Source organism: Vidua macroura, chromosome 24, assembly GCF_024509145.1.
Source record: "Vidua macroura isolate BioBank_ID:100142 chromosome 24, ASM2450914v1, whole genome shotgun sequence".
In the NCBI taxonomy this organism is placed as follows: Eukaryota; Metazoa; Chordata; class Aves; order Passeriformes; family Viduidae; genus Vidua; species Vidua macroura.
In genome coordinates this window covers 5,326,084-5,394,834 of record NC_071594.1, presented here as the reverse complement: position 1 = coordinate 5,394,834, position 68,751 = coordinate 5,326,084, and the positions used below count along the sequence as shown (strand labels likewise).

Below are 68,751 nucleotides of genomic sequence, written 5' to 3'. Positions count from 1 at the left end.
AAAATTGCCAAATTACAAAGCCTTTTTTAAGCCTAACCAAAAACGCAGCTGCCCAGTGAAGCGATGCTGTGGTGGTGGATTTCTCCTTCTCTCAGGATTTTTTTATACAAGTATATAGAGAGAAAGAAAGAGAAAATAATTTTTATTTTTGGGTTTTTTTAAATGTGGACTGTGATTAAGTTCTAGCAAAGTTTGTTTTGGCCTCATGGCCAATCAGACCTGAACTCTCAAGAACGGAGTCACAGGTTGTGGGGCAGTTAGAGAAAGTAGGTTTGTGGTTTTAGTATCTTCCTTTATAATATATATTAATATATTTTATATATATATAAAATATTATATTTATTTATATAAAATATATATTGTATATAATATATATTTAGCTTCTTGAAAAAATTCACTTTTATGTTAAACCATGACACTACTTTATAATATATATTAATATATTTTTACATATACTTTATATCAATATATTTCTATATATAGTTTATAATATATATTTATATATTTTATATATACTTTAAAATATATATTAATATATTTTTACATATACTTTATAATAGATATCAATATATTTTGATATATGCTTTATAATATATATCAGTATATTTTTAGATATACTTTATAATATATATTAATATATTTTTATACATGCTTTGTAATATATATCAATATTTTTATATATACTTTATAATACATATTAATATTATAATAATGCATTATAATAGGTATAAATGTATATATATAATATGTATAAATGTATTATAATGTATAATAACAGATTTATAAGAGAGAAATCATTCAGCCTTCTGAACTGATGTTAGAGATCATTTCTTCCCATTAAGTTCACCCACGTTTTGCAATGTGACACCTGGATTTTTTCCCTGTCTGACCCCATAACCGACCCCCAAAGACCCTCAGTGCGGATTTTTCTGCCCAGTTTCACGATACCACCCAAACCCAAGAAGAAGGAGGAAGAAGAAGAAGGGAAGTCAAGACAACACCCCTTATCCTCCATCTATAACATCCTAAAAACCCCAAAACCCTGAATTTCTCACCTATTTTAAACGCAGGTGAGCCCGGTGGGAGGAAATGATGTGTGACTCCAGCTCAGGAGGCTGAGTGATTTCTTTATTATAATTATACTATAATACATTAATAATCTATTTAAAGGAGATACTAAACTACAAACCTACTTGTTCTAACTATGATATTTAATTTTCTCACAACTTGTGACCCTCTCTGAGAGTGCAGCCACATTGGGTTGGATTGGGTTGGATTGGACTGGTTTGGGTTGGATTGGACTGGATTGGGTTGGGTCAGACTGGACTGGGTTGGGTTGGACTGGATTGGGTTGGGTTGGATTGGACTGGATTGGATTGGGTTGAGTTGGACTGGGTTGGGTTGGACTGGGTTGGGTTGGACTGGGTTGGGTTGGACTGGGTTGGACTGGATTGGGTTGGGTTGGATTGGGTTGGGTTGGACTGGGTTGGGTTGGACTGGGTTGGGTTGGATTGGGTTGGGTTGGATTGGATTGGATTGGGTTGGATTGGGTTGGATTGGATTGGCCTCCAGGCTCAAACAATCCTCACCAGACTCCAACCACGCAACCACCCCAGGTAAACAATTCCCCAAACACATTTCCACTGCACAAAAAACCAAAGAGCAGAAATAGAAATTTTCTTTTTCTTTCTTTGGCGCTGCTCTATGAAAAAAATCCTGAGAGAGAAAAAGAAACGTGCCTGCCACGCTCACCCTTGTGACACACTGAGCTACTCTCCCATCTCGAATTTCACACTTTTGTGGTTTCTGGTTTGCCTCGAGGCTATGGAAGTTTTCTCCATGAATGAGGGGCAGAGCCAGCGCTCCCCTGGGGGTCAGGACACCCCAGAGCAGACAGAGAAATATTCCCGGTGCCCTGCGTTTCCACATCCTGCCCTTCTCCTCCTCGGGGTTTTGGGGTTTCAGCCTGGAAATCTCCTCTCCTGCCAGAGGTGGAACCCTTGCCGGGCCTCCCCTCTGCAATCCCGGGAATGTTTGGTGGGAATTTTGGGAATTGGGGGGTCAGTGGTGAAGCCTCTTTGTCTTCCCAGGGGGAGGAAGGTGAGGGATCAGGGGGTGGGGATGGGGACGATGCTCGGCTCCGTCACGGGGCTGAGTCACAGCCGATCCTGTTCTGGGCTGAAACGCTCCGAGCTGGGGCCCTCCTCCGCCAGCAGAGCTTTAAGGACCTTGCCTCAATCAGTTTGTGCTTGTTTTGGCCCAAAACTCCCTTTTTATGGAATTTAGGAGGGTTTGATTCCCCTGCCAGGCCCCCTGTGACCATTCCCTCCAACACCAAGGACCTTGGCTCAATCAGCTCGTGTTATTTTGACCCCAAAACTCCCATTTTTATGGACTTCAGGAGGGTTTGATTCCCCTGCCAGGCTCCCTGTTTTGACCCCAAAATTCCATTTTTATGGAATTTAGGAGGGTTTAATTCACCTGCCTGTGCCCATTCCCTCTATAAGGGCCTTGGTTTAATCACCTTGTGTTATTTTGACCCCAAAATTCCATTTTATGGAATTTAGGAGGGTTTGATTCCCCTGCCAGGCTCCCTGTGACCATTCCCTCCAACACCAAGGACCTTGGCTCAATCAGCTCGTGCTTATTTTGACCCCAAAACTCCAATTTTATGGAATTTAAAAGGATTGAATTCCCCTGCCAGGCCCCCTGTGCCCATTCCCTCTATAAGGGCCTTGGCTCAATCAGCTTGTGCTTATTTTGACCCCAAAACTCCCATTTTTATGGACTTCAGGAGGGTTTGATTCCCCTGCCAGGCTCCCTGTTTTGACCCCAAAATTCCATTTTTATGGACTTTAGGAGGGTTTAATTCACCTGCCTATGATCATTCCCTCTATAAGAGCCTTGGTTTAATCACCTTGTGTTATTTTGACCCCAAAACTCCAATTTTATGGAATTTAAAAGGATTGAATTCCCCTGCCAGGCCCCCTGTGCCCATTCCCTCTATAAGGGCCTTGGCCCAATCAGCTCGTGCTTATTTTGACCCCAAAATTCAATTTTTATGGACTTTAGGAGGGTTTGATTCCCCTGCCAGGCCCCCTGTGAGCAGGGCTGCCCCAGGGGGGGGCACAGCCCGGTGCCCCCTCTCCCCCTGGAGGGCACCAAGCCGCTCCTCCCCAGATTTGTGGGTGGATTTGGGCGCTGCCTCAGAGCCTCTCCTCTCTTTTTTTTTTTTTTTTTGACCTCAGCCCTTCATTAATTCCCACAAACACACCCAAATTATCGCTGCTGGGGGCGGGGTCACCTGTGGGGTCACCTGTGGGGTCACCTGTGGGGTCACCTGTGGGGTCACCCACCTTCAAAGGCTCTGCCAGCCGGGTGCTGGAGCCTTCCCCTCCCAGCTCCATTCCAAAGTCTTCCTCTCTCAAAACCTGCTTGGCTTGCCCTGATGGAAGCCCAATTTATTGGTTTTTTTTTTTTTTTAACTCTTGAAATATTTTCAGATGACAGCACTTTCGCGTCCTCCTTCGAAGTTTCTCACCTTTATTTTAATTTTTTTTTTTCCAATCTCTAAATTAAACACGTTAACATTTGAAGATCTAAATCCTTTGCTGTTTAACAAAACCTAAGAGCTGATACTCTTGCCAGAACATTCTGTAATTCTTCGAGTGCAGTGAAACATTTACTGCAGCTCTGAGCAGTTTTCCAGGCCTGGGACCCACAGAATTCCCCCAGAGCTGCTATTTTTAATTTCTCCATCATTTTTGTGCTGTTTGGATCACAATCCCAGGCTGGGAGAGCTCAGGATTTCATCCCTAGCAGCTCTTTCCAGAACCCACAGAATCCCCCCCGAAATTTTTAATTTCTCCATCATTTTTATGCTTCTAAGATCACAATACCCAGGATTTCATCCTTTCCAGAACCCACAGAATTCCCCCGGAGCTGCCATTTTTAATTTCTCCATCATTTTTGTGCTGTTTGGATCACAATACCCGGGCTGGGAGCTGGGATTTCATCCTTTCCAGAACCCACAGAATTCCCCCAGAAATTTTTAATTTCTCCATCATTTTTATGCTTCTAAGATCACAATCCCCAGGCTAGGAGAGCTCGGGATTTCATCCTTTCCAGAACCCACAGAATTCCCCCAGAAATTTTTAATTTCTCCATCATTTTTGTGCTGTTTGGATCACAATCCCCGGGCTGGGAGCTGGGATTTCATCCCTAGCAGCCCTTTCCAGGACTCACAGAATTCCCCCAGAAATTTTTAATTTCTCCATCATTTTTGTGCTGTTTGGATCACAATCCCCGGGCTGGGAGCTGGGATTTCATTTCTATCAGCCCTTTCCAGGACTCACAGAATTCCCCACACCCCCCCCAACCCCCCAAAATCCGCCCCCAGGGGAAAGCACCGCCGCCCTTCCCCATCCTCGCTAAACCCGAAGCACCTGATGGGAAAAAAAAAAAAAAAATAAAAACACAAAAACTTTTTCCTGCCCAAAAGGTCACGGGCACGCAGCGCTCGCCCACTCGCTCGCCTCCCCCGCGGGCACCGGCGGCGCCTGGAGCGGCTCCAGCGGCGGATGGGGCAGGGGCTGGGGGGGGAAAATCCCCCCGGGAGGGTCCGGGCGGCTCCAGCGCGGCCCCGGCCCCGCGGAGGGGGCGCTGGGGGGGGGGGGTCCCGGTGGTTTAACATGAAATGGGGAGGGAAAGGGGCACCCCAAAGGGGAGTGGGGGTCCCCAAAGGGCACTGGGGGACCCGAAAGGACTGTGAGGGTCTCCAAAAGAACAGTGGGGATCCCCAAAGGACAGTGGGGTCCGCAAAGGGCAGTGAGGAACCCTAAAGTGGACCCAAAAGGACTGTGAGGGACCCGAAAATGGAATGGGGGTTCCCAAAGGACAGTGGGGACCCGAAAGAACAGTGAGGGTCCCCAAAAGGGAATGGGGGTCCCCAAAGGACAGTGGGGGCCCCGAAAGGACAGTGGGGTCCCCAAAGGGCAGTGAGGAACCCTAAAGTGAAGTGGGGGTCCCTAAAATGGAGAGGGAGCCCACAAAGGACAGTGAGGATCCCCAAAGGGTAGTGGGGTCTGCAAAGGAGAATGGGGGTTCCCAAAGGATAGTGGGGGACCCTAAAGTGGAGTGGGGGTCCCTAAAGGACAGTGAGGAATCCCAAAGCAGAGTGGGGGACCCAAAAGGACAGTGGGGGTCCCCAAAGGGGAATGGGGGTTCCCAAAGGACAGCGGGGTCTGCAAAGGGGAATGGGGGACCCCAAAGAACAGTTCTCAAAGTGGAGTGAGGGTCCCCAAAGGACAGTGAGGATTCCCAAAGCGGAGTGGGGGACCCCAAAGTACACTGGGGGTTCCCAAAGTGGAATGGGGGTTCCCAAAGGGGAATGGGGGACCCCAAAGGACGGCGCGGTCCCCGTTCCCATCCCGGCTCCAAGGCTCCCACTGATGGCCCGGGCCGGATAAAAGGCGCTTCTTGGCGACAGCGAGCAACTGGTGACAACTGCGGCCATCTGCGTGCGGGGCGGGGGTCGCGGGTTTGTTCCTCCTTTCATGCACCACTGAGCTTTGCACCTTTTGTTTCCCGGCAAGGGAAGGGCTGGGAGCCGGGGGAAAGCGGCCTCGGGTCAGGGCAGAGCCCCCCGGGGGTCCTGGGGGTTTATTCTTTGTTAAAATGGGAATTGTTGTTGTCGGACCTGGCGCTGCCGGGTCCTCTCACCCCGCCCGTGCTCGGGCGTGTCCTTGTCACAGCTGCGGGGGCTGCGCGGCCTCGGGGGACAGCGGGGCCCTGGCAGCCCCGAGGGGTGATGTGGCCCTGTCCCCAAGAGACACCGGGGCTCTGTCCCCAAGGGACGCTGTGTCCCCATCCCCGAGGGACTTCGTGGTCCCTGTCCCCACACTGTGTCCCCATTCCCAAGGGACATTGTGTCCTCTGTCCCCGAGGGATGCTGTGCCCCTGTCCCCAAGAGACATGGTGGTCCCTGTCCCCAAGGGACGCTGTGTCCCCTCTGCCAGGGGACATCATGGTCACTGTCCCCACACTGTGTCCCCATCCCCAAGGGACATCGTGTCCTCTATCCCCAGGGGATGCTGTTCCCACATCTCTAAGGGACATCGTGTCCCCTGTCCCCAGGGAATGCTGTGCCCTCTGTCCCCGGGGGACGCAGTGCCCCCATCCCTGGCAGAGCCCAGGCAGTGCCACGGCCACTGGGACACTTTCCCTTTTTCCTGGGACACTTTCTCTTTTTCCCTCCTTTTTCCATGGGACATTTCCCATTTTTCCCTGGGACATTTTCCCTTTTTCCATGGGACATTTCCCCTTTTTCCCTGGGATATTTCCCCTTTTTCCCTGGGACATTTTCCCTTTTCCCTGGGACATTTTCCCTTTTTCCCCGGGGCACTTTCCCTTTTCCCCGGGACATTTTCCCTTTTTCCCCAGGACATTTTCCCTTTTTCCCGGGGCACATCCCAGCCTGGCCTGGGAGCCCCAGGGTCGGTTCAGGGCTTTGGGGCTCTGCCCTCCTGGCACCTCCTTGCCCAGGGCCACGTCTCTGGGCCCAGCCTGGCACCAGGGGCTGGCACGAGCCCAGCGTGTCCCACAGGGAACATTCCCACCCCCAGGAAGCACCCGGAGCTGCCCCCTCTGCCGTGTCCCCACACTGGCGACCCCCAAGAGGGTCCCGCGGGCCACACCCAAACCCCACAGGTGGCACTTGAGGTGCTCCGTGTCCCTTCTGCCCTAAAACTCCGGAGAATCCCTAAATCCCTGCCAGCCTCGTGTCCTGCTGGAAAAGAGAGAAGGATTTGAGGTCACGCCGGGATGTTTTGGGGCATCCTAAAATCCCTGTGGGGACCCCTGCGCCTGGCCCAGCAGGGATGGGGCAGCTCCGGGTGTCACAGCCGGGGGGGACACGACCCCGTGGGACTGCCACAGGGTGGGGACGTGCGGGAAATGTCACCGGGAGCGGGCTGGAGGGGACAATGTCCGCCAGACGGAGGGCGAGGCTCCGTTCCCCTGGGACAATGCCCTCGGAGCGGGGAGTTTGTTCCCTTTGTGGCGCCGGATAAACAGGGAAGGGCAAGGCCGGGGCTGGGGGGGAGCAGCTGCCCCGCCTGGCTCGGGATTAAAAACGGGATTGGGATGAGATGTGGCTGTGGGGCTCCCTCAGAACTCACCCCCCATCGCGGAGATCGTCCCTCTCTGTGGGAATCCTGCCAAAAAACCAGGATGCCCTGGCTCTGGGAGGGCGTTTTCCTCGATTTCTGCTGTGTTTGTTGGATTTTTAAGGGGTTGTATCCCACTTTTGGGGAGGATCCCACAGAGGATCTGCCCCACAAATTCCCCTCCGGTCATCAGCACAGATCTTTGGGGTGCAGCCATGGATTCTGTGGGAATCCTGCCAAAAAAAACCCAGGATGCCCTGTTTCTGGGAGGGCGTTTTCCTCGATTTCTGCTGTGTTTGTTGGATTTTTAGGGGGTTGTATCCCACTTTTGGGGAGGATCCCACAGAGGATCTGCCCCACAAGTTCCCCTCCGGTCATCAGCGCAGATTTTGGGGTGCAGCCATGGAGCTGTGCCCCAACATTCAGGCTGACAATTCCCCTTTCTCCCTTTTTCCCCGTTTTCAGCTCCATCCCAAGGCCGTGCTCACGGATCCCATGGACGGTTGTGGTGTCAGAACCACCCCAAAACCTCCCGGAAAGGGGGGAGAAGGGCGATGCTGCCCCAAACCAGAGCCCCCCCGGGCCCTGCCAGCCCCCAGCAGCTTTGGGGGGGTTTTGGGGGGCCCAGGCTGCCTTTTGGGGCAGAGACAAAGCCCGGCTTGGTATTTATGGCACGTGCAGAGGGAGCGTGGGGCGAGCGGGACAGATGGCCGGGGGAACAAAAGGGGAGGCAGGAATGGGAGCTGAACAGATCGGGAATTTCCTGCCCAAACTTCTCCCTCCCATTCCCAAAACGCTGCCTGGGGGGTGTGTGTGGGGGGGAGCAGGATGTTCCTCATGGTCCCCACAAAGTGTTTGGGGTCTCAGAGGGGTGAGCATCATCCCAGAGTGGGTGGAAAGAGCCAAAATCCCAAAATCCAAGGCGAGTTTCATTCCTGATGTGGAGCTGAACAGATCGGGAATTTCCTGCTCAAATTTCTCCCCTTCTACACCCAAAACGCTGCTGGGGTGGGATGTGTGGAGGTAGCAGCACTTTTCCCATGGTCCCCACAAAGTGTTTGGGGTCTCAGAGGGGTGAGCATCATCCCAGAGAGGATGGAAAGAGCCAAAATCCCAAAATCCCAGCTCCGTTTCTCTCCTGATTCGGAGGTAGCAGATCGGGAATTTCCTGCCCAAATTTCTCCCCTTCTGCACCCAAAACGCTGCTGGGGTGGGGTGTGGGGAGCAGGGCTTTCCCCAGGGTTCCCCCAAATTTTTTGGGATCTCAGAGCGGGGAGCCCCTCATCTTCCTAGAGCGGGTGGAGAGACCCCAAACCTCCCGAACCCCAAATCCCAGCTGCATTTGGGACCCCTCAGCCCCTGCCAGGAGTGGGATTCCCCCTCCCGGGAATCTTTCCCCGCTGTTCCCTTATCTCTCCCCAGCTGCTGCGGCCGGATCCCGGCAGTTAATTATTAATTATCAACGTTAATTACCGTCCCCACCCGCCCCCGGCACGGCCGCCCACCCCTTGTCCCTTTGTCCCCGAGCCTCCTCTGGCCAGGAGAGGTTTTGGGGTAAATCCGAGAAGAATCGAGCAAAGGGGTGACACTGGTGACACTTCCCTGAGTGCCACCAGCGGTTTGGGGCGCGGGGACCTGTCCTGAGCTCCTGTCCCCGCTGCTGGGGGGTTCTGCCCACCCTGGATCCCTCTGGGATGAGCCCAGCACCCGCTGCCTCGCTGCTTTTTTGGGGTTTTTTTGTTGGCTTTTTTTTTTTTTTTTTGGGTTTTTTTTTTTTTTTTTGGCGCTTCTCCGGAGGGAAATATTTGAAGGGGTTGTTTCCCACCGGGAATTTGCGCTTCCTGAGGAAACATCCTAAAGGGAATGTTTACAAACAGTCTGGGAAGTGTTGGAGCTGAGGGAGGGAGGCTGCAAAGCGGGAGGGAAAAAAAAAAAAAAAAGAAAAAAAAAAGAAAAAAAAAAAGCGAGGGGAGGAGGGGAATTAGGGGGGAAATGTGGAAAGGAGTAGAGGTGGAATTTGGGGGTTTCATGGCAAAATTTGAGGGGGTTCAGGGCAAAATTTGGGGGTTTCATGGCAAAATTTGGGGGTTCAGGGCAAAATGTGGAGATTTCAGGGCAAAATCTGGGGGGTTCTGGAGAAATCCTGCTGGTCCCCGTGGGGAACCCAGTGGGAGCCGCTGGGTTTTGCCATCCCCCACCCCAGGAGGGTCCTTGGGAGAACCCCACAGCCCCGATGGGATTTTGGGGGGCTCCCCCCTGCAGCAGCGCCCCCAAACCCCCTGCAGCCTCCAGGGGGGTTGGTTCGGGTTGGTTTGGGGTTTCCCACTCCTTTTTCCTGCTCTGTGGGTCTGGACAAAGCCCTGCACGCCCCCCTCCTCCTCCTCCTCCTCCTCCTCCTCCTTCCCGGTGGGGTCCAGGGGCCCCCCGGACCCCGCAGCTCCTCCCGGCAGCAGCAGGAGGAGGAGGAGGAGGAGGAGGAGGAGGAAGGGGATGAGGAGGGGGAGCCCAGCCCCCGTTCCCCGCTGTTCCCACCACAACAGGGCAGAGATTGGGCGCCTGTGGGACCAATGGGGGCTGTCCCGGGATTTTGGGGAGGGGGGAAGCGGGGCGGGGGGGGGGGGTGCCCCCTCCCCTTCCCCCCAGCTGGTGGGAATCAGGAATCCCCGGCCCTGCCTGGAGCCAGCAGCTGCTGGAGGAGCTTTGGAGCGGCTCCGGGGTTTTTTGTTTGTTCCTTTCCCAGATCCCTCTGAAATGATGGGATTGAGGCTCCCTAAAACCTCCCCAAGCCCTTTGGTTGTTCCATCTGGACCGGTCTCTCAGATCCCTCTGAAATTATGGGATTGGGGCTCCCTAAAACCTCCCTAATCCCTTTTTTTGTTCCATCTGGACTGTCTTTCCAGGATCTCTCTGAAATTATGGGATTGAGGCTCCCTAGAATCTTCCCAACCCCTTTGCTTGTTCCATCTGGACCGTCCTTCCAGGATCTCTCTGAAATTATGGGATTGAGGCTCCCTAAAACCTCCCCAACCCCTTTTTTTGTTCCATCTGGACCGTCCTTCCAGGATCTCTCTGAAATTATGGGATTGAGGCTCCCTAAAACCTCCCCAACCCCTTTTTTTGTTCCATCTGGACCGTCCTTCCAGGATCTCTCTGAAATTATGGGATTGAGGCTCCCTAAAACCTCCCCAACCCCTTTTTTTGTTCCATCTGGACCGTCCTTCCAGGATCTCTCTGAAATTATGGGATTGAGGCTCCCTAAAACCTCCCCAACCCCTTTTTTTGTTCCATCTGGACCGTCCTTCCAGGATCTCTCTGAAATTATGGGATTGGGGCTCCCTAGAACCTCCCCAATCCTGCATCCCCTCCTGGTGCCTGCAGGGCGGTTGGGATCTCTGGGATATTTTGGGATAGTGGGGTGTGATGAGGGTGTGGATGTCCCTGTGCCACCCTGGGATGGGGAAAGGGGTGTCCCAAAGGATTGGATGGGATCTCCTGCCTGGGGCTCCCGGCTGGAGCTGGGGGCTGGTCCCAGCCAGGGGTTGGGGTTTTGTTGGAATCCCAAATCCTGCACCCCATCCCGGTGCCTCAGGGAGGATTTGGATCTCTGGGATGGGGTTTGGGATGTCGGGATGAGGCCGTGATGAGGGTGTGGATGTCCCTGTGCCACCCTGGCATGGGGAAAGGGGTGTCCCAAAGGATTGGATGGGATCTCCTGCCTGGCTTCTCCACGAGCCTTGGCTGGAGCTTTGGGGCTGCCCCCGACCAGGGATTGGGATTTTTTGGAACCCCAACTCCTGCATCCCACAGAATCCTGCAGGCTCTGCTTCCCTGGCTGCTCCCAGCCTGGGACATGGCACTTTCTGCTCCCCTCCGTGTGAAATTCCATTTTTTTTTTCCTTTATTTTTTAACCATCCCCCAGCCCAGCTGTTAAAAATCCTCAGCACCGAAGCTTGAGGGGCCAGAAAAAAAAACCAAAAAACCAAAAAACCCAGTGGTGCCTCCATCCCTCCCACTCCCGCTGAGCCTTTTCCATGGATATTTTCCCCTGTTTCACCGGGAAATGCGGTGGAGCGGCAGCTCCCGGGGAAAGCTCCGTGCCATGCCCGGGCCAGCCGCTAGACGGCAATTCCAGCCTGGATTATGGCTGGAAAATCATCCCGGAGAGGAGCAGAGGCTGGGACGGCGCTGGCTGCACGTTCCGGAAGGGTTTTATTGATGGGTTTGGGGTTTACAGTTCATGCTGGTGAAAATAAGGGATTTTTGGTTTTTTTTTTTTTTTATGATTTTTGCATGCAGGAACAACGCGGAGGGCCGGGGTGACCCCCTGGACAGATCACCCCCAAAGCTCAGCTGCCCCTTGGTCCTCAAACTCAGCCACCCGAGGGGCTGAGCTGGGGAATTTGGGATTTTTAGGGAATTCCAGCGTGGCTCTGTGATTAGTTTTAGGGTTTTAATTGGGATAGCCCGGGGGCCTGAGCTCAGGGAGGGGCAGCTGGGGGTGACACCACCAGGGGTGACAGCTCCGGGGAGGGGTGACAGCACCAGGATTTTCCCCATCCTGCCCTGATCCAGGGGTTTGCGTGGAAGATTTGGGACCTTCCCATGCCCAGCCTGTTCCTCGGGGGGTTTCCCTCTGAGCCCAGGGCGGGTTTCTCTCCTTTAGGGTTTCTCTCCGTTAATTCTGGAGCAGGCTGGTGGAAAAGGGGGGAAAAGGAAGGGAAGGGATGGATTTGCTCCTCCTCACCCCGCACTGAGGGACCCCTCCAGCCTGGAGGTCTTTAACCCTTCACTCCTGCAGCTCCCAACCCCTCGGGTGCTCCGTCCAGGGGGTTCAGAGCCGGTTTTGGGATCGGCTTTGGGATTTCGCCGTTTTCCAAGGCGGGATGAGCCCCACCCCTGCTGTGCCCCACCCCAGCCTGGGGCAGGAGGTGACAGCGGGCACGGCGCTCTGCGGGGTGGCCGCGGCGGGCTCGGAGCTGGGATCTGAGTGGGAAAAGCGAGAATTTCGGGAAAACCGGGAGCACGCTGCGGTGGCGCTGCCGCGAAGCCGAGTCGGATGGAAAAAGGGGGAACGAGGGGAGTCCCTGGGAGCGGGGGACACAAGTCCTGAGAGTGGCTCAGATCTCGATGACGGTGGCCCGGCGCAGGCACAGCGGCGCGTCCGGGGGCACCGCGTTGCGCTTGATCTCGTTGCCGTCGAGCCGCAGCACCTGGAGCCGGGAGTAGTTCATGACATCCACCACGGAGCAGAAACTGCTGATGGAGAACTCTGGGGAGGAGAGGAGATGGTGAGGCCTTCAGCGTTTAGGTTTTGTGGTTTTCAGCTTCTGTGCTGCTTTAGTGTGTGGGGCTGGGCTTCGTGTTATGGGATGGTGAGCTCTGTTCACAGGGTAGGGAGACAGAACAATTCCTGCTCTATGAGCCGAATTTCAAATGATCCAGATCTCAGGCCCAAGATCATAAACAACATGGGCTGAAGAGAGGAAAAACAAGCAGGATGTGATTTCATAACCTAAAGCTGCAACTGGACAATTAACTCCAAGATGCAAATGGACCAGAACTTATAAAAGTCAGAGACCCCGTGACCGGTTGTGCATTTTGTGACCATTTGGGTCCATCTTGGGACCATTTTGGGTCCCTCTTGGGTTCATTTTGTGACCATTTTGGGTCCACCTTGGGTTCATCTTGGGACCATTTTGGGTCCATCTTGGGACCATTTTGGGTCCCTCTTGGGTTCATTTTTTGGCCATTTGGGTCCGTCTTGGGTTCATTTTGGGACCATTTTGGGTTCATTTTGGGACCATTTTGGGTTCATTTTGGGACCATTTTGGTTCATCTCGGGTGCAGCCCTGGCTGGGCTCTTGTGCTGCCCAAGGTGGGTCCATTGAGGAGATCCTTTTAATAAATCCCTGCTTTATTCCTTAGCCCTGTCCAGCCTCTGCTCTAGCTCAGCCTTCTCAAGGCATCACTGGAGCTGAATCCCCCCCATCCTTCCCCCAAGGGCTGATTTTTAGTGAGAAATTCTCTGTCCTGGGGGATCGACCTCTGAGAGCTGCTTTGTGTTGAGGCAGGCAGGGGGAAAAAATGTAGGAGCAGCCCAAATTCGCTGATTTTTCCTGTGGATTTGGACTCAACCCCTCAAGCTAAAAGGGTTCCTGGTGCTCCTGGCCACAGCCAGGAGGAGCAGGAGGGTTTGGAATCTTCCCTGCCCAGCCGGGATGGAGCGCTCGGAGGGTGGAGTCGGGTGGAAAACGCTGCTTTCCATCAGGGTTTTCCTTTCCAGCCTCTTTTGGAGGCTTCCTGTGCTGCAGCCTCCATCCCCTGACCCCTCTGGCCACCGCGGGACCCTCGGGCAGCGTGTCCAGGAGCGGGGATGTCCCTGTCCCCATCCCAGCCGTCCCCTCTGCGCTCCTCTGCTGCCAGCGCCAGGCAGGGAAATTCCAGCCCAGCCCAGCCCAGGCTGCGTTTGGAAGCGGGAGATGGAACAAACTCCAAAATACATTTTTGGGTTTGTTTTTTTTTTTTTTTTTTCCGTGCAGGATTTGAGCCTAGAGGGCAGCAGAGCTCCAGGCCGGGCTGCTGCTGGAAAAGGCAGCGGGATGCTGCGGGGGGGGCACGCTGGGATTTGGGGATTTGGGGGCTGCACCCACAGAGGGGAGCCTCGGTGGGGCGGAGGGGCAGGACCGCGGTCTGGGTGCTCCAAAGGGGTTGGGGCCGCGCTCCTGGGGCCGCATCCCCGATCCTGGGGGTGCTGTGAAGGTCAGCAGGACCCGCAGAGGAGGAGGAGGAGGAGGAGGAGGAGGAGGAGGAGGAGGAGGAGGAGGAGGGGGCGGAGCCGGCGGTGGCTCCGCGGCGTTTGTGGGCAGACGGCGGCAGCTCCGCTTTGGAAAGCAAACATTTGGGAATCTGTTCCCGTGTCTGTGCTGCTGGCAGCTCCCCGCTGCGGGGTTCTGTGTTTTCCCTGCAACAGCTGATGGCTGCACTGACACCTTCCCATTCCCATCCCAATTCCCATCCCCATTTCCCATTCCTATTCCCATTTCCCATTCCCATCCCCATTTCCAATTCCCATTCCCATTTCCAATTCCCATCCCCATTTCCCATTCCTATTCCCATTTCCAATTCCCATCCCCATTTCCCATTCCTATTCCCATTTCCCATTCCCATCCCCATTTCCCATCCCAGTTCCCATTCCCACGCCCCTGCTCACCGTTGATCTGGTTCCCCTGCAGGTAGAGGTTCTCCAGGTTGGTGTTGACCCGCGGGATCTTCTGCAGCCGGTTGTAGGAGAGGTCCAGCTCCAGGATGCTGCTGCTGTTGAAGGTGTTGCTGGAGAGCCCTTGGTTGGTCAGGCTGTTGTGGGACATCCTCACGTAGAGCAGCCTGGGGGACACCTGGAAATAATCGTCGGGGATGGCGTTGATGTAGTTGTACTCCAGGTAGAGCTGCTCCAGGGACGCGGGCAGCCCGTCGGGGACCTTCCTGAGGTTGTTGTAGCTCAGGTCGGCCAGGATCAATGACTTGAGCCCCTTGAGGGACGCGCCCATCTCGAAGATGAAGTTGTGGCTGAGGTACAGCGCCGTGAGGTTCTCCAGCCCCTCCAGAGCGTTGGAAGGCACCTTGGAGATCTGGTTGTAGGAGAGGTGGAGCTCGCGCAGCGAGCGCGGCAGGGGGCTGGGCAGCCTGGTCAGGTTGTTGTTGTTCATGTAGAGCCTCTCCAGGCGCTGCAGCTTCCCAAAAACCCTTCTCCCCATCTTCTCGCTGCTGATCTGGTTGTTGTGCAGCGCCAGCCACTCCAGCTCCGTGGCGTTGTCGAAGGCTCCCTCCTGGACGGAGGTGATCAGATTGTTCTGGAAATAAACGTACTTCATCCGCGACGGCACGAACGGCAGGTACCGCAGGTTGCGGGTGTCGCAATACATGGCCGAGGAGAAGTTGGGGGGACAGTCACACTCTTGGGGACACCGCCAGGGCGCGGCTTGCTGCGGCTCCGGCTCGGGCTCGGGCTCGGTGTCGGTGGCAGAGGGGTAGGAGTAGGCGTACGCGGGGCTCTCCTCCTCGTAGTAGGGCACGTAGTTGTAGGAAGAGACGCGGGACTGCCGCAGGTAGTACTGGAGCCACGCCAGGTCCTCCTCCTCGTTGTACTGGCCCAGGGAGGACCCGCAGAGCCCGGCCAGGATGAGGATGAGGGTGGTGGCCCAAGGCATGGCGCTGGAGGGACCTGCGAGGGGACAAAGCCGTGGGAGGATGAGCCGGGGAGGCAGGCAGAGCTGGAGGGGGTGGCAGAGCTGGAGAGGCAGGAGATGAGGGAATCCTACCCAAAAATCCCCGTCTGTGGACACTTCCCCTGTGTGGGGCTACGTGATCTTCCCCCTTTTCACCCTGGAGAAAATTCCAGCCCGGTGGAGATTTGGGAGGAACCGGGGGAGATTTGGGAAAAAACCTCCCTCACTGGTGGAGATCTGGGAGAAACCAGTGGAGATTTGGGAGGAATCTCCTTCCCAGTGGAAACTTGGAGGGGAACCTCCATCCCTGGAGGAGATTTGGGAGGAACCAGTGGAGATCTGGGAGGAATCTCCATCCCAGTGGAGATTTGGAAGGAACCTCCCACCCTGGAGTAGATTTGGGAGGAACCTTAGTCCTCGGTGGAGATTTGGGGGGAAACCAGTGGAAATTTGGGAAAAAAAACTCCCTCCCAGTGGGGATCTGGGAGGAGCCTCCATTCCTGGTGGAGATTTGGAACAAACCAGTGGAGATCTGGGAGGAATCTCCATCCCAGTGGAGATTTGGGAGAAACCTCCACCCCAGTGGAGATTTGCTTGTGAGATCCTGATTTCTGGCTAATTCCGTTCCAGTTTCTGGGGACACGCGGATTTGCGCGAGGTCACACGAGGTGCCCGGGGTTGGCTCTGCGTGGGAGGGAGGAGAAGGAATTTGGATCCCCTTGGAGAAGGGATTTGAATTCTCTGGTTGAGAGGGGAAGCTGCCAGATCAGGGTGATTTTGGGAGCTCGAGGAGCCTTTTGAAGGAGCTCGAGGCGTCTTTTGAAGGAGCTATTTATGCTCCGCTCGCTGGTGACAGGAATCGCTGTGGGTTTCTTCCAGCTCTCCCTTCCCCCACAGAAACGCAGGATGCGGATCCTGGTAAACAAATTCTGCCTGATTTTGGAGCTGAAACCTCTTCCAAGCTCCCATTTCCCCAGGCACGAGAAGGGGCAGCACCCTCGCTGTGACCAGGGAGAGGGGACAACACCCGGTGCTGGATCCAGAGGAGAGCAGGGAATGAGGCAAACCCATCCCTGATCCCTGTGGCCGCCTCCTGCCATGCCCAGGTGGGGCTGCAGCGGGAGGATTCGGCTCTGGAGTCATCCTCCCTCCTCATCCCGGGATAAATGAGCGCACGGGGTGTTCCTGCAGCCAGGCAGGTTGAAATCCCTCCAGGAATTTCGCTGCTGGGAGCGGGAGAGGATCCTACGTGGCTGGGAGGGGGTCACTGCCAGCTCTGCTCCGGCAGGGACCGGCAAGGGACAGCAGGGACAGCAGGGGACAGCAGGGACCAGTAAGGGACAGCAGGGACCAGCAGGGACCAGCAAGGACCAGTAGGGACAGCAGGGGACAGCAGGGACAGCAGGGACCAGTAGGGGACAGCAAGGACCAGTAGGGACCAGTAGGGACCAGTAGGGACAGCAAAGGACAGCAGGGACAAGCAAGGGACAGCAGGGGACAGCAGGGACCAGTAGGGGACAGCAGGGACAGCAGGGACCAGTAGGGGACAGCAGGGACAGCAGGGACCAGTGTCCCCTTTTTGCCATGCCACGGGTGGCCCTGAGGTCACCTGGTGACCCCTGGCCGTGTCCCCAACCTGCAGCAGGGGAGGGGACGCCCGGCCTGGCACGCACAGAGGGCACAGAGTGCCCTGCCCTGCCACCCTGGCACGGGAAAAAAAGGGGGATTGAGGCAGGCTTGGCAAGGCCCGGGTTTGTCCTTTTTTCCCTGCTCCCCGCTCCGTGTGCTCGGGACGGGATCCTGAGGGATGCTGAGTGCCACGGGGAGCTTGGCAGGGGCAGAGGAGTTTCTCCTCCTCCTCCTCCTGCTGCTGCTCCAGGGCTCTGTGCCTGCTCTCATACCAGAGCCTGCAGCTTCTCCACCCTCTTGGCAGCCTCTTCTTGGGGGCCCCTTTGGGGCAAAACCCCATCCCTGGAGGAAAAACCCCATCCCCAGGAGGGGCAAGAACCCCATCCCTGGGGCAAAAACCTCATTCCTGGGGGCAAAACCCTATACCTGGAGGAATAACCCTATACCTGGGGGCAGAACTCCATCCCTGGAGGAAAAAAATCCCATTCTTAGGGGGAATATCCCCATCGCTGAGGGCAAATCCCAATCTCTGGGGGCAAAACCCCATCTTTGGAGGCAAAACCCCATATGTGGGGGGGCAAAAACCCCATTTCAGGGGGCAAACCCCCCATCTTTGGGGAAAATCCCCCATCCCTGGGATCAGAACCCATCCCTGGTGTCCCCCCCCACCTTTCCCAGTGCCCCCCTTCAACCCTCTGGTGACCCCAAAATCTGTCCCCAGCACCCCCCGCTGTCCCCTCGTTGTTTGTGGGGTTCTCCTCCCCTCCCTGGGGGTTCACCCCTGGGTTTGGGGTGGGATCTGGCCCTGAGGTCCCTGTCCCCTCCTGGTGTCCCTGTGCCGTGCCAGGGGGTGCAACGGGGTCAGCTCCTCATTCCAAGGATTTGGGGCCATCCGTGGGGTCACGGCAGCGCTGCTGTGCCGGGCACGGAACCCTGGGATGGGATGGGATGGGATGGGATCCATGGGATGGGATGGGATGGGATGGAATGGGATGGGATGGGATGGGATCCATGGGATGGGATGGGATGGGATGGAATGGGATGGGACGGGATGGGGGGCACTGCCCAGCCTGGGCGGGTGTCCAGATCCCAGATAAGTGGGCATGGAGGTGGCAGAGGGGCGGGAGGGGAGGTGGGATGGGGAGAGGGGTGGGATGGCAGAGGGGCAGCAGGAAAAGAGGGGAGGGAGGCGGACGTCAGGAAAAGTGGGCAGGAGGGGAGAGGGGCACCAGGAAAATGGGTGGGAAGGGAGAGGGGCAGCAGGAGAAGTGGGCAGGAGGGGAGAGGGGCACCGAGAGAAGTGGGCAGGAGGAGAGGAGCAGCGGGAGAAGTGGGTGGGAAGGGAGATGGCATCAGGAAAAGTGGGCAGGAGAGAGAAGCAGCGGGAGAATCGGGCAGCAGGAGAGGTGGGCACCGGGAGAAGTGGGTGGGAAGGGAGATGGGCACCGGGAGAAGTGGGTGGGAAGGGAGATGGGCACCGGGAGAAGTGGGCAGGAGGGGAAGTGCTTTTCCAGCAGCTCCGTCTCTCCAGCTGTGCCACCCTTGGTGCTGCCCCGCGCTTCCCGCCGCGCCGAGGCGCGGGGATGGAAATCAGGCTTCCAAAAAAAAAAAAAAAAAAAAAAAATACCACCCAAATAAATAAAAATAATAATAATAAAAAAACTGCCTAAAAACCGCCGAGCTGGACTCACCGAGCTGCGCTCCTCCTGTGCAAAGGCGGCTCCGGGCTGTGCCGTGGCACCGGCAGCATGGGAGGGTGGCTCCCGAGCCGCAGCGCCGGGCGCCCGCCCCAGATCCCGGAGCAAATATTGCGCTGGCAGGGCACGGGCTCGGCAGGGATTTCGGGGAGTGACCTCCCAGCCGCAGCTTTGCAGGAGAGACTGGAGAGCCCCTGGTGCTGCCTGGCGTTATAAATAACCTGCGATTTCTTTCCTCCCTCTCCCTCCTCTCCCTCCTCTCTCTCTCTCTCCCGTCTTTTCTCTCAGGAGTGTTGGCACTTTCCAGGCTCCCTCTGTTTAACGACTTAGCGGGGTTGGGATGATGTTTTTCAGGGCTCTCCTGCGTTTCTCATCAGGGAGCCGTGAGGAGGCCGCTGGCCAAATGAGGGAATATCGGGTTTTGGGGGTGCTGAGGGTGGGATTTTGGGGAAAAACAAGGAATTACCCTGAATTTTTACACTACCGGGAGGGGAGACGTGGGCCCTGCTCTGGGTGCTCCCCAGGAAGGCTCAGTTTGTGCAGTGCTGCCGTTAAATATTTGGGATAAACATTTCCATGAACGATAAGGCGGCAGCATCCAAAGTAAATAAATTCCCTACCAAAGGGGCCACTGTGACAGCGGGAATTTGTCTTCGAGTTTGGCAGCGCGGGGTTGCCAAGCTGGCATTTCTGCAGGCTGGGAAAATCCACATGGGACTGGGGGGGTCTCATCCATCCCACCAGGATTTGGGGTTTCATCCATCCTGCTGGTATTGGGGGGTGTCATCCATCCCCCAGAACCGGGGGCCTCATCCATTCCCCAGGATCTGGATCTCATCCACCACCCAGGATTTGGGATCTCATCCATTCCCTGGGATCTGGGGTCTCATCCATCCCCGGGTATTTAGGATCTCATCCATCCCCCTGCATTTGGGATCTCATCCATCCCTCTGGGACTAGGGGATCTCATCCATCCCACCAGGATTTGAGGATCTCATCCATTCCCTGGGATTTGGGATCTCATCCATTCCCTGGGATTTGGGATCTCATCCATTCCCCTGGGATCTGGGGTCTCATCCATCCCCGGGTATTTAGGATCTCATCCATCCCACCAGGATTTGGGATCTCACCCATCCCTCTGGCACTGGGGGATCTCATCCATCCCCCAGGTATTTGGGGTTTCATCCATCCCCCAGATCTGGGGGTCTCATCCATCCCCCTGGATTTGGGATCCCATCCATCCCCCTGGATTTGGGATCTCATCCATTCCCTGGGATTTGGGATCTCATCCATCCCCCAGGATTTGGGATCTCATCCATTTCCCCGGGATTTGGGATCTCATCCATTCCCCCTGGATTTGGGGCCTCATCCATCCCCCAGGATTTGGGGATCTCATCCATTTCCCCGGGATTTGGGATCTCATCCATCCCACCAGGATTTGGGATCTCATCCATCCCCAGGATTTGGGATCTCATCCATCCCCCCGAGGCTCAGCAGGGTGGGAATGGGGAGATGAGAACAGGGAGCGTGTCCTGAGGGTGATCCATGGCTGGGAAGAGGTTTTGGGGCTCATCCCCGTGCCCCTGGGGGGTCCTGCAGAGCTGTCCCACCCCCTGTCCCTGTCCCCATCCCCATCCCGGCTCCCTGAGCTCTTTGGAGCCGGCTCTTCCCGGCCTCTCCAAGCATTTCCTCCCGCAAGGAAAGGAGAGGAGAGGGAAGGAGGAGCCCGGAGCGGTTCTTGCCCGGCTCCAGCCGCGCTCCCGGATCCTCCCAGGAGCCTGGAATGATTTAGCGGAGCTCAGCAGGTGCCAGCTCCCCCTCTGGGCTCCCTTTCTCCTTGTTTTCCATAGAAAATTCCCAGCCAAAACATCCTCCCGGGGGGGGGGAGCCCTGCAGGGATCCGGAGCGCTCCCGCCGGGACGAGGAGGAGGAGGAGGAGGAGGAGGAGGAGGAGGAGGAGCAGCGATGTGAGGGGAGTTGGGTGGCCGGGCTTGGAGGGACACGCTGTACAGCGGGCACTCGGCCAGAAATCCCGAATATTTGGGAAGGGAAATGTGCCTGGAAAGCACAGCCCGTCTGCAGGGAGGGAGGATGTGGAGAAAGTGGGAAAAGAGGGCAGGGAAAGGAAGGAAAACCCCAGGGAAGGGAGGTCGGGAGGGGTTTTATCCCCTCTGAGCGTTGTTGGTGGCAGCTGGAGAAGGAATCCCACGTGGAAGGGAGGGGCTGGAGGTTTTGGGATGATGGAGAGGTTGGAGGGGTTGGATCCCATTCCCAGGGAGCCGAATTCCTGGGAAATTTTTGTGAAATTCTTCTGAATTCCCAGGAAATTTTTGTGAAATTCTGCTGAATTCCCAGGAAATTGTGTGCTGCTGTCAGAGCATCTCTGCTCCAAGGATTTCAGGGCCTGGAGGTTTTCCTGGAAAAGCAGACAGTCCCCAGCCAGGCTGGATAAGGAATTCCAGCCTCCCCAGCTCCTGGAAGTTTAAAGGATCCGGGATATGCTCCCTTTGGAGGAGGAACCCTCCGTGGTGGCTTCCAGGGGTGCCCTGGGAATGCTGAGGAGCAGGAGATGGCCCTGAGTGGTGCCATTCCTGTGCCCACATCCCCTTTTCCAGCCTAAACCAGGGAATATCAGCGTGCTGGAGCTCAGCCCGTGCTCCCCACGGAACCCGGGACTTTCTGCCCAATCTCACCCCGACCAGACCCGGATTATCTCAGGGAAATGAGAGTTTTCCATCTGAAGAACCCCATGAGGATTTTCCCTTCTTGTCTCCATCCAACCCTGGAATCTCATGCTCCAGTTATCCCGAAGTTCCTGGCAGGGCTCCCTTGGCACCAGGGGGGTGTTGATAGGACCTCATTGCTCCCTCTCCCTTCATCCCAGCTCCTTGCACTTCCCAAGTGACTTCCACGACATTTTTCCACATCTTTCCCCCCAAAACCACCAATTCCCGGCTGCTGGCTGCTCGGAGGAAGCCCAGAGCTGGTGACAGGAGCTGGGAATGTGCTGTCCTGGATTCCTGGAACCCCAAAACCTTCATCGCTGCCCAGTCCCATCTGGAGTGGTCATTCCTGGATCCCAGTCTGCATCTCATCCGTGCCTGCTTTGCTTTGGTTTTCCAACCCAAGCCGAGCAGGGATTGTTTTGGATGGATTTTTTCCAGCTGTTTTGATCAAATCCTTTGGAATTTCGTATCTGGAAGCACCGAATCTGGCCCAGCTCTGCCTTTAATCCTCCAGTCCCGGGAGCTTCCCCACGGATGGACACAGATTTCTTGGGATGCTTCCCAACAAAACAAAGCCACAAAACATTTCCCTGCTGAAGGGGCTGAAGGGAGGCTCAACCCCACCCGCAGCACCCAGGCACAGACTCGCTTCCTTTTCCTGCTTTTTCACTCCTGGGAACTCCCGCTCCCGAGGAGTTTCAGCCTTGCTGCTCTGTCCTCCCCCTCCTGCTGGTTCTCACAGGGGGAATCCTCACAGCCCATCCCAAACCCCCAAATCCATGGAATATCCTCACAGCCCATCCCAAATTCCCAGCCCCATGGAATATCCTTGGAGCCCATCCCAAACCCCCAAATCCATGGAATGTCCTCACAGCCCATCCCAAATTCCCAGCCCCATGGAATCCTCACAGCCCATCCCAAACCCCCAGCCCCATGGAATCCTCACAGCCCATCCCAAATTCCCAGCCCCATGGAATCCTCACAGCCCATCCCAAATTCCCAGCCCCATGGAATATCCTCACAGCCCATCCCAAATTCCCAGCCCCATGGAATATCCTTGGAGCCCACCCCAAACTCTCAGCCCCATGGAATCCTCACAGCCCATCCCAAATTCCCAGCCCCATGGAATCCTCACAGCCCATCCCAAACCCCCAGATCCATGGAATATCCTTGAAGCCCATCCCAAACCCTCAGCCCCATGGAATGTCCTCACAGCCCATCCCAAATTCCCAGCCCCATGGAATCCTCACAGCCCATCCCAAACCCCCAAATCCATGGAATATCCTCACAGCCCATCCCAAATTCCCAGCCCCATGGAATATCCTTGGAGCCCACCCCAAATTCTCAGCCCCATGGAATCCTCACAGCCCATCCCAAATTCCCAGCCCCATGGAATCCTCACAGCCCATCCCAAACCCTCAGCCCCATGGAATGTCTTCACAGCCAATCCCAAATTCCCAGCCCCATGGAATCCTATCCCGGAGGGAGTCACCAGTTCCAGGGACTGACCCCGTGTGTCCTGTGGGTCCCCCTTGGATCTTGACCCTAAAGGCAAATCCCTGAGGATTTGAAGGTCCCAACTGCTCTTTTATGAGATTCCAGTGTCAAGATTCCCAAACGGGAGCCAAGGAATCCCTTGGCACCTCCAGCCTTGCTCGGGCAGATCTTCCTCCTCTTCCTCCTCTTCCTCCTCTTCCTCCTCTTCCTCCATCTTCCTTTCTCTGGGTACCTCTGGATTGCTTCATCCATGCAGGTAATCCTCATTTTCCTCCTCTTCCTTCTCTTCCTCCTCTTTCTCATTTTCCTCCTCTTCCTCTTCTTCCTCTTCTTCCTCCTCTTCCTCTCTCCAGGTACCTCTCACTGCTCCATCCATGCAGGGAACTCTCATTTTCCTCCTTTTCCTCCTCTTCCTCCTCTTTCTTCTTTTTCTCCTCTTCCTCCTCTTCATCTTCCTGTTCTTCCTCTCTCAAGGTACCTCTGGACTGCTTCATCCATGCAGGGAACCCTCCTCTTCCTCCTTGAACTCCTCTTCTTCCTTTAACTCCTCTTCCTCATCCCTCCTCATTTTCCTCTTCTTCCTTCTCTTCCTCCTCTTCATCTTTCTCTTCTTCCTCTCTCCAGGTACCTCTGGATTGCTTCATCCATGCAGGGCACCCTCCTCCTCGTCCTCTTCCTCCTCCTCCTCCTCCTCCTCCTCCTCCTCCTCCTCCCCCAGGCACTCCCTGGAGGGAGAGCTCAGGTCCCTGCAGGGCCCGCTGGAATTCCCTGTGTCCGGGGAAGGTCCCTGTGGATTCCCAGCACCCCGGACCCCCCGGGCTCTGCCCAGGACGAGCAGGGCAGGGAAAGGGAATCCCGAGGGATCCCGGGATCCCTTTGGGGTGGAGGGCCCAGGCCCCACATCTGGCCAACAACTGCCGGGGCGGGAAGGTCAGCGGGGAGAGCCGAGCCAGCCCTGCCTCGACCTCCCTTTTCCCTTTTTTCCCTTCCCAGCCACGCATTCTTCAGCCCAAACAACATTCTTGGATGGAGATTTGAGGGAATCTGGAGGGAGTCGGTCACCCGGAGACGGAGCAACAGCCGAGCGAGCTGCTGGAAACTCTGACCGGGGCTGCTCCGGCCCCGCGGCCCGGCTGGATGCTCCCGGAGCTCCTGGAATCACCAGATTTCCATGGGAGGTGCTCCACAGCTTCCCTGGCATGGGGCGAGCTGCCCGCGCTGAGGGAGGGACAGAAAATCCCACAGTGTCCCTTCCCGTCCCCGGCTGGGGGCTGGGAAATGCTGGGAAATGCTGGGAAATGCTGGGAGATACTGGGGGATATTGGGAAATGTTGGGAGATGCTGGGAGGTGTTGGGAGGTGTCGGGAAATTTTGGGAGATGCTGGGGGGTGTTGGGGCAGCGTTTTCCCCATCCTGCCCTAATTCCAGTCTTGGAATCTCACGTGGTTCCTGCCGGGTGCCTCTGGGTCTGCAGGTTGTTGTGGGGTGGGCTCGGTCCTGACAGTTGCCAGCCCCATGGAATCCTTTCCCAGCCCCATGGAATGTCCTCACATCCCATCCCAAACCCCCAGCCCCATGGAATCCTTGGAGCCCATCCCAAACCTCCAGCCCCATGGAATCTTTTCCCAACCCCATGGAACCCTCACATCCCATCCCAAATTCCCAGCCCCATGGAATCCTCACAGCCAATCCCAAATTCCCAGCCCCATGGAATCCTTGGAGCCCATCCCAACCCCCCAGCTCCCCAGAAGTGCCTCTGGGTCCCCTCTGGCCTCACCCTGGGGGCTCCATCCCGTTCCCTGCAAAGCCCAGGGTGTATTTAGGGAGCGTTCCCAAATCCCAAATCCCAAATCCCCACCCCAGGCCGTGCCGGGAGGGGCTGGCCGGGCACAAGGAGGCTCCGAGCTCCTCGCAGCCACTGGAAAAAAGGGTTTGGAAAAGGTTAAGGGATTCATCTGGAGCAGAGCTGGAAACTCTGAAGCGTTTCCTCATCCCGACGTTCCCTCCTGTCCCTGGACTGCTCTGACACCTCCATGGATACGGAGCCAAACACATCTGGGAGCGCTGGGCTTTCCAGAGGATCTGCTGGGATCATCCCGGGGCAAATCCCTCTGGGGTTATCCCGGGGCAAATCCCGCCAGGATTATCCTGGGACAAATCCTGCCAGGAAGACAGGACAGGGAGGAGCTGCAGGGGCCACTGAGCCCCATGGGGGTCACAGGTCCCTCCCTGGTGCCCAGGGTTGGGATGTGGGCGTGCCCAGGGATCTGGGGGTTCTCCTGGGGTGCCAGGGCCAATCCCAGCAGGATCGGGATGCTGATCCCATCCCAGCAGGATCGGGATGCTGATCCCATCCCAGCAGGATTGGGATGCTGATCCCATCCCAGCAGGATCGGGATGCTGATCCCATCCCAGCAGGATCGGGATGCTGATCCCATCCCAGCAGGGTCGGGATGCTGATCCCATCCCAGCAGGATTGGGATGCTGATCCCATCCCAGCAGGGTCGGGATGCTGATCCCATCCCAGCAGGATCGGGATGCTGATCTATCCCAGCAGGATCGGGATGCTGATCCCATCCCAGCAGGATCGGGATTCTGATCCCATCCCAGCAGGATCGGGATTCTGATCCCATCCCAGCAGGATCGGGATTCTGATCCCATCCCAGCAGGATCGGGATGCTGATCTATCCCAGCAGGATCGGGATGCTGATCCCATCCCAGCAGGATCGGGATGCTGATCCCATCCCAGCAGGATCGGGATGCTGATCCCATCCCAGCAGGGTTGGGATGCTGATCCCATCCCAGCAGGATTGGGATGCTGATCCCATCCCAGCAGGATCGGGATGCTGATCTATCCCAGCAGGATCGGGATTCTGATCCCATCCCAGCAGGATCGGGATGCTGATCCCATCCCAGCAGGATCGGGATGCTGATCCCATCCCAGCCCTGGGGCGGATGTCCCAGCCCTGAGCTCCATCCCCGGGTGGGACGTGGCAGCACCGCCCTGTCCCTGGTGGGACCCCAGGAGGGCACAGGGAGCTCCAGGATGTTTCCCAGAGGGAATTGCTCCATGATTCCAGGTCCCAGCTGCCTCTCCCCTCCGGAGCCTCCAGGTGCTGCAGCGGGAAAACCACGGCATTCCCATGTTTGGATCCCAAATCCCTGTTTTCCAAGGCCCAGGGCATTCCCATGCTCAGATCCCCAATCCCTGTTTTCCAAGGCCCAGGGCATTCCCATGCTCAGATCCCCAATCCCTGTTTTCCAAGGCCCAGGGCATTCCCATGCTCAGATCCCCAATCCCTGTTTTCCAAGGCCCAGGGCATTCCCATGCTCAGATCCCCAATCCCTGTTTTCCAAGGCCCAGGGCATTCCCATGCTCAGATACCCAATCCCTGTTTTCCAAGGCCCAGGGCATTCCCATGTTTGGATCCCCAATCCCTGTTTTCCAAGGCCCAGGGAGTTCCCATGTTTGGATCCCCAATCCCTGTTTTCCAAGGCCCAGGGCATTCCCATGTTTGGATCCCCAATCCCTGTTTTCCAAGGCCCAGGGAGTTCCCATGTTTGGATCCCCAATCCCTGTTTTCCAAGGCCTGCAGTGTTTCCATTTAAATCCCTGTAGGACAAATAAAATCCCTATAAGAGAAATAAATCCCTATAGGAGGAATAAATCCCTATAGGACAAATAAAATCCCTATAAGAGAAATAAATCCCTATAGGACAAATATAAACCCATAGAGGGCAAATTAACTCCATATAGGAGAAATAAATCCCTACAGGACAAATAAAGTCCTTATAGGACAAATATAAATCCCTATAAGAGAAATAAATCCCTATAGGACAAATAAAATCTCTATAGGACAAATAAAATCCCCATAGAACAAACATAAATCCCTATAGGACAAATCAAATCCTTCCTAGAACAAATAAATCCATCTAGGAAAAATGAATCCACATAAGACAAATAAAATCCCTGTGGGACAAATAAAATCCCCATAAGAGAAATAAATCCAAATAAGACAAATAAAATCCCCGTAGGACAAATGTAAATCCGTATAGGACAAACAGAAATCCGTGCAGGACAAATTAATTCCACGTAGAAGTTAATTAATTATGAGCTGCCCTTCCTGGAGCCCTCGGTATCCCCCTGGCTCCGGGAAGGTCACGCCCGGAGCTGCCCTCCCAAACGGGTTGTTTGTCTCTGCAAAGCATCCAAAATATGAACCGAAAAAAAAACCAAAAGAAGGAAAAAAAAATAAAGCGAAAAGAGCAACATCAGCTGCCTGGGAAAGCCATCAGCATTCCTGCCTGCTCCTGCCACCTGGCATCCCAAAAATTCCCGAAAATTGCCGATCCCGGAGCCTCTGCGGGGCACGGTGAGCCCTGCCAGCCTCCTCTGCCCTCCCTGCCCTGCTCCAGCTCCTCCCGAGCCGCAAAACTCCTCAGGGAGAAAGGCAGAGGATTTGGGGGATTTTTTTAAAGAAGGAAAAAAGAATATAAAAAAAAAAGAAAAAATCAAACTCCTCGGAGATAAACAAGAGGAAGGAGCGAGGCGTGGGCGGCGCTGCTGCTGTGCAGCTGAACCGAGGATTTGGGGGGGACCGGGGGGTCCTGGCAGCGATTTTGGGGATAAAAACAGCATGGGAGGAGGTGGCACAAGGTGGATGTGTCCCCTGGGGTTTGGGGGTCCCTCTGTGCCAGGCCCCGGGCCCTGGGGTGCAGCCCTGCTCCCCTTTCCCCCTTGGAGGGGGGGAGCTGGGATTTGTGGGATCATTCCCAGGACCCCGTGGAGCTGGGAGAGGCTGGATTTGGGGTCTGTGGGCAGCCACAGCCGAACTGGGGGTGGGCTCTGGGATATTTGGGATCATTCCCTCGGCCTCATGGAGCTGGGAGAGGCTGGAGCAGCCCCGGGATATTTGGGATCATTCCCTTGACCCAATAGAGTTGGGGGAGGCTGGATTTGGGGTCCATGGCAGCCACAGCCGGACTGGGGATGGGAGCTGGGATATTTGGGATCATTCCCTCATTCCCTGGGCCCCGGGGAGCTGGGAGAGGCTGGAGCAGCCCTGGGATATTTGGGATCATTCCCTTGGCCCCGGGAAGTTGGGGAGGGCCGGATTTGGGGTCTGTGGGCAGCCACAGCCAGACTGGGGGTGGGCTCCGGGATATTTGGGATCATTCCCTCATTCCCTGGGTCCCGGGAAGCTAGGAGAGGCTGGAGCAGCTCTGGGATATTTGGGATCATTCCCTGGGCCCCGGGGAGCTGGGGGAGGCTGGAGCAGCTCTGGGATATTTGGGATCATTCCCTGGGCCCCGGGGAGCTGGGGGAGGCTGGAGCAGCTCTGGGATATTTGGGATCATTCCCTGGACCCTGTGGAGCTGGGAGAGGCTGGAGCAGCTCTGGGATATTTGGGATCATTCCCTTGGCCCCGGGGAGCTGGGGAGGGCTGGATTTGGGGTCCGTGGGCAGCCGCGGGCGGGCTGGGGGCGGCCCGGGCGCCGCAGAGCTCGGGCGGGGCTGTCAGCCCCGAGCAATAATTAGCGATGATCAAAGCGGCTCCTTCCCGACAGCCCGGGAATGCGGATGATCGGAAATCTCCCGGCTGCTGCCGGCGGGGGAAAACAACCCCCGCTGCCGGCGGAGCATCTCCAGCTCCAGGAGGGGATTTTGGGGGGCTGGGAGGGGGTGTCACCTGGACAGAGCCCTGGGGTGAGCAGGGCTCCACGGGGCATCCCTGCCGAGTTAGAAAGAGGGAACTGAGGAGCTGGAGCTCCTCGGGAGATGGAGCAGGCGAGGAGCGGGCGATGGGGGCAGCGGCCAGGCCAGGCCAGCCCGGGGTTCGGTCCCCCCTGCACTGCCCGGGGCTGTCCCAGGGCCGGGCCACCTCTGTTTCTGTCACACGGTGGGGACATTCCGCTGTCTCCTGTCCCATTTCCCTATCCCCTGTCCCATTCCACTGTCCCCTGCCCATTCCATTGTCCCTTGTCCCATTCTCCTGTCCCCTGCCCATTCCCCTGTCCCATTCCCCATTCCGCTGTCCCATTCCCCTATCCCCTGTCCCATTCCATTGTCCCTTGTCCTATTGCTCTGTCCCCTGCCCATTCCCCTGTCCCATTCCTCATTCCCCTGTCCCATTTCCCATTCCGCTGTCCCCTGTCCCATTCCCCTGTCCCATTCCCTTGTCCCCTGTCCCTTGTCCACTGCCCCATTCCCCTGTCCCACTTCCCTGTCCCATTCCCTTGTCCCCTTCCCCTGTCCCCTGTCCCTGTCCCCTGCCCCGCAGCCAGCGGTGGGCAGAGCTCTGCTCCCTCATCCCGTCCCGATTCCCGGGGCTGAGCCGTGCCCCGCTCTCGCTTTGATCAATCCCTGCCATTTTCCCTGGATTTCTGCCTCTCCAGGGCTGTGTGCGCTCGATCGGAGCGGGGACAGCTCCCAGCTGTCCCCGAGCGGCCACCGCTGCCTCCGGCTGCCCTCGGGGGCCGGGAAAAGCCGTTTATGGGGCTCAGCTCCTTCTCCTGCCCCGCTGGCCCCAAGCTCGGCTCCATGGGATCACGCAGAATCCATGGCAAGCCCCTGCCCGCAGCCTCATCCCGGCAGAAGCATCTGGAAAAGGCCTTTTCTCCCCCAAAACAGCTGCAACAACGCGGCCTTGACCCCTCCACCTGCTCAGGGTTTGCGCCTCGGCTCCATCCCAGCCCCCAGAGCCCGCCCGGGGGGTGTCTCCCCCCTTTCCCCCTCTCCATCCTTCCCTCTGGAATTGCACAATGGAACACATTGTGTCCGGGAGCCTCTCCCTGGCTCCCGGGCCCGGTTTTATCTCTCCCTTCAAAGCCGGAGGGATCCCTCGGAGCCAGACACGCGGCCCCAGCTGCGCCGGGAATGCGGCAAGGGCTGAACCCGGGCCATGGCTCTGCCTTTGGGATGCCCTGAGCGCTCCCTTTGCTGTCCCGGGAGCGATGGAAGGGCTGAACCTGGATTTGGGATGCTCTGAGCGCTCCCTTTGCTGTCCCGGGAGCGATGGAAGGGCTGAACCTGGATTTGGGATGCTCTGAGCGCTCCCTTTGCTGTCCCGGGAGCGATGGAAGGGCTGAACCTGGATTTGGGATGCTCTGAGCGCTCCCTTTGCTGTCCCGGGAGCGATGGAAGGGCTGAACCTGGATTTGGGATGCCCTGAGCGCTCCCTTTGCTGTCCTCCTCCTGTCACAGGGCCACGGGGCAACCCCGGGGTGTGAAAAGGCTGGAAATATTCCTAAAATTCCCAGGAAAGGCCACCCTGGCTGCCTTTCTCCTTCTGGAAAGCCAAGGGAAGGGAAGGGGGTGCCCAAATCGGGGCCAATCCCACCACGGGGCTCAGCGGCGGGTGGGCTGCGAGCCCCCAGGAATAACCCCAGGGAAAACCGCTCCTGCTCCCGGGATTTCCTTCATTCCCGACGGAATTTGGGAGCTCCCGCTGCTCCCTGCCGGCGCCGCGGGGAGGGATCGCTTCCCTGCTGATGTGGAAGCTCTGGGTCTGCTCGGCTCCCCAGGTTCTCCTGCCGGGAGGAGGCAGCGGCGGCCGCTCCTCTCTCTCCTCCCTCCCTCCCTCCCTCTCTCTCTCCACGCTCCGATATTCCCAATTTTCCAGCGGGAACGTGCGGCTCCGCGATGATTCGGGCTGCGAGGAACAGCAGCGCAGCCCGCACCGCCTCGTCCCTGCGCCCAGCAGCGAATCCTCCCAATCCCAAAGCGCTTTCCCAACAATTCTCCCGCTTCCAGCGAGTCTGACCTTTTCATTAATAAATCAGCCGCGTTATTGGAGGGATGAATAATTCACCATCACACCCAGCCCCGCGCTGAGCGCCGGCTGTAGAATTTAATTAATCCTCTCACGGAACGCCCCCGAGGGCTGCGGAGGGATGGGGATGGATGAGGATGATCCCGGCCATGCTCCAGGAGCATCCCAGCCCCGCTGATGGCTCCAGGATATTCCAGCAACGCATCCCGGTCATTCCCTCTGGAGAGATTTTTTTTTTTTTTTTTTTTTTCTCCGGGTGCTTTAAAGGGGGAAAATTCCCCCTGAGGAAATCCCAGCAGGATCCTCTCTCCCGGAGCTTTCCCTCTGGGAAATAACAGCGGTTTTTTGATTTTCCCGACCTTTTCCAGGCGCGGCTGCTCGATAACGGCAGGTCCTGGGTAAATGTCTCCATCCAGGTGTGTTTAACAGGGAGCCAGGAGCAAACGCCGGCCCCGCTGCTGCGGGAGACCCCGCCAGGTGTCGGATTGGGAATCACCCCCCAAAATCCCGGCAGGATTCCCGGCAGGATTTTGGGTCCTCCTCCCGCTGCCTCTCGGGAGGGGTGGGAAGGGTTTTTCCTTGGTTTTGGACTCTACAAAAGTTTCAGCTCTGGATGGTGCCAGGGATGATCCTGGGGGGGGGGCTCCTTTCACTCCCCGGGGGTGTTTCCCAGCATTTTCCTTGGCTCTGCCCCCCAAATCCGTGAGGAAACCGCTGCCATGCTGGCAGGGAAAGCCGCAGAGGAGCGGGGTTCATTAGCGAGCAGTCTAACGAGGTCTGGTACTAATTACACCCCCCCGGGCCAGGCAGCAGCTGCGCAGTGACGTGGCCGGTGCATGGGGGGCCCCCCCAGCCGGGGTCAGCACCCATGGGTGCGAGGGGACCCCCCGGGCACCCCAATTACAGCTCTGCCAGGGCCCTGCAGGATTTGGGGAGCAGCTTCCACGCTCTCCTTGTAGCGGACACCAGGGTGGGGACCCCCAGCCGTGTCCCCACTCTCCCGGCAGGGATGTCCCTGTGGGATTTTGGGGTTGTCCCGCGGCCGGGAGAAAGAATCCTGGGATGATTTCGCTTGGAAAACACCTCGGAGATCATTAGGAAGGGATGTGGGGAGGCATTCGGGGCTGGCGCTGATCCCGCTGATCCAGGGAAAGCTTCTCCCGGTCCCAGCAGCCCCCGGAGCCGCCCCGGTCGCTGCCTCTCCCCCCGAGCGGGGCAGGGAATGTGCTGGAAAATCTCCGCGTTTCCTGCAGCTCCAGAAGCGCGAATGTTGCCCTTGGCCGCGGCTGAAGGGGCTTTTTGTCGGAAAAACGGCTGCGGGAATTATTTGGAATCTCCTTCCAGGTTTCTCCTCCTGACCTCCTTTTCCCAGCTTCTCCCAAACATGATCCCGGGGGATTTGCGGCGCTGGAGCATCACTGGGACAACCCAAAAGCCCAAATCCCTGTGCTTCCAGCTCTCATCCAGCCTCTCCCCACCTTCCCCGGGTTCCCTCCTCGCTCCTTCCCAGCCCTCCCAATTAAACGCTTCCGAGCGAGGCTGTTCAGAAGCTCCACAGCTCCAGAAATCCCAGCAGGCCGCCTCTGAGGAGAATTTTCAAAGGCTTTCTCCACTCTCAGAGCTCTCGGAGCTCCCAGGTGGATGCAGGAATGCGGGGATGGGCACAGGGATAACAAAGGCACGGCACAGTCCAGGTTCTTAGGGAATTCCAGGCCAAGATTCCAGCTCCCAGCCCCTCCTGCATAGCTGGAGCCCAGGGTGCAGCTCCCAGGGACAGCCAGGACAGGGCTGGATCATGGAAACCTCCCTTGGTTGCATCTCTCGCTCCGTCTTCGGCTTCCACAGCTCCAGGAGGAGTTTGATTCCTGCCCCAGGAGGGCTCAGACATGTCCAGCTTTCCCTGCTGGGCTGTATCCATGTTCATTCCCAATCCTGCAGGAAACCATGGAATCCTGGGGGAGTTTCTAGGTGGGTATGGAATTGTTCCTTCTTGGAAATGTCAGGGAAGTTGGGTGGCGAGCATCAGTGATTTTCATTGGAGCTGGATCTGCCGACATGGTCATCCATGATTCCTTCCATCCATGATTCCATCCATCCATCCATCATCCATCCATCCATCATCCATCCATCATCCATCCATCCATCATCCATCCATCCATCATCCATCCATCCATCCATCATCCATCCATCCATCATCCATCCATCCATCCATCCATCCATCATCCATCCATCCATCATCCATCCATCCATCATCCATCCATCCATCATCCATCCATCATCCATCCATCCATCATCCATCCATCATCCATCCATCCATCCATCCATCCATCCATCCATCCATCCATCCATCATCCATCCATCCATCATCCATCCATCATCCATCCATCCATCATCCATCCATCCATCATCCATCCATCCATCATCCATCCATCATCCATCCATCCATCATCCATCCATCATCCATCCATCCATCATCCATCCATCCATCATCCATCCATCCATCATCCATCCATCCATCCATCATCCATCCATCCATCCATCCATCCATCCATCCATCCATCCATCCATCCATCATCCATCCATCCATCCATCCATCCATCATCCATCCATCCCATCCCTCCATCCATCCATCCATCCATCCATCCATCCATCATCCATCCATCCATCCATCCATCCATCCATCCATCCATCCATCCATCATCCATCCATCCCATCCCTCCATCCATCCATCCATCCATCCATCCATCATCCATCCATCCATCCATCCATCCATCCATCCATCCATCCCTCCATCCATCCATCCATCCATCCATCCATCCATCCATCCATGATTCCATCCATCCATCCATCCATCCATCCATCCATCCATCCATCCATCCATCATCCATCCATCCATCATCCATCCATCCATCCATCCATCCATCCATCCATCATCCATCCATCCATCCATCATCCATCCATCATCCATCCATCCATGGATTCCATCCATCCATCCATCCATCCATCCATCCATCCATCCATGGATTCCATCCATCCATCCATCCATCCATCCATCCATCCATCCATGGATTCTATCCATCATCCATCCCATCCCTCCCTCTCCCCCAGCACCCCCTACCACCCCACAAGGGCAGAGGGGAGCACAGGGGCAGGGAGGGAGGTGAATCCCTGTGGAGATCTTTGGGATATTCCCGCAGGGATCAGGGCACGGCCGAGGGCCCTGGCAGTGTCGGGGCTGCTGGCGAGACACCGCTGGACGGCTCCGCTTTTTTCCAGGCCCGTGTCCCGCTGTGTTCCTTCGATGTGTTTTGATTTCCTATTAAAGCAGCGCTGTCTCATTTCCTCCCAGAACAACACGGCTCTTCCAGGGCATGGATTCCTCCAGCCCCGGCAAAGCCCCAGGGCTGGAACACAACCAGGGGGCACCTGCTGCCTTCTGCCCCCGTCCTTCCCTCTCCCAGCCCCACAGCCCCGCTGGGGGATGCTGGATCCCCTTTCCAGAGGGAGACGGATGCAGATTTCCATCCATCCAGGCTGCTGGTGCCTCCCCTTCCCTTCCAGAACCTTCCTTGTTCCGGGCAGGCTTGGGTGGTTTTTCAAGGAACAGGAACCAGCCCTGCTTTTCCAGCTGCTCCATCCCTCTCACCACTCTGGGGGCTGCGGGAAAGGGTCAGGAGCATCCCCAGGCAGGAGGGATCGGTCCTGGGAGGCCGCGGGAGCAGCTCCCGGAGCATCTGGAAGCGGCGCTGTGGATGCCTCGGGGATGAAAACACTTCCTGCGCCTCCACCTCCACCTGACATTTGGGAACAGCCGAGCGCGGCTCTGGGAGCTTTCCAGATTCCTTTCGCTGGAGCCGTCACGGGGACAGGGAGGGAGGAGGAGGAGCCGGAGGAGGAGGAGGAGGAGGAGGAGGAGGAGGAGGTGTCGGGGCAGCAGTGGCTCCGGGACAGCCTGGACAGGAGCTGGGCCCTGCCGTTGTCCTGGGAACCGGGTGTTCACCCCCAGAACGAGGTGTTCACCCCCAGAACCCGGTGTTTATCCCCAGAACTGGGTGTTTATCCCCAGAACCGTGTGTTCACCCCCAGAACTGGGTGTTTATCCCCAGAACCGTGTGTTCACCCCCAGAACTGGGTGTTCACCCCCAGAACTGGGTGTTCACCCCCAGAACCCGGTGTTCACCCCCAGAACCCGGTGTTTATCCCCAGAGAGAAGTATTCATCCCTAGAACAGGGTGCTTCCCTTGGGAAGAGAAAAAGAAAGGGAAAACGTGGGATGAGGCAGGTGCAGGTGGCTTTGACACCTTGCCAAGGTTTCCTTGGAGCCTGAGGGCCACCAGAGCGAATTCCCAAGGGATGGGACTCAGGGATGCAGGGAGCTGGGAAGGGGGATGTGGCTGAGGATCTCCAAGGAAAGGCACCTCAAACCCCTGACCCCGGAATTCCCAGGGGTGGGATGAGCAGCACCTGAGGGAAAGCGATGGGAGAGACCAAACGCCCTGAGCTGCTCCAACTCAGCTCCTTTGTGATGGAAATTTGCACCTTCAGCCAGAAATTCCAGCCAAATTCCAAGCCTGGGGGAAGTGGTGATGACCCAGGGAAGGTCTTCACGCCGGGTTGGAGCATTTTTGGGATTTGGGGACACCTGGGACTGCAGGGAGTGGCTCCAGGTGAGATTTGAGTTTTGCCTCAGGGGTTTCTAGCCAAGCCGGGGGTCCTTGGGCTGGGATTTGCTGTGGAAATCTTTGCGTCTCCACGCGAGGATTTTCAGGGCTCTGAAATCCCGGGAAGATGGAAAGTGCAGGTCCGGAGGTGGCCTGCGGGACCAGCTGTTTACAGGGCTTGGGGAACGAGGGAGGAAATAACACAAAACCCTCCAAGGATGCCGGGCTGGGAGGATCTGCAAATTCCAGAGAGGACAGCGGGGTTAGACAAATCCGCAGGAAGCACAAAGGTCCAGAAGTTGGGAAAATGAGAAGCAAATCCATCTGGAAGGAACCCTGCAACAGCAACAGAGCTGCGAGAGGTGCCCTTTTTTGGGAAGGGGCTCTGTCAGCTCTAATCCCAGCTTTTCCAAGGATTTTGGCAGCTCCTGTGGCTCTGTTTGGGCTGACCTCTGCCCAAACCCACGCTGGCAGGAGCCCCCCGAGCTGACCCCGGTCTCTGGCCGCAGCCTCGCTGTCCCGAGGGTGCCAGCTGGGATTGCAATTCCCGGGATAAAATGTTCCCTCGGCCCTCCCAGCCCAGCCCCGGGGGCACCTCGGGGGTGGGGGGTGGGTCACAGCTCCTGCTCCTGGGTTTTTGTCGCTGTCCTGGGGTGCAGAGGGCTGGGAAATACGGGTACAAATCATGGAATTCAACAGCTGCAGCTCCTGGTGGAATCTGGAAGGTGGAACCTGCTCCCCGCTGGGAAAACGCCAATTAATCTGGGGATTTTTGGGATGAGGAGCCTTTCCCTTCCTCCCCTGACCCTTTTCCTGTGCCCCACAAACCCTGCAGGGTCAGGTGCAGGAATTCCCGGCAATGGGAGAGCTGGGGGGATGCTGGGATGCTCCAAGGGGGTACCCGGAGCACCCCCAACCCTCGGGGCACTGCCAGGGAAGTGTCCCCTGGCCTGGGGTGGCCGAGGGTCACCAGGGACAGCGGGGAAAGATTTCAAGTGGGAAATGGGGAAGGTTTAAGTGGGGTCCCGAAGATTAAAGTTGGACTAATTTGGCCTTAATGGCTCTGCCACAAATTCCTTCTGGGAGCTTCTCCCAGAGCTCCCTTGCTAATTAAACAACCTAATGAAGGGAATTGATTAAAGGCAGTGAAGTCGTTGTGGCTGCCCCAGTGCCTCGTACGAACCTGGGAATAAAAACTTGGGAATAAAACCTGGGAATACAGCCTGGGAATGCTGATTCCTCGGGAGCCAAAGTGCTTTGAACGCTGATTTTACCGTGATTAATTGCCCTGGTCCCTGTTTGTCGCCTGTGGGGACAGCCTGGCACCTGCCTGCATGCCCAGGGCTCGGAATCAGAGACAGGCACGGAGCTCAGCGATTCCGTGGCTTTGTGGGGAATAAATCCAGGGTTTTTTTTTCCTCTAGGAATGCCGCAGTCCGGGGGCTGGGAGCGGGGAGTGATGGATGTCCTGGGAAGGGCAGGATCGAGCATTGAGGAGGCTCCAGCGCCGGCCTTGGCTCCTTTGAATGGGAGCTGGACGGGCAATTAACGGCACTAATTAAACTAATTCAAGTGATTGACACCAAGGGTGTTGAGAAGAGGGGGGAGAGGAGGGTCCGGGCTGCGCAGGGAGAGTGGGAGGAGCGCGGTGACCTCTGCGGAGAGCGGCGATTACTCAGCTCTGGCTGGGCCCGGCTCTGAGTCAGCCGGGAGCGGGATTAACCCCGGAGCCGGGATGGGCCGGGGGGAGCCGGGATTAACCCCGGAGCCGGGATGGGCCGGGGGGAGCCGGGATTAACCCCGGAGCCGGGATGGGCCGGGGGGAGCCGGAATTAACCCCGGAGCCGGGATGGGCCGGGGGGAGCCGGGATGTGCGGGGATGGGGGGATGTGGGGATACAGGGAATGTGGGGACACAGGCATCTTGTTCCAGGCTCAAGGATCCTTCTCCAGTGTCAGGGATCCCATTCCAGGCTCAGGGATCCCATTCCAGCGTCAGGGATCCTTCTCCAGGCTCAGGGATCCTTCTCCAGGCTCAGGGATCCTTCTCCAGGCTCGGGGATCCCATTCCAGGCTCAGGGATCCCATTCCAGTGTCAGGGATCCTTCTCCAGGCTCAGGGATCCCATTCCAGCGTCAGGGATCCTTCTCCAGGCTCAGAGATCCTTCTCCAGGCTCAGGGATCCTTCTCCAGGCTCGGGGATCCCATTCCAGGCTCAGGGATCCTTCTCCAGGCTCAAGGATCCCATTCCAGGCTCAGGGATCCCATTCCAGGCTCAGAGATCCCATTCCAGGTTCAGGGATCCTTCTCCAGGCTCAAGGATCCCATTCCAGGCTCAGGGATCCCATTCCAGGCTCAAGGATCCCATTCCAGGCTCAGGGATCCCATTCCAGGCTCAGAGATCCCATTCCAGGTTCAGGGATCCCATTCCAGTGTCAGGGATCCTTCTCCAGGCTCGGGGATGCTCAGGGATGCATGGGGACGCCAGGGAAGAAGGGATGGATATTTGGGATGGCTGGAGCCTGCACGGAATTCCTCTTCATCCTCCTCCTCCCTGTGGATCCCTGTGCTGGGATAACCAAAGTGTCCCCGAGCCCGAGCTGAATTCCCAAATCCCAGCGCCTCTGGAGCGCTTTGGGGCCGGGCCAGCTTTGCTCCAGCACCTTCCCCAGCCCATTCCCGGCTGGTTTAGGGCTGGAAAGGGGGGCAGGGATCTGTTCCCCCTCCCCAGCGCAGCCGGAGCGGGGCGAGCTCCCCGCGGCCCCATCGCGGCCACGTGAGGCGCGATCCGCGCCTTACATCCCGGAATTCTTTTCCCCTTCGCTCATTCCCAACTCCAGAGCTTTTCCCGGAGCCAAGCGCTTCTCCCGCGCTCCCGGTGACGCCGTCCCGGCCCTCTGGACGCGGCTCCGGCGTGCGGGGGCTGCCCGAGCTCCCCGAGGGGCGGAGGGGCCGCAGGGCTGGGCAGGAGCCGCTCCCGGCTCCCGGCGGAGCCTGGGGGAAGCTGACCGGGATTTTCCAGCCTGGCACCACCGGGAACGCCCGGCAGAGCCCCGGGAAGGGCGGCACGGCCCCTTCCCACCGCATCCTGCGGGAATGGCGCCATCCCGAACTGCCAGACATCCTTTTTGGGGGGATCCCTGCGCCCCTCTTATCCCTGCCCTGCCTTCCCTTCCCGTGGGTTTGGAAATTTTTGCTTTCAAACTCCCCAGATTTGAAATTTTCAAGGTTTTCCTTCTGTTTTTATTTTTTCCTCCTCTTTCCCTTTCTGAAATTCAACTTTTTTAGCTCTCCAAAGGGAATTTTGTAGATCTGGCCCTCAGAAAGATCCAGAGATCCCCTGGGTTTGTGGCACTCAGTGGAGGCTCGGCTTGGGACAGGGATAACACCAGGAATCATCTCCCTGGGGCCAAGTCAACATTTTTAAGCCAATATTCCTGAGAAACCCAGGCTGGGATGTGGGGAAGGTGAGCCTGGTTTGGGGACAGCCCTTTGCTCCAGAAAATTCCCTTTCCTGAATCTCCTGGGGCTGGGATTGAGAGCTCCTGACAATTCCAGGACTGGGATCCACAACTCTTGGGGTGCTATGGTGACCCCAGGACTGGAATTGGCAATTCCTGGTGTGTCCGGGACTGGGATTGACAATTCCTGGTGTCTCCAGGACTGGGATTGACAATTCCTGGTATCTCCAGAATTGGGACTGGCAGTTCCTGATGTCCTGTGGTGTCCCCAAGGCTGGAATTGGCAATTCCTGGTGTCCTGTGGTGTCCCCAAGGCTGGAATTGGCAATTCCTGGTGTCCTGTGGTGTCCCCAAGGCTGGAATTGGCAATTCCTGGTGTCCTGTGGTCTTCCCAAGGCTGGAATTGGCAGTTCCTGGTGTCCTGTGGTGTCCCCAAGGCTGGAATTGGCAATTCCTGGTGTCCTGTGGTGTCCCCAAGGCTGGAATTGGCAATTCCTGGTGTCCTGTGGTGTCCCCAAGGCTGGAATTGGCAATTCCTGGTGTCCTGTGGTGTTCCCAGTAGTTTGTGCAGGCAGGAAATCCATGAAAATCAGTTCCTGGGGAAGGGATTGCCACACCTGACAGGAGCCACTGGCACCGTGGTCCATGAAGGGTTTGGGATGGATGGAGAGGATGGAAAGGATGGAGAGGATGGAGATAGATGGAAAGGATGGAGATGGAGAGGATGAGGGCTCTCCCTGTTTCCCAGTTGGAATGGTGGAGTCCCAGGTTATGATGGGAATTCCCTGCTCCCACCCTTCCCTTCAACTCTAAGCTTGGGATGGCCAGAGTGACCATGGAGTGGCTGGAGTGACCATGGAGTGGTCAGAGCAACCACAAAATGACCAGAGTGACCAGAACACGTCCAGAATGACCAGGGAATGGTCACAGTGACCAGGGAATGGACAGAGTGACCATGGGACGGCTAAAATGACCAGAGAATGTTCCAGAGTGACCAGAACATGGCCAGAATGACCAGGGAATGTCCAGAGTGGCCATGGAATGGCTAAAATGACCAGAGAATGTCCAGAGTGACCAGAGAATGGTCACAGTGACCAGGGAATAGACAGAGTCACAAGGGGATGGCTGAAATGACCAGAGAATGTCCAGAGTGACAAGGGAATGTCCAGAGTGACCATGGAATGGCTAAAATGACCAGAACATGGCCAGAGTGACCAGAGGATGGCTGAAATGACCAGACAATGTCCAGAGTGAGCAGAACATGGCCGGACTGACCAGTGCTCCGGCCTCCCCGTTCCTGGTGGGACACACTGGGATCCACCAGGACCCAAATTCCTCCGTGTCTCCCCATTCCCACCTCTGTCCCTCGTGCTGTCCTTGGTCCCCCCGGCCATTCCCGCTGTCCTGGCCCTGTCCCCCTCTATTCCCACACTCCAGACATTCCCTCTCCCACCTCTGCCAGACCCAAGAGGGATTTGGCTCCAAATCCCTGTGGGACAAACCAGGAAAAGGGGATCAACCACCAGCATGGCTGAAAATCCACATCAGGGCCACCAGAACTGCGATGTCCCCGAGGTTGGGGACACACAGCCCCCCTTTCCCTGCAAGAGCAGGGCTGGGTTTTGCTCCAGACGTGGAAAAAACGGTGCCCGGAGCCACGTCCGAGGTTTGAAAAATGTCAAAGGGCGCCTTTGAAGGTGGATCCGAAACTTGGCGGGGAAAGAATTCCTGCAGGGAGAAAATTCAACAAACAAAGTCCCCTGGCTGAGAGCAGCGCTCGCCGTCACCACCAGAGGCGCTGGGAGGGGTCGCTGCCTGAAATTTGGAGCTTTCCTGGGGTGGGAGCGGCTCCAGAGGTCGGGCAGAGCATGGAGAAGGTCTGGGATGTGACACCTTTCCATCCTGGCATCGCTTCAGTGCCAGGAACTGCCCCGTTTGGTGCCTCAATTTCTCCCTTTCCATGCCCGGATGAGCAGCTGTAAATTAGCAGGGGAAAAAAAAAAAAAATCCATGGAACATGTCCCCATGGATTTGGGGGTTTTTTGGACTGGTTTTGAAAGGAATTCGCATCAAATTCCAGCAGCATCTCCTTCCAAACAGCATCTCCTTTCCCTATTGATCCTGGTCCTTTTCCAGCTGGCAAACTCCAGTCTCCATCCCGACTTTTTGTTTAAACAGCCTGGAATTCCTCCGTGGGTCCTCTCGATGCCTTTTCCTGCCTCCCACTCCATCTACCTGCTGGATTTCTGGCTTGGGATCATCCTGCTCCAGGCCCTCAGCAAGGGGCCATTCCCCGGTTTTGGGGTGAAAGGCGGAGTGTTGGGAATAAATACATTTAAGGCAAAACAGGGCAGTGCAGAGAGGGGGAATTTTGGGAAAATCTCCGGTTTTGGCTGCCAGCCGCTGCCAGCCCGGTGTGGAAGTGCAGGAGCAGCCCCTCCTGGGTGGCTGCCAGCCCCTGGCACGGTCGGGATTGGGATTTCGAGGAGCCAGAGCAGCTCGGGTTTCACGGTCCTGCTGTAGATGGAGAGAGGGGGATGGTGGGGAGGGAGGGAGGAGACCCCCGGACCTCAAATCCCAGGGATTCTGGGATTGGGATGGATGTGGGAGGGGGATTCCCGGGGCTGGGGGGCTCCTGTGCCCCCCTGGATCCCACATCCCAAGAACTCTGGGAAAGGGATGGATGTGGGAGGAGGATTCCCGGGGCTGGGGGGCTCCTGTGCCCCCCTGGATCCCACATCCCAGGAATTCCGGGATCGAGATGGATGTGGGATGGCAATTCCTGGGGCTGGGGGGCTCCTGTGCCCCCCTTAATCCCACATCCCAAGAACTCTGGGAAAGGGATGGATGTGGGATGGCAATTCCCAGGGCTGGGGGGGCTGCTGTGTCCCCCCCGGGATCCCTCAGAGCTCTGAACACGCAACAGGTCCCGGGTTCCTCTGAGCCCCTCGTGGACAAAAATGTCCCTTTCGGAGCAGAAATGTCCCCCCTGAGCCCTCCTGGCCGTGTCCCCTCTGTGCACTGCTGTTTTCCAGCCAGGAAAACCCAGGGACGCAGCTCGTGCCACCACTGTGTCACCCCCACCCTGTCTTTCGCGAAGTGCCACCGGCATTTCAACCAAAGCTCATCCCCAGCTGGCAGCAAACCAAGCCCTGCACCCCAGTTTCCAGGTTCCATCTGCCCTGAGGAAATCGGGATGTGGGGACAGCCGGGAGTCCCTGCGGGTGGCGACAGGGGACACCCACCCAGCACGACTCCAGCCCGCTCCTGGGAAAGCGGAGCCGGCGGCGAGGGCAGGGCTTATTCCGTGATTAATTAGCTTTGTTTTGAAACAAGGAGCTGCCTCCGCAGCAGCAGCAGCAGCAGCAGGAGGAGGAAGAGGAGGAGGAGGAGGAGGAGGAATTGTTGCCGAGCGCCAGAGCCGCGTGTGCGCCGAGCCCGCCGCGCTCGGCTGCCAGAGAAAGACGTGATTGTTGTCACCGTGCCTCGCTCCCAGCCCTCCCAGTGCTCCCAGCCCTCCCAGCCCTCCGCCCCCCGCGCTCCCACCGCTCCCAGCCACAAAACCCCCGCGCCCCGGCCGGGCTCGCTCGTGGCGGAGCGGAGAGGAGGAGGAGGAGGTGGAGGAGGAGGAGGAGGTGGTGGAGGAGGAGGAGGAGGAGGAGGAGGAGGGAGAGAGAAGCCAGAGAGAAACTTGTCTTGGGGATTAATAGGAGGCAGGAGGAGGGAGAGGTGCACACAGGTAAGCTCTGGGCAGGTGTTTCCCCCCCAGGCTCTTCTCACCCTGCCTGAGCTCCCACCCGCGACGCCACGATGCTCCTGCCCTCTCCGGCCTCCCTTCCATCCCCAAAAACGTCTGCTCTTCCTCCTTTTCCCCCCTCTCCTCTTGGTTCTTCTGTCCTGCAGCGCTCTGGAGTCTTTGTTCTTTCTCTGCTCCGGTTCCAGGAGTTTCTCTCGCCGTGGGGTGGAGGAGGGGGGGGTTTGGGGGCTGTGGGGTCACAGGGAAGCCCGGGGGGTGTGACAGCGCTGCGGCCACTGCCAGGCGCTTTTTGGGGGCCATGAAGTGCCCCTTGTGTGTCCCCCACACCCCAAAGCCCAGCACGTTGGGCTCTGCAGCCAAACTGGGGGCGCCGGGGGCCGGAACTGGGGGAGCCGGGGGGGCTGCACAGCCCCGGCCATGCCCAGGACAATCCCTGCCTTGGGAAGCAGGAGGGAAAACAAGCGAGGAAAGGGAGAGGCCGAGAGGAGAAGGAGGGACACCTCCGGAGCCAGGAATGCCACCAGGAGCCTCCGGGGACATCGGGGCACCTTGTCCTGCCTGCGGCAGGGGCTGAGCAGCCGGGCGGGGCTTGGGGGGAGGCTCTGGGGGGCTGCTCCCATCTCCCCGTGCCGGAGTGGGAACGGGGAGTGTTGGAAGGGACCGGAGCGGGGTGGGAGCGAACAGCCCGACAGCTCCAGGGCCGCTTCCAACCCGCTGCTTTTCTGCCCAAAATGTAGGTGGTAAAGCCCTTCTTTCCTGCCTGGATCGCACCGAGCATTCCCAGGGCATGTAATCCCACTTTTCCTGCCCGGAGCCAGCTCAGCTCCAGGTGGGAGGGGAGGTGCAGCCCCCTCCCCGCGGGGGTCCCGTTTGGAGCCGGCTCTTTGTCCCCACGGGAAGAGCAAGCGGGAAATGATGTTCGCCGAAATCCTGGGAAAAAAAGGGTTTTGTTACTGGGAAGAGGCTCATCCCAAACCTGTCCTTGCCCGCCGGCTGGAGAGGTTTAGGGAAAAGCAGCTCCAAAGCAAAACATGGGAATGCATCCCGCTGGCGCGCGGCTCGTGAGGGCTTGGAAACTTCCCTGGGATCCTCCAATCCTGGGATCCTGGCATCACGGGATCCTCCAATCCTGGGATCATGGGATCCTGGCATCACGGGATCCTCCAATCCTGGGATCATGGGATCCTGGCATCATGGGATCCTCCAATCCTGGGATCATGGGATCCTGGCATCATGGGATCCTCCAATCCTGGGATCATGGGATCCTGGCATAATGGGATCCTGGGATCCTGCAACCCTGTCATCCTGCAATCCCGGGGTCGTGGGATTCTGGGATCCTGTGATCACGGGATTCTGGGATCCCGCGATCCCGGCCCTGCCTCGTGTGGCGGCCAGGGCATCCCAGAGCCGCCTCCCGGGCAGCGCAGCGCCCTTTCCTGGGACAGCCAGAATGCGGGAATTCTCTCCCTGCTCCCCGGGGAACGAGGGATCAGCGCTTCCAGCCCGGGAAGAGATCAAAGCGCAGCCGTGGGAGGCTTTCCCTGCCCTTGGAAGAGGCTGGAGAGGAGGGAATGAGGCGTCGGAGCCGTTTCCCAGCCTGAGGGAGAAGCGGAGCGGGGCGAGGCGGCTGCTTGGGGGGGCGAGCGGGGCGTGTGTGGGGTCCGGGCCGGCGGCGCTTTGGCAGCCAGGATCCGCTTTTGTCCCTGTCCAGCCATTCCCACTGCGTGTGGCAGCGGGATCCGAGCCGGGAGCGGCGCTGGGAAGGGTCGGAACACGCAGGGAGGGAGGAATTGCTGAGACCGAGGGAGCAGCGGGAAGGTGCTCCCGGCCAGGGCCGCCTTCCCACGGGCGCTGCCGCGGGAGGAGGGAGCAGAGGATGGGATGAGCCTTTGGGAAGGATCCCGGGGACTGTGGGGACCCGGGAGCAGAGGACGGGATGAGCCTTTGGGAAGGATCCCGGGGACTGTGGGGACCCGGGAGCAGAGGACGGGATGAGCCTTTGGGAAGGATCCCGGGGACTGTGGGGACCCGGGAGCAGAGGACGGGATGAGCCTTTGGGAAGGATCCCGGGGATTCTGGGGACCCTCCTGGCAGGAGCCCCGCGCTGTTGTCGCCTGGCTGAGCCCTGGCGGGTGTCACCAATCCCTGCATGGACACAGCGCCATCCCAGCGGGAATGCGGCAGGAACCCAGTCCCGGCTCCAGCCCGGCTCCGCTGGGAAAGGGCTGGGAAAGGGCGAGAACCGCGGGGTTGTTGCGTCAGGGCTGCGCTTCCCAAGGGACCCCGGCGATGCCTGGGTGACAGCCTGGCTGCCCTCCCCCTTTTCCACGATTCCCAGCGCTCCGGAGCTGCCGGATGACGAGCTCCGTGTTGGGTCAGGCTCTCGCAGAGACACGAGCGGTGTTGGACGCGAGGGAAGCCAAGGAAGGAGCTTTGCCCGATCCCTGTGGTTATTTTTATCTTGCTCTCCTTGTTCTGCTCCGACATTCCCGCTCCCAGGCTGGAAGGGGGCTTTTCCCCCACCAGGGATGATGGGAATTGCGGGAATGCGCGAGACGAGCTAACAACGAGCTGGAAAGGGGCCCTGCTCCAGCCATCCAGGCTTTTCCTGCCTCTCCCAGAGTTAAAATTCCCTTTATCCCTCTGCGGGAGCGGGATCTTGGACAAATACCCGGATCCAGCTGCTCGCTCTCCCCTCACCGCTGCAGGAGGCACCGGAGGGACAAGGAGGGGACTTCGCCGGTGACAAATCCCCCGCGGTGACCTTTGCACGGCTCCCTCTCGCCCCGGGGTGGCGGCTTCTCCCTGCCCTTGGCGCCCATCCCGGGGCTGGCAGCCAGCGCCGCTGCGAGCTGGGGGTTACTGGGATGCAGGGAAGAGAAACTATGTGCAAAGCAAACCCCAGTGGCATTCGGGGCTGGAATTTCCAGCTGTTGCACCGGTTTTTTGGTTTTTTTTCATCCATTGTAGCTGGGATGGCTGAGGAAGCAGCTGCCTCCTTCTGGGAAAAGCCCCGGGATCTGTTGGGTGCCTTGGCCTTGCAGCCAGGCCGAGCTCAGCGGCTGGGGAGGTGTCAGGATTGGTTTTATCCATGAATTGAGCCTTTTTTCCACGCCAGGCCGTCGGTTTCCTGAATTCCTCCGTTGCTCCATGACTTAACTTCGTTCCAGTGGCACGGATTCCTTGTGGGCAGCTGGAATCGGAGCTGCCCCGTCCGTCGGGGAGGGGAGGCTGGCAGGGCAGGGGCTCCGGTGGGATCAGGGGGTGGGATTTGGGAATTCTGCTCCTGGCACTCATGCCGGTAAATCCGACTGGATGGAGAACAGACTTCCAGCTTTTCCAGGTCCTGGGAGAGCTGGCTTGGAACCTTCCAGCGATTGTGATGTTGCGGTGGCCCCAGGCTCGTTGCATCCCTGTTTTTTTTGGGAATGTCACTGCTTTGCTGCAGTTTGCTTGGGAGTGGGTCCTGCTTTCCCGAGGCAGGCTGGTGCCCGGCACAGGGGAAGGGTGGTGGCAGTGTCACAGGGCTGGGACAGTCCCCGTGGGGGGGGATAAAAGGGGCAGCGTCAGCCTCCCGCCACTGTTCTGTCTGTGCTGACAGAATCCCACAGGATGTTGTCACCCTCCAGCCGGGATTCCTGGCTCGGGTGGCTGTTCCCTCTCTCCGGGTCCCCAAACATCTGGGGTGTCAAATCCTCGTGTGGAGGGCACGGGGCAGGCTCAGCGGGGTGACAGCACTGCCCTGTCCCCCACCCTGCTGGGACATTGCTGGGTGGGCTCAGTGGATCCAACACCTGGATCCCAGCGTGTCCTGGCTGGAATATTGTGTCCTGGATGGAAGATCACCTCCCAGCTGCTCCCTCCCCTCTGCACCGGGCCAAGCTCAGACCTCAGCCCCCGCCGCTCCCTCGGGCGTTTGTGGGGTTTAAAATCCAGGATCTGGAGCAGAGGAAAAACCCCATGGAAAGCTCTGGGACCCCATGGAAAGCTCTGGGACAACACGGAGAGAGATCCATGTGCTGTGGCCAGGGAAGGAGCAGGATGCTGATGGAATGGGAAGGGCACTGCACAAACAGCAGATTCCTGTCACGGATTTTCCCATTTTCCAGACACTGAACACGGAATGCGGGGACGGGATCACATCCATCCCCAACCAGGACCTGCTGCAGCTCTGCTGGGCTCAGGATCCGGCAGCTCTGGGCTCTGCTGGCTCCTTCCCTGCTCCTCCCTTCCCCCAGCGAGATGCCAGAGCCCTGATGGAAAGCAGCCGGCTCGGGAGGCGCGCGGGGTTAACCAGAGCCAGATGGGAGCCGGGAGGAACAGGCTGGGCCTGCAGGAGGGGCGAAAACAGGATCTTTTCCTGGAGAAAGTCAACTCCTTGGAGCCCCAGGAAAGCGTGGGATCGCTCCAGAGGGAGTTGGGGCTGGCAGAGGTGGCCCTGGAAGAGGGTGACCCACCCAGGGTGGGATGCAGATCCTGCTGGAAAGCAGCAGGGGGTTGGTGTGGCCGGTTCCCGGGTTGGGAGGGGGCTTTTTCCCCTCCAGGGATGATGGAAACTGGAGATTCCAGGCGTGAGGAGAGCTGGCAATGGGCTGGAAAGGGAGGATGGGCACAGAATCCCACTCTGCTGTGCTGGATGGGACAGCTGGAAGTGCCGGATTTCCCCCCAGAATTGGCACCAGCCGCTCCAGCAGCTCCAAAGGCTTTTCCCATCTCAGCAGCACTTTCCCTTCCATTTCCCTTCCTCCTCTGGTTTCCCTCATTTTCCCCTCTCTCCGCTGTCTCCGAGCTCCTTCCCGCCCTCCCTCTGCCTCGCTCTGATCCTGCCGGGGTGATGAATCCCACTGGGAAAAGCCTGGTGAGCCCCCAGGGTCCGTGCCCAGGAATCCCACCCTGATCCCAGCCTGCTCCATCTGGGGAATGTGGAACCATCCAAACTCCAAACCCCACCTGCACGGAGCTCCTCTGCTGCATCCCTCCATCCTCCGAGGCAGCAGCTGGAGAATTCCCAGAAAATCCAGCAAGGATGACCAAGGAGCTGCTGTTCCAAGGCAGCAGCAGGGATGGGACAGGGTGATAAGGAGCCAGGGAAGAGGGAGAGGTGACAAGAGACGATGTCCAGGAGAAACTTTCTGCCTTGGAGCACACAAACCTCGCCTGATCCCTCCCAGTCTCCCGCTGTGACTCTTCCCAAATAGTGACGGAGCTGGAGGGGCTGGATGGGTTCTCTGGGCAGCACGGGGAGCTGTAGATCCAAACCCCTGTGTTGTTCCCACTTTGGGAATGCCCTTTCCATCCCAGGGCCTGGCAGAGGGGCTGTTCCTCATCCCAGAGCCATCCGTCCCTCCTGTCCCGTTCACCGCTGCCGCATTCCCGGCACTTTTCCACCGCCAGTTTCCTGTGGAATCGTTGATTTGCTGTCCCGAGTGCCAAGGGAAGCCCAGCCCATCCAGGTGCCTGAAGGGCTGGGCCATCCTTCGGGAAGAGGGGATGGAAGCGGCCTCTGGGGAGGGCCCAGGCGCTGCAGGGTGGAAAAAGGAAATAAAAACCCAAATTAAAAAAAAAACCACCACCAACAACAACATTCCCCATGGATAATGGTGTGGCAGGGAGAGGAATTCCATGGATAGTGGTGAATGAGAGAGGAATTCCATGGATAACAGTGAGCCAGAGGAATTCCATGGATAATGGTGAGGCAGGGAGAGCAATTCCATGGATAACGGTGACCCAGAGGGATCATATGGATAATCATAAATGAGAAAGGAAATCCATGGATAATGGTGAGGCAGGGAGAGGGATCCCATGGATAACAGTGAGACAGATGGATCCCATGGATAATGGTGAGCTAGAGACATCCCATGGATAATAATGAACGAGAGAGGAATTCCACGGATGATGGTGAATGAGAGGGATCCCATGGATAACGGTGGGGCAGGGAGAAGAATCTCAGGGGTAATGATGAGCAGAGGAATTCCATGGATAGCGGTGAGCCAGGGAGAGGAATTCCATGGATAATGGTGAGCCAGGGAGAGGAATTCCATGGATAGTGGTGAGCCAGGGAGAGGAATTCCATGGATAATGGTGAATGAGAGGGATTGCATGGATAACGGTGGGGCAGGGAGAAGAATCTCAGGGATAATGATGAGCAGAGGAATTCCATGGATAATGGTGAGCCAGGGATAAGGACCTCAGCGACTCCCGCTCTGGGGAGGGGCTGGATTGGAAGATGACCTCCAGCAGGAAGGGGAGAGGAAGGCAGGCGGCAGAGACGAGGGACAAACCCCTGCGTGCCAGCGGTGGGGAGGTGCCAATTCCTCAACCGGCCCCTTCCCAACCCCTCTCCCCGTGTCCCTGCAGGAAAACACCCGGACCATGAAGGCGGCCCTCGCGTTCCTTCTCCCACTGGTGCTCGCGCTGGTGCCGGCGGGCAGCGGGCAGCGGCGGAAACCCCCGCGCAGGCCCACGCGGCCGCCCGCGCCCTTCGAGGAGCCGGCGGAGCCCACGGAGCTGCCCCCTCCCCTCCCTCCGGGCCCGCCGTCCGTCTTCCCCGACTGCCCGCGGGAATGCTACTGCCCGCCCGACTTCCCGTCGGCGCTGTACTGCGACAGCCGCAACCTGCGCACGGTGCCGGTGATCCCGCCGCGCATCCACTACCTGTACCTGCAGAACAACTTCATCGCCGACCTGCCCGAGGAGTCCTTCCGCAACGCCACCGGCCTCAAATGGGTCAACCTGGACAACAACCGCATCCGCAAGGTGGACAGGAAGGTGCTGGAGAAGCTGGAAAACCTCATCTTCCTCTACATGGAGAGGAACCAGCTGAAGGAGGTGCCCGCCTTCCTGCCGCCCAACCTGGAGCAGCTGCGGCTCAGCAGGAACCAGATCTCCAAGATCCCCGCCGGCGTCTTCAACAAGCTGGAGAACCTGGTGCTGCTGGACCTGCACCACAACAAGCTGAGCGACGGCGTCTTCAACAAGAACACCTTCAAGGGGCTCAAGAACCTCATGCAGCTCAACCTGGCCCACAACATCCTGAGGAAGATGCCCCCCGGCGTGCCCAGCGCCATCCACCAGCTCTTCCTGGACAGGAACAACATTGAGGACATCCCCAGCGATTATTTCAAGGAGTTTCCCAACCTGGCTTTCATCCGGCTCAACTACAACCAGATCTCGGACAAGGGGCTGCCCAAAAATTCCTTCAACCTCACCAACCTGCTGGTGCTGCACCTGGCCCACAACAAGCTCACCAACGTGCCCTTCATCAGCCCCAAGCTGGAGCACCTCTACCTGAACAACAACTCCATCGAGAGTGAGTCCCACGCGGGTTGGCTGGGGGATGCGGGGAGGTTTTTCGGGGAGAAGAACCTTGGAAAGGTCGTTTCACACCCGGTGGGATGCGATGCCTTCCAAGGGGGAAGCGGTGGTGGGATGAGGTGGGAGCTGCAAGGGTGGAGGGAGGATCTGGGTGGAAGGGGAGGAGCAGAGTGAAATCCCCCCCCGGTGCTGCAGGACTTTTCCCAGCTGTCTTCTTTGGGGCCACCTGCCCTTGGAAGGGCTCTTTCCCTGGCAAAAATCGGGATATGCAACGAGGAGAGCCTGGGCGCATATTTTGGGAACAGATGCCAAACACAAGGCTGGGGATGGTGAGGAAACATCCCAGAGCGGGGAAGGAACGGGGAGAACAAGGCTGCCGTGGAGGCAGAGCAGCCAGGGCTGTCTCACACCATTCCAGGGAAATCCAGCTGCAAGTCCATGGGACAGGAGCCTGGGATGTGTGGAAACAGAGCGAGCACAGAGTGGGAGACAGAATCCCACTGCATTCCCATTCAGCTTTCCAGCGCCTAAAGGGGCTCCAGGAGAGCTGGAGACAGACTTGGGATGAGGGATGGAGGAACGGGACACAGGAAATGGCTTCCCACCTCCAGAGGGCAGGGATGAGTGGGATATTGGGAAGGAATTCTTCTCTGGGAGAGAAGTGAGGGGCTGGGATGGAATTCCTGGAGAAGCTGTGGCTTCCCCATCCTTGGAAGTGTCCAAGGCCAGGCTGGACGGGGCTTGGAGCAACCTGGGACAGTGGAAAGTGTCTCTGGGTGATCTTTATGGTCCCTTCCAACCCAAACCATTCCAGGATTCCTGGTCTCCCTGGATGTCTCCTCTGTTGGAGCTCCTGCTGTGACCACAACTGCCTCCAACGCTCCTTAATCTGAATTTTGATCAAACACCACCAAATCTGAGCCGGGAGGGACCTTGGGGTGCAGGTGGTGACCCCTGCTGGCTTCCCACAACCCCAGGATCCGAGTGCTGCTGGGGTTTTCCATGACAGGAATCCCGTGCACGCCCTGACCCAGCTTTTCCTCACCTGTTTTCCCCGGTTTTTAGAAGGTTCCCATCCCTGGAGCTGGGTGCTGACATCAGAATCCCGGGGTTTATTTTCCATAACGCGTGCCCCGGCTGGGCAGGGACACGTGGAATTCCAAGGCGAGCAAAGAGCCGGGTTCTGACGTTACCTCCGGCATGACAGGGCTGGAGCAGGATTCCTTGATGTTTTTTTGGGAAGCTCAGGGCCGGCTCGGCAGGTTCCGGGAGCGGGATGATCCCTTTTCTCTCCGGAATGCCACCGCATCCCTCGCTGCGCTCCGCAGGAACGTGACCTACTTCGCTCCTGATCAAAAGCCAGATTTTCCCTCTTGCTGGGGCTTTGAGCAGCCTGGGATTGTCCCTTTCGGTGGCAAACCAACCCCAATTTGGGGTTCAATAACAGGGGGGGATTAAAAAATCCCTGTCCACGTTCCCTTTTCCCTAAACCACACCCTGCTCTTCCTCCTGCCCACATTCCCCTTTCCCTGACCCACATCCTGTTCTTCCTCCTCTCCACATTCCCTTTTCCCTATACCACATCCCGCTCTTCCTCCTGCCCACATTCCTCTTTCCCTAACTTGAATCCTGTTGTTCCTCCTGCCCACATTCCCCTTTCCCTAACCCACACCCCATTCTTCCTCCTTTCCACATTCCCCTTTCCCTGACCCACACCCGGCTGTCCACGTTCCCTTTTCCCTAATCTGCATCCCACTCTTCCTCCTCTCCACATTCCCCTTTCCCTAACCCACACCCCATTCTTCCTCCTTTCTGCACTCCCCCTTCCCTGACCCACACCCGGCTGCCCACATTCCCTTTTCCCTAACCTGAATCCCACTCTTCCTCCTCTCCACATTCTCCTTTCCCTGACCTGAATCCCACTCTTCCTCCTCTCCACATTCCCTTTTCCCTAACCCACACCTGGCTCTTCCTCCTCTCCACATTCCCCTTTCCCTGACCTGAATCCCACTCTTCCTCCTCTCCACATTCCCTTTTCCCTAACCCACATCCCGTTCTTCCTCCTCTCCACGTTCCCTTTCCCCTGACCCGCTCCCCGCTGTTCCTCCTGCGCCCGCAGAAATCAACGGCACGCAGATCTGCCCCACCTCGCTGGTGTCCATCCAGGATTTCTCGCCCTCCGACCTGGACAGCGTCCCCCGGCTCCGCTACCTGCGGCTGGACGGGAACCTCCTGAAGCCGCCCATCCCTCTGGACCTGATGCTGTGTTTCCGCCTGCTGCAGTCCGTGGTGTTTTAGCCCTGCCCCGCCTCTCCCAGGCCCGGCTTTGCTCGGACGTTTCACCCCCGACACGTGGGACCCTCTCTCCTCCCTCTGCCCCTGCTCACTCCCCGCCTCCATCCTCCTCCTCTCCCCCGTCCGCCCCTTTTCCTGCCCTGCAGGGACGCTGGTGGCTCCCTGGGGACCGCTCGGTGCAGGACAGCGCCGTGTCCCGCCTGCCACCGCAGGTCACAGCTCCCTGTCCTTGTCCCCCAGGCCCAGCCCGGAGCCGGCTCCGTCTCTCCCTCGGGGGTTGGGGCCGGTCCGGGTGGAGCTGCTGGGCTCGGGCGTGTCCCTGCTCCTGGGGAGCCATTCCCGCTGGATTTTGGAGCGGGGATGGGATGGAGTTGAGAGCGGTGGGATCCGTGGAAGGGGAGGGAGGATGGACAATCAGGCCATCCCAGGGGATGGGGACACTCCTGTCACCCTTCTGGAGAGCTTTGGCTCCACATTTCTCTGCAGGAGGAGGATCCAAATCCCTCCTGGAGCTGTGGATCTGCCGGGATGGAGCAGGGAGGGGCACACCTTCCACACCCCCTGGGCAAGAGCAGACCCTGCCTGGCTTCAAATGCCCCATCCCAGCACCGATCCATGGGGCCACAGCCCCATCCCAAAATCCTGCATAATTCCCTGTAAAATCTGAGGATGCAGGGCCACATCTGTGGGGCCACAGCCCCATCCCAAAATCCTGCACCCTTCCCTCCGAGATCTGAGGATTCAGGGCCACATCCACGGCTCAGTTTCTCTCCGGAGCCAATGACACATGGCTGAGTTTTGCCTTTTTTTTTATTAGAAATAAAAGGAAGGGAGAAGAAAAGGGAAGAATCATCCTTTGGAAGGGCTATTTTTATCCCTGCTCTTCCCCATCCTCACATGTATCGCTTCCCCCCCCCTTAGCTGTACCTGCATTTATAGGGTGTCCGGGTTTAGGGGGGATTATTCTCTTCTTTTCTTCCTGAGTCTCAGGATTTGGATTTAAAGGCCGAGCATTAGAGAGGAAAAAAAAAAAAAAAATCAAAATCCAACTGCAACGAGCATTAAATAAACCAAAGAAAGCTCCTTTGTGTCCAGCCAGCAGAACTGACCCTTCCCGGGATGGCCACGGACGGGCACCGTGTCCTAATCCCTGCAGCTGGCACAGGGATGCTCCCCTTTCTCCATTAATTAAAACCTCGTGCTAATTAAGGAGGGTTTTTTCCTGATGATCAAATCTCCCTTCCAGCTCTCCCTGCAGTTGGGTGGGACAGGTTTCAGCCCTAAACCCGGACGGAGCCCCCTGGATTTATATATATTTATATCTGATGTGTATATAGACTGGTAGAATGTACAGATGTTCCTAACGCCACGTGTACCTCCCGACCCGGCAACTTTATGGGATTTTCACTCCCACTCCCCGCAGCAGTGGAAATAAAATCATTCACAAGGGACCCTGAGCCTCTCCCTGATCCATCCTCGCCTTCCTCAGGCGCTGCTTCACCCAGCAGCAAAATCTCCTCGCCTGGGGATGACTCTCCCAAAGTTTTTGGGGGTTGGTGGGCTTGGGGTTTTAGCTGGAGTGATGCTGAATTGGGGAAGGAATTCTTGGCTGGGAAGGGCTGGGATGGAATTCCCAGAGAATCCCTGGATGCCCCTGGATTCCTGGAAGTGTCCAGGGTCAGGTTGGAGCAGCCTGGGCTGGTGGAAGGTGTGCCTGCCCATGGGATGGGATTTAAGGTCCCTTGACCCCAAAGCAGGGTTTGAGGGTCAGCCCTGGTGTCCAAGCTGGTGTCACACCTGCAGGCCAGGTTCCTGCCCCACGTGCCTTCCCTTAATGAGCATCCCTGCTAATTAGGAGAGCCTCATCCTGGCTGCGAGGCTGTGACACCGAACATCGGGGTGGGTGACAACCACGAGCTGCCCCCACAGCACCAGGGGAAGCCCTACAAACCTCCCCGGGGTGAATTTCCTGGTGGGAGCAGCGTGGAGATCTCCAAGGCTGCTCTCCCAGCCCCGGCAGCAGCCGGGATCCACCACGGGGCTCTGAAATCTGGGATGCAGGGACACATCTGTGGGGCCACAGCCCCAATCCCAAAATCCTGCATCCACCCACATCTGTGGGGCCACAGCCCCATCCCAAAATCCTACAAAATTCCCTGTAAAATCTGGGGTCACATCCATGGGGTTACAGCCCGATCCCAAAATCCTGAATCCTTACCTTTAGAATCTGAGGATTCAGGGACACATCCATGGGTCACAGCCCCCTTCCAGCATCCTGCAAAATTCCCTGTAAAATCTGGGGTCACATCCATGGGGTTACAGCCCGATCCCAAAATCCTGAATCCTTACCTTTAGAATCTGAGGATTCAGGGACACATCCATGGGTCACAGCCCCCTTCCAGCATCCTGCAAGATTCCCTGTAAAATCCTACATCCACATCTATGGGGTTACAGCCCCATCCCAAAATCCTGAATCCTTCCCTTTAAAATCTGAGGATTCAGGGAAACATCCATGGGGTCACGGCCCCATCCCAGCATCCTGCATCCTTCCCTGTAAAATCTGGGATTTGGGGCCACATTTATGGGGTCACAGCCCCATTTCAGTATCCTGCATCCTTCCCTGTAAAATCTGGGATTTGGGGCCACATTTATGGGGTCACAGCCCCATTTCAGTATCCTGCATCCTTCCCTGTAAAATCTGGGATTCGGGGCCACATCCATGGGGTCACAGCCCCATCCCAAAATCCTGCATCCTTTCCTCTGAGATCTGAGGATTCAGGGACACATCCATGGGGCCACAGCCCCATTCCAGCATCCTGCATCCTTCCCTGTAAAATCTGGGATTTGGGGCCACATTTATGGGGTCACAGCCCCATTTCAGTATCCTGCATCCTTCCCTGTAAAGTCTGGGATTCGGGGCCACATCCATGGGGTCACAGCCCCTCTCCAAGCCCCTCTCCCACGCCGGCAGCAGCGGGATCCGCGGCGGGGCTGGGGCTGCGCGTGTTCCCACACGAGCGGGGTGGGTGGGTGGCGGCAGCGGCTCCTCCTCCTCCTCCTCCTCTTCCTCCTCCTCCTCCTCCTCCTCCTGCGCGTCCCCTCCGCGTCCCCAGAGCCGCTCCTGCTGCCGCTCCCCCGCGCGAATCCCGAGCGCAGAGGGAGGGCGGCTGCGGGGGAAGGTGTGAGGATGTGGGATGGGGCGGGGGGCCGCTCCCGGGGGGGCTGAGCGGGTCCGTGTGCGTTTGTGGGGTACAGAGCAGGCACCCCCCCCCCCAGCCCCCTCCCCGCAATCCCCATGGTGAACCCCCCCACTCCCAGCCGGGTTTTCCCTCCCGGGGGAATCGGAGCCATCTCCCATTGGAGCTGAGCACCCCAAAGCTGCTCCCTGCAAAGCCTCGGTGCCCCCGTGGGGTTGGGATTGGGGCTGGGAGCGTGGGAAGCTGCTCCTGTGGGGTCACGGGCAAGGCTGGGACCCCTCATTAGTGGGGTTAGAGGGGTTGGGGCCCCTCAGCTGCTGGTCCCAGGGGCTGGGTCCCCTCCCCAGGGGGATCAGGGATTGGGATCAGGGGGAATTCTGGCTCCACTCAATCCCCCGTGCAGCTGGCGACCCCCCAACCCCTTCTGGGGGTGCTGAGCAGGGACCTCCCGCTCTGAGGGGTTGGCACCGACCCTTTGGGGGATGCCGGGCACTGAGGGACATTTGGGATTGTGGCAGGAGCACAGGGACCTTCCAGGTGACACCGTCCGTGCAGGGAATGCTGAGGGGGACAAGGGGAGGCTTGTGGGGACAAGGATAGGGCATCATTCCCGGGGCCAGGACAGAAAAGCAAAGACCCCAAAGACCCCATTGCCCTGGGGACCCTTCACCCCTGGGAACCCTTCACTGTCCTGGGGACCCTTCACTCCTCGGGACCCCTTCAGCCCCGGAGACCCCTTCATCTTTGGAGACCCCTTCATCTTTCTTCACCCCTGGGGACCCCACTGCCCGGAGGACCCCACTGCCCTTTGGGACCCTTCACCCCTGGGGACCCCTTCACCCTTTGGGACCCTTCACCCCAGGGAACCCCACTGCTCTTTGGGACCCTTCAACCCGGGGGACCCCTTCACCCTTTGGGACCCTTCACTCCTGGGGACCCCACTGCCCAGGGGACCCCACTGCCCTTTGGGACCCTTTCATCCCTGGGGACCCCTTCAACTTTTGGGATCCTTCATCCCAGGGAACCCCACTGCTCTTTGGGACCCTTCACCCCTGGGGACCCCTTCACCCTTTGGGACACTTCACCCCTGGGGACCCCTTCAACTTTTGGGATCCTTCATCCCAGGGAACCCCACTGCTCTTTGGGACCCTTCACCCCTGGGGACCCCTTCACCCTTTGGGACCCTTCACCCCTGGGGACCCCTTCACCCTTTGGGACCCTTCACTCCTGGGGACCCCACTGCCCAGGGGACCCCACTGCCCTTTGGGACCCTTTCATCCCTGGGGACCCCTTAAACGTTTGGGACCCTTCACCCCAGGGAACCCCACTGCCCAGGGAACCCCACTGCCCAGGGGACCCTGGGCCAGCCCCACCTTTCTCATCCCCGCAGCCCCCCCGGCCGCGCTGTCGCCCCCCCCCCCCCCCAGCTGCCACATCGGCTCCGTCACGGTGGCCACCGAGCCGCCTAATGAGCGGCTTAATGAAGATTAGCGGCGCTGCGTGCTGAGCGAGGGGGGCGCACGGGCGGGGGCTGGGGGCTGCGGGTGCCGCCGGTGCCCGCGGGGGGCTGGGGGGCTGCGGGGGTGTCCCCGATCGCCCCCCACCCCGAGCAGATGGGTGCGCCGGGAGGGTGGGTGGGTGCGTGGGGGGCGATGCGCCGCTGGCGGCAGGAACATTTTCGCGGCCGTGGGTGGGTGGGCACGAGGCTGCCCAGGAGGGGCTGCCGTGCTCGCCCTGCCCCTCCTGGGGTGTGCCAGCCCCGCGGTGACCTCCCCCAGGAGGGTCGTGGCCCCACGAGCTGAGCTCTGTCCCCGGGGACACAGGGGGGCGTGGAGGGGGTGTTCCCACCCCGCCCCAATGAGGGGAACAGTGCTGAGCCCCCCCCTGCACCCCCACCGGCTCCCCCTCCCCAAAAAACTCCAAAACCACCCCAGAGAGTGAAGATCGGGGGTGCTGAGCCCCCCCCTGCACCCACAGCGGCTCCCCCTCTCCAAAAAAACCCAAAACCACCCCAGAGAGTGAAGATCGGGGGTGCTCAGCCCCCCCCTGCACCCACATTGGCTCCTTGTACCCCAAAAAAGCCCCAAAACCTCCCCAGAGAGTGAAGGTTCGGGGTGCTGAGCCCCCCCTGCACCCCCATTGGCTCCTTGTCCCCCCAAAAAAAACCCCAAAACTACCCCAGAGAGTGAAGGTTCGGGGTGCTGAGCCCCCCCTGCACCCCCACCGGCTCCCCCTCCCCAAAAAACCCCAAAACCACCCCAGAGAGTGAAGGTTCGGGGTCCCGGGAGGGGAACTGGGCTGGATGAGCTCAGTGTTCGGGGGGGGGGTCTGTGCAGCCCCCCCAAACCCTGGGCTGCTCACTGTCCCCCCCCCCTCCCTGGTGGCACCACCTGGGGTGGCGCTGGCTCTGTCCCCCCCGCCCAGCGCCGTGTCCCCACCGCCCGTGGGGACACCGGGGAGCTGTCACGGCTCGTTCCCCTCCAATCCCGCCCCTGTCGGCCCCAGCTCGGGCTGCTGGAGCAGAGCCACCTCCGGGGCCGCCTGGCCCTGGGGACAATGTAAGGACCCGGCAGGGGACCGCCGGTTTGATTGGCCGCATCCCGCCTGTCCCCTCGGCCAGACCCCCGAGCAGCCCCCTCCTCCTCCTCCTCCTCTCCATGCCTTAAAAGCCGGGCAGCCCTTCCCCAGCCCCTGCAGCCCAGCGTGGCTCTCCACGCCGAGGAGGAGGAGGAAGAGGAAGAGGAAGGACAGGGGGTACGTCTGTCCTGGTTTCGTTTGGCTCCTCCAGAGCCCCCCCCGGGCTGGGACAGCTGGGGGATGGGAGGGTTTGGGGGGGGGTGCAGGGGGCTCAGCGCACTGGGAAAGGGCGGATTTGGGGGGAAAGAGCAGGAATTTGGGGGCAGCATCCTCAGGACGGAGTGAAAAAACTCTGGGCTGGGTGGTGGATTTGGAATTTGGGATTTGGGATTTAGGATTTGGGATTTGGGACTTGGGATTTGGGAGAGGCTGGAGGGGGCTGGGACCCTCCCCCTGCTCTGCCGTGGGTGTCCCACGGGAGGGGAGCTGGAGGGAGGGAATTCTGTGGGAATGGGCCCTGGAGGGTTTGGATGTAGAGCTGCCAGGACTGGGGTGGGGGGGTCCCCGTGCTGTCACACGGATCTTGTGGCCTCTGGCCTGCCAGGATGTTGGAAAAGCAGATTTAGACCGGGATTTACACCTGGATGTGGGAGCAGAAGGGGAGAGCAGCAGGTCCAGGGCCCCTGGGGCTGGTTCTCCTCAAGCTGCTGGGCTTGTTGGGCCAGTGGCCGGTTCCACCCATGGCCACGAGCGCCGTGACCCCCTCATCACCTCCCGAGTCCCTCAACACCTCCCAGTCCCTCATCCCCTCCCGACCCCTCCGTGCTCCCCGGGGCTGGGAAAGCCGGGCAGCCCCGGCAGCCCCGCGGGGCCTCTCCCGCACAGCCGAGCGTGAAATGCGCTGAAAAGGGTCACCGAGTGTCCCCAGGGCCGGGGGCTGCCTGTCCCCCCCTGGGGCTGGGGGCTGCCTGTCCCCCCCTGGGGCTGGGGGCTGCCTGTCCTCCCCAGCGTTTGGGGGCTGCCTGTCCCCTCCCGGGGCCGGGCTGCTTGTCCCCCCCACCCCGGGGCTGGCTCAGCCACATCCCAGCCCTGCATCCAGCCCTTGGTGACAATTCCAGGTCCCTTGGTGACCATTCCAGCCCTTGGTGACCATTCCAGGTCCCTTGGTGACCCATCCAGCCCTTGGTGACCATTCCAGGTCCCATCCCCAGGCGCGGTGACCCCGGCTGGGTGCAGGATGTGTCCCCTGGGCTGGCTGGGCGTGGCCAGCCTGTGCCTGGGGACACTTTGGGCTGTCCCAGCCAAGGAGAGGAGGAAGGCGGAGAAGCCCAAGGCTGAGCTGACCCTCTATGGAAACCTGGATTTGGACAACTACGAGGTGACCTTGGATAACTACGGGGACATCCTGGACCTGAGCAACTACGAGGAGCTCTACGACTACGGGGACCTTGTCCCGAAGGTGAGGGGGACACAGGAGAGCCCCTGGCTGCATCCTGGGACAGGGATTTGGTGCCAGGGACGGATGTGGCACAGCAGCTCCTGGCAGCAGCAGCCCTGGCAGCTCTCCCGGCGCTGGGGAAGGTTTTACCCGAGCCAAAGCTCTGCCAGCTCCTGGATGTGAGGATTCCTTCATCCCTCTGGGCCAGGGGGGGTTCCTTGGAGAGCTTTCCAAGAAGGAATTAATGATCCCAACCCGGTGCCTGTGACCCTGACCGGTGCCACCCACCCCGGAGGGGACGAGTCGCCCACCCTCACACCCAGCCGTGTTTGCAGATCGAGGTTGGCACCTTGGCTCCTCGCCCCAAGGACCCCAAACCCCACCCAGAGCTGGGTGAAACCACGGCTGGAACCCCAAAACCGCAGCCCCCGAGCGGTGCTGGCCCCATGTCCCCAGCGCCCATCCCCGGGCAGGGTGAGTTGTGTTCCCTTGGGATGCATCCCCACATCACACCGGTGGAGTTTTGGGGGGAAAAAAGGGGAATTTTGGTGCTGCCAGCAGCTCTTTGCAGGGTTTTGGGGTTGAGTCTGCTCGCACAGCGAAGCAGGAGGGTGGCAGAGAGAGAAATTACTGGGGAAAAAAATGAACTCCAGCAAAGCAGCGAGGCTTTAATGAGCAGAGGCTTTGCGACAGTGGCAATTAGATTAGTGACAATTAAAATCCTGCAGCGAGGATAAATATCTTTATTCCTTTTCTGTCACTCCAGGCTGGGAAAAATTAAGTGGGAGGAGAAAGGAAATTGGTGCTGAGCTGCTTTGAACCCCCCCTGGAAGGGGTGGGGGATCAGGTGTGGGGTGGGCTCGTGCTGGGGCTTTGGGGGCAGCTGGGACAGATTTTTTCTTGATCCAAAAGAATTTTCTTGAGTTCTGCTTCCTCCAGTGGGAAAATTAAGGGGGCCAGGAGAGCTTTGGGTGTAAAAAGCTGAATTTGGGGGGCTTTAATCTCCCCTCCTCCTGCAGGAGGGATTTGATCCTGGGCACTGCATTTATTAACAGTTTGGGTTTTTTTTTTTTTTTTTTGCTGGGAGTTTCTGGCCCTTCCCTGGATGATGCGGGGCTGTGGCAGCTCTGGGTGTCACCAGCTCCGTGTCCCCAGGGCAGGGTGGGCACATCCTCTCACTGTTGTGGGGTATTTTGTGGGGTCAGGGAGCTGTGACAGCTTTAATGTCATGGACTTTGTGTCCCCACAGAGTGGGCACATCCTCCTGCTGTTCTGGGGTATTTTATGGGGTCAAGGGACTGTGACAGCTCTGGGTGTCACCAGCTCCATGTCCCCATGGCAGGGTGGGCATATCCTCTCACTGTTCAGGGGTATTTTATGGGGTCAAGGGGCTGTGACAGCTCTGGGTGTCACCAGCTCCGTGTCCCCATGGCAGGGTGGGTAGATTCCGCTGTTCTGGGGTATTTTATGGGGTCAGGCAGCTGTGACAGCTCTGGTATCATGGACTCTGTGTCCCCACAGTGTGGGCACATCCTCCTGCTGTTCTGGGGTATTTTATGGGGTCAAGGGGCTGTGACAGCGCTGGTATCATGCATTCTGTGTCCCCACAGTGTGAGCATGTCCCTGTGTTGTTCTGGGGTATTTTATGGGGTCAAGGGGCTGTGACAGCTCTGGGTGTCACAGATCCATGTCCCCAGGGCAGGGTGGGAACATCCTCTCACTGTTCTGGGGTATTTTATGGGGTCAGGAGGCCGTGACATCTCCGTGTGTCACAGACCCACATCCCCACAGCCGCGTGGGCTCCTCCCGCTGTTGTGGGGTACTTTAATGGGGTCAGGGCTTGTTTCCATGCACCCCCAGGGCTGCCCAGCTGCCTGCTGTGCCTGTGCCTCGGCACCTCCGTGTACTGCGACGACGCCGAGCTGGAGCAGATCCCGGCGCTGCCCCCGGACACCGCGTACCTGTACGCCCGCTTCAACCGCATCGGGGCCATCCGCGCCGGCGACTTCAGCGGCCTCGGTGCGTCGGGGTCACCCCTCGGGGACCCCAGGAGAAAACCCCCCCCCCCCCCCGCAGCGGCCTCAGAATAGTGAAGTTAAAGAGTTTATCGGAAGAATAAGTTAAAAAGTCAAAAAAGCAGAGTTTTGTCCCGGTGGTGACGGGCGCACCCGGAATTGGATTTCTGCAGTTTTGTAAGGTTCATTAATTGGGATATTTAACAGGTGTATTTGGGGTTTGATGGTTTTATAGGGTTAATGAATTGGGGTATTTAACAGGTGTATTTGGAGTTTGATGATTTTGTAGGGTTAGTTAATTGGGATATTTAACAGGTATATCTGGGTTTTGATGGTTTTGTAGGGTTAATTAATTGGGATATTTAACAGGTATATCTGGGTTTTGATGGTTTTATAGGGTTAATTAATTGGGATATTTAACAGGTATACCTGTGTTTTGATGATTTTATAGGGTTAATTAATTGGGATATTTAACAGGTATACCTGTGTTTTGATGATTTTATAGGGTTAATGAATTGGGATATTTAACAGGTATATCTGGGTTTTGATGGTTTTATAGGGTTAATGAATTGGGATATTTAACAGGTATATCTGGGGTTTGATGGTTTTATAGGGTTAATGAATTGGGATATTTAACAGGTGCGTCCCATAGGAGGTTCAGTTTCAGTTGTTCCACCCCTGCACCAGCCCCACTCTGCCCCTCTTCTTGTTGTAGAAGATGGAATAACACCAAACCAGTATTTCAGGAATGTGTTCAGAAGGGCAGTCGATTGTTCTAGAATCTGAGAGAAAGGGTGGCAAAAGCACCAGAGCTAGCTAAGGAGCTGTAAAATAGCCACGAATACATGAAAAAATGCATAAAAATCATCACTGGCACAAGGGAAAAACCAGGATTTGGATGGGGAATGAGGAGAATAAACCTCCCTGGCTTTGTCCCTCTTCTCCTCCTGCCCTCAGAGAAGCTGAAGCGCATCGACCTGAGCAGCAATTCCATCTCGTGGGCGGACGCGGACGCGTTCCGGCGGCTGCCCAGCCTGCAGGAGCTGCTGCTGCCCGAGAACCGCCTGACGGCGCTGCCCGAGCTGCCCCGCGGCATCGTGCGCCTGGACGCCCGCCTCAACCGCATCGCCAGCGCCGGGCTGCGCCCCGAGGCCTTCCGCGTGTGTGCCGGGACAGCCGCGCCGGGGCCAGCCCGCCCGGGGCACGGCGGGTGCCGAGGGGGGCGACAAGGGGGCCAGCTACAGGGGGGGCAGATCCAGGGGGGGCAGCTCCAAGGGGGTCAGCTCCAGGGGGGGCAGATCCAGGGGGGGCAGCTCCAAGGGGGTCGGCTCCAGGGGGGGGCAGATCCAGGGGGGGCAGCTCCAAGGGGGCCAGCTACAGGGGGGGCAGCTCCAGGGGGGGCAGATCCAGGGGGGCGGCTCCAGGGAGATCAGCTCCAGGGGGGTCAGTTCCAGGGAGATCAGCTCCAGGGAGATCAGCTCCAGGGGGGTCAGTTCCAGGGGGGCCAGCTCCAGGGAGATCAGCTCCAGGGAGATCAGCTCCAGGGGGGTCAGATCCAGGGGGGTCAGCTCCAGGGGGGTCAGCTCCAGGGGGGTCAGCTCCAGGGAAATCAGCTCCAGGGAGATCAGCTCCAGGGAGATCAGTTCCAAGGGGGTCAGCTCCAGGGAGATCAGCTCCAGGGAGGCCAGTTCCAGGGGGTCAGTTCCAGGGGGGTCTGCTCTAATGGGGTTTCATCTCTATTGGGGTTTCATCTTTATTGGGGGTTCATCTCGGTTGGGGTTTCATCCCTATTGGGGTTTTATCTCTGTTGGGGTTTTATCTCTATTTGGGTTCATCTCTATTAGGGTTTAATCTCTATTGGGGTTTTATCTCTGTTGGGGTTTTATCTCTAATGGGGTTTTATCTCTAATGGGGTTTCATCCCTATTGGGGTTTCATCTCTAGTGGGGTTCATTTCCAGGGGAGTTCACCTTTAGGAGGTTCATTGGTTCATCTCTTGGGGGTTCATCTTTAGGGGGGTTCATCTCTATTGAGGTTTCATCTCTAGGGGGGTCAACTCTAGTGGGATTCATCTTTAGGGAGTTGATCTTTAGGGGTTCATCTTTAGGGAGTTCATCTTTAGGGGTTCCCCTCTGCCTTCTCCCCGCAGGACCTGAAGCAGCTGCAGTTCCTCCATCTCTCTGATAACCAGCTGGATTTCATCCCTGTGCCCCTTCCCGAGAGCCTGCGCTCCCTGCACCTCCAGGTGGGATGGGGTTTGCCTGTACCTGAGCCTAGCAGAGCCCTCATCCCCCTCCTCCTCATCCTCCTCCTCATCCTCTTCTTCCTGGTCCTGGTCCTCCTTATCCTGGGCCTAGGCCTGGTCCTGGTCCTCCTCCTCATCCCTTTGACTCAGATTTGTCCCTTTCCCTGCACCTCTAGGTGGGATGAGGTTTACCTGAGTTTAGCAGATCCCACTTCTTCCTCCTCCTCCTCCTCCTTCTCCTCCTCTTCATTGTCCTTTTCCTAGTCCTGGTCCTTTTCCTGGCTCTGGTCCTCCTGATCCTGGCTCTAGCCCTGGTCCGGGTCCTTTTCCTAGTCCTGGTCCTTTTTCTGCTCCTGGTCCTGGCCCTGGTCCTTGTCCTGGTCCGGGTCCTTTTCCTGGTTCTGGTCTTGGTCCTGGTCCTGGTCCTATTCCTGGTCCTATTCCTGGTCCCAGTCCTGGTCCCGGTCCTGCTCCTGGTCCTGCTCCTGCTCCTGCTCCTGGTCCTGCTCCTGGTCCTATTCCTGGTCCTTTTCCTGGTCCTGGTCCTGCTCCTGCTCCTGCTCCTGGTCCTGCTCCTGCTCGTGGTCCTGCTCCTCCTCTCCCGCTCCCCGTGACTCGGGTCCGTCCCTTTGCGTCCCCGCAGAACAACAACATCCAGACGATGCACGAGGACACGTTCTGTGACAGCCAGGAGCAGGGCCAGATCCGCCGGGCGCTCGAGGACATCCGCCTGGACGGGAACCCCATCAACCTCAGCCTCTTCCCCAACGCCTTCTCCTGCCTGCCCCGCCTGCCCACCGGCCGCTTCTCCTGAGCCCCCGGGGCTGCAAACGCAGCAAAGTGTTCCCAGACCCCGTCCCACAGCGCTCAGACCCTGCTGCTCCACGGAAAATGTGGCGGAAGTGGAGGTGTTCCACCCCAGGGCAAACGCATAAAAATAAAAAGAAAAGAAAATAAAGATTTTAAAACGCATTCAAAGCCTTGTTCTTGGCAGTGAGAGCAGCCGGGAGCCCTCGCGCAGCCCCAGCCCAGCAGCTTTGATTGGATTTGCAGAGATGGGATTGATGGGATTTCCCTGTGCCCCGTTTCTCCCTCCATTCCCTCCAGAGCTGTCGGAGTCCAGGACATCCCTCTGCCTGCCCTGCCTGTCTCAGGACCCTGGCAGGGAGCTCGCAGACCCTGGCACGGTGTCAAAAACACCTGTGGCTTTGATTTTAGCCCGTGGAAAAAGCTGCCAGCTCTGTGTGAGGAATTACAAACCACAAGGGTTTGAGTAGTGTGGTAGTTGAGTTAACACAGGGTGGAAAAGTGGAATTTTGGGGCTTTTTTAGAATGGGGTTCAAGAGGACAAGATGGAGGGATTTGGGCATGTCCTGACCTCCTTCTCCTTCTCCTTGCCCTCCATGTCCTGCTGTGCTGGTGACACTTTTCTGTTGGTTTCAGGCACAGACACACTGCCCAACATCAATGACAGACATTGGCACGTTATTGTAACCACGGCACACGGAGTTTTGGGTATAAAATGTGAACACTGCCCTGAGGGCAGACAGAATGCCATGGCCGAGCTGCTGGGCAGAGCTCAGCAGGGCAGAGAGAGGGAATGTTCTAGAGAAGGGAAAATGAACACCCTTGAGAAGCCGACCCTGCACATTCAGATTTCTTCTTTGGCTGCGGGGCTGGGAGAACGAGGACTTTTACACTCCTGGGGTCACCTCCACACCTGGACCCCGAGACAGAGCCTCAGGGAGATCCTGAGATCCCGGTCAGGGTGTCCCGGCCAGGGACCAGGAGCTGCATTGCTCCAGGGAGGTGACGCTTCCAGACCTCAGGTGCGATCTGTCCCCTGGCCCAGGTCCAGCTGTGCAGCTCCAGGGGGGTGTGGCACATCCAGGTGTGACCTCTGGGCACAGCTGGACTGTCCCCGTGTCCTCCCAAAGAGGGTAAAACGGGAAATCCCCACACAGGGCGGCTGGAACCTTCCATCCCCTCACCCCAGACCCGTGGAGTTCCAGGAACAGGGACTGGGAGCTCTCCTGGAACTGGGTGGGATCTCCAGCACCCCTGGGTTTGGGATGGTATCCATGGGTTTGGGAGGAGATCCCTTGATTTGGGACAGTATCCATGGATTTGGGAGGACATCCCTGGATTTGGGAGGGCATTCCTAGATTTAGGATGGCGCCCATGGATTTGGGAAGATATCCATGGATTTGGGAAGGTATAAATGGATTTGGGATAGTATCCATGGATTTGGGAAAGTATAAATGGATTTAGGATAGTATCCATGGATTTGGGAGGGTATAAATGGATTTGGGATAGTATCCATGGATTTAGGAGGACATCCCTGGATTTGCGATGGTATTCATGGATTTGGGATGGTGTCAGTGGATTTGGGAGGGCATTCATGGATTTGGGAGGGCATTCCTGGATTTAGGATGATGCCCATGGATTTAGGATGGCGCCCATGGATTTGGGATGGTGCCCATGGATTTGGAACTGCAGAGAAACCTGGAGATCCCCGAGTCCATCAGCCGGGCCAGGAGCAGCAGGAAATCCCTGGGCTGGAGCTGAAATCTCCGGGCTGATCCCGGCTTTGCGCAGCCAGCAGGAGCTGCCCAGCGGTGCGGGATATTTTCGACGCCATGTATTCATCCCTTATATTTTTATCCACATGTAACGAACACCGCGAGGGGGATGACACATCCCCGGAGAATCCAAAGCCCTGAACTGAAACCACGGAGCTCAGCCCACATCCTCGGAGCCCGGGGAGGCATCCGAAGGCGGCTGGAGAAAACCTGGGAAGAGGATCCGGCTCCTCATCCGTGGGGACGCGGCGCCCGCGGCGCTGGCACAGCGTGGGCACCTCCTCTCGCCCCTTTTCCGTGCAAAACCCAGCCCAGGCGTGGATTGTTGACCCAAAATCCTTGGGAAATGGGAATTTGGAGTTGTTTTAGTCAGAATTCCAGGATTTGTTGCCGCTGTTGTGTCACCCTCGAGCCTACGGATCCGCTGCCCCCGCGTCCTCCTCCATCCTCTCCCACCCTTCCAACACCTTCCCACCAGCCTTCATCCCGCTGATCCCATGGGATGGAGCCCCCAGCACCCCCTCCCCAAATCCAGCCCCACCTCTGCCCCTCCAGAGCTCTGGAAAAGGTGGGAACCCCCCGTCCCATCCTGGCTGAGGGGACCCCAAAGCCACCCAAGGCAAGACAGCGCTCCTAAATCCCAACTCTCCTGGAGCACATCCCCCTCGGAGCTCCTCATTTCTTTTGGAAAAGTTGGGATTTCTGCAAATCAGGCTCCAGCAGGGCGGAATTGACCGATTTTCCCCCGCCGGGTCCTTCGCGTTGGTCCCGCTAGAGGGCAAAGGCAGCGTCGGGAATGCCGGACCTTCCCCTCGGAGCGCGCTCTCCCTCCCGGAGCCTTCGGGCCCCCCGGGAATGCCCGCCGGGATCGGGAACAGCCCGGGAATGATCCGGGGAAGGGCTCCGAGGAGCTGCGGGGGCTGGGCTGCGGCAGGAGGGTGAGGGCAGCATGAGGGTGGCTCCTGGATTTACAGAAATCCCAAATTTCCGAAAGCAGGGAGGGGCTCGGCGGGTGCTTTGCTGGGAGAGTTGAGGTTCAGGGCGGGTGCCTTGGGTGGCTTCTGTGTCCCTGTCACCCCCAGGGAGGAGGGACCAGGATGGGGCAGGAGGGACCCCGGAGGGGCCGAGCTGGGGCTGTTTTGCGGTCGGTTATTGATTATTGGGGCAGTTATTGATCGCGCCCTCGTGTCCTCGCTGGGAACGGCCACCCCCTCCTGCCACTCGTCCCCCCCGCCGTGGGCAGAGACTGTCCCCAGGCGCTGCTCGGGCTCCGTGATCCCGTCCTGGAGCAGCCAGGAGGGCACAGAGCCCTCCCGGGGGGCTCTGCATCCCTGTCCTCCCCTCCATCCCTGCTCCCTCGCTCGGGGAACGTTTCCGTGTGGATTCCTGGCTCGGCCTCCCTCCTCCCTCGTGGCTGTGCCGCTCAAGGTCACCTTCCCTCGGCGGGGCTGGGCTGTCACGTATTGATCGCTCGGCTCTGGCAGCGCCGGCTCGCAGCGCTCCCGAGCCCCCGCCAGCTCAGCATCCTGCGGCTGCTCCATATGGCCCCCGCCCCCTCCTCTCCTCCTCCTCCTCCTCCTCCTCCTCCTCCTCCTCCTCCGTTCCGCCCTCCCCGCTCCGCTCCCAGCCCCAAACTCAGCCGGGGAATTCTCCAAACGCTCCGAGCCCCGGAGAGCGGGACCCGCTCCCGCTCTGCCCCTGCGGGAGGGGGCACCAGCACGGGCCTCGCTGGGGGTGTGGGGGGAGCTGGGACAGCGGGTGACACCCCTGGGGGCTCTGGGTGACACCCCTGGGGGCTGAGGGTGACACCCCTGGGGGCTGAGGGTGACACCCCGGGGGCTCTGGGTGACACCCTGGGAGCTCTGGGTGACACCCCTGGGGGATCTGGGTGACACCCCCGGGGGCTCTGGGTGACACCCTGGGAGCTCTGGGTGACATCCCTGGGGGCTCTGGGTGACACCCCTGAGGGACAGAGTGTGACAAGGCTGGGGATCTGTGTGTGACATCTGTGAGGGCTCTGTGTGACATCCCTGGGGGACAGAGTGTGACAAGCCTGGGGATCTGCGTGTGACATCTGTGAGGGCTTTGTGTGACATCCCTGGGGACTGCATGTGACATCCCTGGAGGACAGCGGGTGACACCCTGGGAGCTCTGGGTGACACCCCTGGAGGACAGTGGATGACACCCCGGGGGCTCTCTGGGTGACACCCCGGGGGCTCTGTGTGACACCCCGGGGGCTCTGGGTGACACCCTGGGGGCTCTGTGTGACACTCCGGGGGCTCTGTGTGACACCCCGGGGGCTCTGGGTGACACCCCGGGGGCTCTGGGTGACACCCCGGGGGCTCTGGGTGACACCCTGGGGGCTCTGTGTGACACCCTGGGGCCTCTGTGTGACACCCTGGGAGCTCTGGGTGACACCCCGGGGGCTCTGGGTGACACCCTGGGGGCTCTGTGTGACACCCTGGGGGCTCTGTGTGACACCCTGGGGGCTCTGGGTG

At 58.2% G+C, this 68,751-nt stretch overlaps 3 protein-coding genes across 3 annotated transcripts; 2 read left to right on the top strand and 1 right to left on the bottom strand.

Annotated features, from left to right (window-relative positions):
• Nucleotides 1-11,335: 11,335 nt before the first annotated feature.
• LOC128818640 (fibromodulin) lies at nt 11,336-18,989 on the bottom strand. The gene is made up of 3 exons (XM_053998174.1): nt 18,713-18,989; nt 14,378-15,388; nt 11,336-12,436 (listed from the first exon to the last, which is right to left on the bottom strand). The coding sequence occupies exons 2-3, from the start codon at nt 15,372-15,374 to the stop codon at nt 12,285-12,287; spliced, it is 1,149 nt and encodes a 382-aa protein (XP_053854149.1). The 5' UTR covers nt 15,375-15,388; nt 18,713-18,989; the 3' UTR covers nt 11,336-12,284.
• A 23,530-nt stretch (nt 18,990-42,519) lies between these two features.
• LOC128818642 (prolargin-like) lies at nt 42,520-53,672 on the top strand. The gene is made up of 3 exons (XM_053998177.1): nt 42,520-42,573; nt 48,949-49,900; nt 52,025-53,672. The coding sequence occupies exons 2-3, from the start codon at nt 48,964-48,966 to the stop codon at nt 52,201-52,203; spliced, it is 1,116 nt and encodes a 371-aa protein (XP_053854152.1). The 5' UTR covers nt 42,520-42,573; nt 48,949-48,963; the 3' UTR covers nt 52,204-53,672.
• Nucleotides 53,673-59,072: 5,400 nt separating this feature from the next.
• Nucleotides 59,073-64,600, top strand: LOC128818654 (opticin-like). The gene is made up of 6 exons (XM_053998191.1): nt 59,073-59,433; nt 59,748-59,886; nt 61,273-61,431; nt 62,385-62,587; nt 63,576-63,671; nt 64,315-64,600. The coding sequence occupies exons 1-6, from the start codon at nt 59,212-59,214 to the stop codon at nt 64,483-64,485; spliced, it is 990 nt and encodes a 329-aa protein (XP_053854166.1). The 5' UTR covers nt 59,073-59,211; the 3' UTR covers nt 64,486-64,600.
• The last annotated feature ends 4,151 nt before the right edge of the window (nt 64,601-68,751 follow it).

What these genes read in the sequence shown, in the direction of transcription:
- LOC128818640 (XM_053998174.1), bottom strand. Translation starts at nt 15,374, where the DNA reads ATGCCTTGGGCCACCACCCTCATCCTCATCCTGGCCGGGCTCTGCGGG. An exon ending in GCAGGGGAACCAGATCAACG is followed by an intron (nt 12,437 to 14,377) that starts GTGAGCAGGGGC and finishes TCTCCTCCCCAG; the next exon opens with AGTTCTCCATCAGCAGTTTC.
- LOC128818642 (XM_053998177.1), top strand. Translation starts at nt 48,964, where the DNA reads ATGAAGGCGGCCCTCGCGTTCCTTCTCCCACTGGTGCTCGCGCTGGTG. An exon ending in GAACAACAACTCCATCGAGA is followed by an intron (nt 49,901 to 52,024) that starts GTGAGTCCCACG and finishes CTGCGCCCGCAG; the next exon opens with AAATCAACGGCACGCAGATC.
- LOC128818654 (XM_053998191.1), top strand. Translation starts at nt 59,212, where the DNA reads ATGTGTCCCCTGGGCTGGCTGGGCGTGGCCAGCCTGTGCCTGGGGACA. An exon ending in TGCGCCCCGAGGCCTTCCGC is followed by an intron (nt 62,588 to 63,575) that starts GTGTGTGCCGGG and finishes TTCTCCCCGCAG; the next exon opens with GACCTGAAGCAGCTGCAGTT. An exon ending in TGCGCTCCCTGCACCTCCAG is followed by an intron (nt 63,672 to 64,314) that starts GTGGGATGGGGT and finishes GCGTCCCCGCAG; the next exon opens with AACAACAACATCCAGACGAT.